Source organism: Pollicipes pollicipes, unplaced genomic scaffold (assembly GCF_011947565.3).
Source record: "Pollicipes pollicipes isolate AB1234 unplaced genomic scaffold, Ppol_2.1 Scaffold_7261;HRSCAF=8764_pilon_pilon_pilon, whole genome shotgun sequence".
NCBI lineage: Eukaryota > Metazoa > Arthropoda > Thecostraca > Pollicipedomorpha > Pollicipedidae > Pollicipes > Pollicipes pollicipes.
The window spans coordinates 39,563,240-39,632,816 of NW_023597054.1; the positions used below are offsets into that span (position 1 = coordinate 39,563,240).

The following is a 69,577-nucleotide window of genomic DNA, read 5'->3' on the forward strand; positions in this document are numbered from 1 at the left end:
TTACTTTTACGTTGAAACCAGAACAGAAACCAGGAGCTACCGTGAACTCAATTCTGTTTGTATTTTGAGGTCAATAAACTGCAGAAACCACGTGTTGAAAAACTGCGTGGTATAAATCATCGGCGCTCTTAATTTACAATGGTTGGTTGAGTCTTTCTAAAACAAAAGAACTTTGTCAGAATTTTTATCTGGGTTCTACAGATATTGAGGACATCGCGAAGTTAGATTGTAGATCGATATGTCCGATCCAAATTTGAAAATGAAAATTTGATTGCAGATCGAGTGGTCAACAAGTGTATAATTAACACGACCAAGCCATGTTTGTCTGAAAAATTTCACCATTTAGTCAGAATCGATTAGTGATACAATTCACGTAACGTGTTTTTTAACATGCGCCCTCGCAAATCTTGGCAACAAAAACCTCGACACCAAGCGTTGCAGTCTCCATAGACAGCTGAGCGTTAGCCAAGTAGCCAACTCTTAGCCGTAGTCCACCGGTGGACGAAAATGATGACGCTTCTGGAATGACAGCCTTTCAACACTTAACTCGATAGGTAATACAAGTTAAGTGGCGTAATTTTGAGCATCCGCACTCAAAAATCTTGGAAACCCAAGCCTCGACTCCAGGGGTCGCAGTCTCCGTAGACCGTGCAGCGTCGGCCCAGCAGCTAACACTAAGTTGTGGCCAACGGGTAGACGAAAATGACGACGGTTCTGAAAAAAGTATCCTTGAATGCTTCACGACAGCAGATCTTACATTTAGAGGGCAGTCTGAGAGCAAATTTCACATGTGCATTTTTTAAACTGATGAATAGAACGGATTGGCCTTAACACGCGCTCGGGTAGGGGTCAAATTGACCCCCGAAGGTTTTTCCGGAACAGTTTCCGAACGGCGCGGCGCAGCCGCGCCACATTTTGTAGAGCTATAGACAATTGAATACCCGGTCGTTTTTTATCAAAAATTTTAATGTACCTTGTAAGGTCGCTGACCTATGGCAAGTCAAGGTCAGGCCATGGTTTCAGCGAAGTCAATTTCTAGGGAATCGTTCAATCTGATGCAACAACGGAGTGTTAGACAAAGCCATACATGTCTGAGATGCTTTCTTAGGCGACACAGCAGTTGAATGGGCAAATTAAATTGACCTAAGGCCAGTCATGAAGGTCAGACCAAGGTCAAAACAAACCTGTTTTATTACACTAGAGCTTGCTGTATGTGGTAGTTTCTGGTGCTCACTTCGAATTTATCGATAGCAGGAACCGCATTATACATCTTCCATGGACTTCGTAGAGGTCAGACTAGGTCATTGACCTAAAATGACTCAGGTCAACCTTTGTTTTTTGGAATATACTGCCTAGCGTAATATTTGTCGCTGATTTAAATGCAAAACTCAGATCAGCTTGTATGATTTTGGCCATCCTGAACACCTTCAAAAGACGACCTTGGACCTTCAAAAGGTCAAACAAGGTCACTGGCTTTAACTGAGGATGCAACCTTATGCTTAGAAACGGTTATCTAGGTTTTGGGGACACTTTGGAGACCAATCTGGAACTTGACCTTGTTTGACCTAATTTGACCAGAAGGTAACCTAGGAACCTAGGAACCTGAAGCTTTGAGATAAGTGAACTCACGTACAGGTCAACACACCATGTAAGTTTGGTGTCTCTAGCTTTCTTAGTTCCCGAGATCTCTGGTGGTCAAATTGACCCTCACCCGAGGAAAGGGTATCCAGCCGGCCACCCGGGCGCGTGTTAAAGCACCGCAAAGTGGGGCTGGAATTGGATTTATCCAGAAGACAGATTAACGCGACGCCCGCCGTCTGGTGGCACTTGCAGTGGCCGAAACTTTTCAGTTTTACGGAAGTTGCAACCCAGACCATCCTTGTTCTTGCTCTCGAGGTTGCGGGCGGGCATGTTCAAACCTTTTGATGTAATTTGTTTCAATAATGCATTCTAAAAGAAATAAACGTTCTCAGGCAAACATGGCATGACCATGCTCGTTTTTTAAGCTCATTTCGACCCAACCTATTCAATAATAATGAGACACCCAATCTACTCAACAATAATGAGACCCCTTATTCCCTTCCGGGCAAGGGCCCTCTTGAGTAGAACACCAGGGGAACACCTTCAGTTCTTGACCGTTTCCGGTCAAGGGCTGAAGGGCCATTCCGTCCCATCGCGAGGTGTCTTCTGGCTATCATTCTGGTGGCACGGGGAGGGATCTCCTGGTCGATCCGGAGGCCATTAGAAGGATATATCATATCACATTGCTCCCATCCCTGATACGGGAGGCCATCGGACCCGCAGCTGGCCCCAGATCAGCACAGGAACCCTCATTAACGTAACAACATCCCTGATCACTGCAGGCAGTCCGATAGTTGTCGCATAGACTCCAGTTCTGTGTTTTTCTGTGTTCTCCAGCCATATTGAGTTCGCCCTGACCGTAGATTGTAAATGAAATCGGGTTCCTTATTTGTATTAACGTGGTTAACCCATGTTCGTCTTAAAATGCTCAAGATCCTGTCAGAATTGATAACTGATAAGAAAACTACGCAATATGGTCTTGAACATGCGCGCTCGGAAGTCATAGCAATAACAGCCTCGACGCCCAGCGTTGCAGTCTCCAGGCCGTGCGGCGTCAGCCTTCCGGCTGTAACACTAAGCGATGGCCAATGAGCAAATGAAAAAGATAACTCATCTTAAGGGAGACGGCTGCTGCACTAGGCAAGTCGGCATGAATCTTAATGTCGTGCAAAAGTAAGCCAAATGCAACCTGAAAAGTGGGGAGCCAATTAACATTGCTGGCCGCCCCACTCTGAAAAGCGTGGGGGGTGGGGTGGGCATGACCCTCTTGCCCCTCCCCCTGTTCCTTACGCCCATGAAGTAGGCAACAGACTTGCTTAAAGTTTTGTGCATGTTGAAGAAGGTTCAGTGACATCCAACTGAGAGCTAGACAAAGGCCCTCGTTTAGACTTGCACGGGTTCATTTGCGTGCCGTGGAAGTCGGGCTCGTTTTATAAAGAGAATGTGCTTCATTATCTCCAAATGTTTCACATTTGAAGATGTTGAAGCAAACATTAGAGAAGATGAATAAGCCCACTTATAAATAACGATATACTTTTAAGTGAAACAGACCGCTCTAGACAACACAGTCTCTCTGGTTAGTGAATATGCCCTCAATATGTCATAGACTGCGTCATCGCACCTTGCACAACATTGGTTGAGAGCCAATTGACGGCCGTTATATCTGGAAATCGTGCTCACAAACGCCAGGTATGAACGACTCGACGACTACATTTTGTCTTGGCCTTGATGGCCTCATGTCGAGTGGAATGCCAGGATTGAAATGACGTTTTTAGGCCGTCAGGAATGCCTGGATGACCTCGAAATAGTCTACCCGAAATGATCTGCACACCTTTGCGGGCGTGTAGCTAAAAAATGAGAGAGTTTGGGATCTTAAGAAGGGCAGGGCTGTGCACCGCACCGAATGATGTTCAAGATGGCCACTTCAGTTAAAACCCCACACAAATATGGAGCACTCTCTTTAACTGTGCACTCTAGTGTTGCCAGTCGGCGCTGCATGGCTAAGTGCTTCAAGTATATTTTGGGGCCATAGAGCAATCGCTTTAGTGATTTTAAACCGCAAAAGGCAAGTAGTGAGAAAACGCGTTTGTTTTTGCCGCTGTGGACTCAGCGGCGTGGGCCCTATTTTGGCCTCATGAACCGCTGTCTTTCAAGTATTTCCACGGCGCATTGTAAGACAACCAAAGGCAGCGAGCACAGGCGGTGGGAGAGGGAGGGGAGGAAGATACATGGAAAGAGACAACTACCATTCCTTGCTAAAGGCATCTCAACCGCCCCGACGTCAGTGCACCCAGGCACTTCGTCGAGTGGATCTCAGAATGTCCTCTTTTTAACTATCTCATGAATCTGCAGGGGCGTTTTCCGCGCGGTGAATATATTTGAAACCGGCTGCAGACCAGGTTTGTGGTATGCTGCATGAGTGGTGGGACATGCTCCGGGGTCTCTTTTGTGTTGTAACAGATCACCATTGTGTAAGTAACAGATCAGGACCATCACACACGCAGAGGCAGTGCCACGGGGGAATGGTTGGTTGCGTGGTTGCGTACCCAATGATAACGCAATGCAACATCATTAGGACTTTGGTGTGGCACGGAAAGCACGCGTCAAAAAAGCCCCTGCCCCGTCCATGAAACATCTCCTGGTGGCGCTGCCCTCAGGTGCGCTGAGCATGAACATGCGAGGCAACATGTTTAAACGAACAAAACGGTGGGAGATGGCTCTGACGCATCACATGTTGGTTAACGGTTAGTGACATATCGGAGGCATCGGACACATCCAACGTAGTTTGTGCCCGCGTTTGAACGCCTCCAGTGGAGAGGATCCGCCGATGGGAGCTGAGCGGCGCGCGGCCGCTGCGTGAACGCCCGGCGCACGTGACCACCCCGTGCTCAGTCCACGCAGGATGGCCCGCTGCGTCGCGTGTCCCCCCGGTGGCGCCGAATCGACAGCAGCCAGCCGAGGTCTGTCCGGCCCGGGTGCCGGCTGCAGACCTCCCCACCCCAGCCCCAGCCGCCTGTGGCGTCCGGCGGTGGCCACCCACCCGAAATTGCCTCACGTCTTACGAAACAGAGCCCCGATGGCAGCGTGCCCGGAAGCGCGACCGCCCACGCCTGCCGAAACAGGACACCGGCTCGGCGCAGCACCGGTGCTCGCCGGGCCATCTCAGTGCAGAGGCGCCGGACTGGGAGCTGCCTGGCCGTGGCCGGGGAGGCCCGCTCTCGCCGGACTCCAGCCCCGGCCCGCCCGCGCCACGGGAGAGCTCCAGGCCTCGCCGCTCCTCTGACCTCGGCCAGCAGTCACCTGACCTGTATTCTGGCATCGCGATAATCGTCAAGGGCAGTTGATGGGACAGCTCACGGCGAAAACAAGTCAGCGGTAACCAGACAACTAAGCCAAGGACAACCGGGCCAATGGCGCCTGAACCAGTACAACTAAGCCAGTGCCAACAGAACCAGCAACAACTGGCCCAGCCTTAACTGAATCAGTGACAACTGGCCCATTGACAACTGCACAAATGATAACCGGAGCAGGACATTTGGCCGAGTGACAACTGAACTAGGACAATTAGCCGAGTGACAACTGAATCAGGACAACTGGCCGAGTGGCGTGTGCATCAGGACAATGGGCCAAGTGGCAAGTGAACCAGATACAATTGACCGAGTGACAACTGAACCAGGGCAACTGGCTGAGTGACAATTGACCCGGAAACAGTTGGATTAGGACTACAGACCCATTGATAGCTGAACAAAGGACAAATGAACCGTAACTCCATAACTCCGGGACAACTTGGCCAATGACGTCTGAACCAGTAAAACTAAACCAGTGGCAACAAAACCAGTAGCAACTGGCCCAGCCTTAATTGAATCAGTGACAACTGTTCCATTGACAACTGCACTAGTGACAACTGAACCAGGACGGTTGGCCGAGTGACAACTGATCCAGAGCCAGCTGCTGCCTGTTGCCGCGTCCGGACCTGGCCAGTTTTCATCACGGGCCCCCACTAGACCATCCAATCTGCAAGCTGTCGAGTCCATGCCTTGGCGCGTCTTGCCGCTGCTTAGCTCGCCATGCTGTGCACGATCTAGTCTTGTCAGCTGCGACTTCACCGCTGCCGCCCTGGAGACATTTGTTAGTTGAGAAGGGCGTGGTCGTCGCTCGGCCGAACACCACGACCTCAATCAAACGGCGCGCTCGCAGTGCGGGGCGACACCCGCACAGGCACTGGCCGACACATCTCAACATCCGTGTCTGGCTGTGTTAGCGCCGTGCAGTGCGGTGCGCACGGACGGCGAAGAAGCTGACCGCAGGGTGTCACTGATCAGGTAGTCACTGGCTCAGCTGTCACTAGTCCAGCCGTCACTGGTTCCGTCACGTAGTCAGTGACGATATGTCACTTTGCAATAACGACCTCAGGTTACGGGATATACCCGAAGGGCAAGTGGCCGCTCTAATCTACAGGGAATCGATGGCGAGGTTACGGTTGTTACGGATTTGCTGTTTAATGGTTCTTGGTGGAAGAGGTGACAGACACACAATACGAGAACTCACTTCAGGTAGGCGAAATTAGTCAGACATAGGGCTACGAGAGTTCTCCCAATTTGGTGGGTGTTTTCGCCCAATTTGGGAGGGGAACGGCTAATAACCGTGCTTTGGTTATTTCATTTCATAAGGCGAGTAACGTCAACACGGATTTTTTAAATGAAATTCGAGGGGATAGTTCCTCAGTTCCAAATTACTGCCACAGCCATCATTCAGTTTGGAAAGCGACACTCCCGCGTTGGCTAATACGTCACTGGCTTTCTTTGCTTTCGATATTGCTACCTTAATGACTTCTGGACTACGCTGTATGTGCCTTATGTAGAGAGTGAGCAGATCACTGCGTCCGTAGTTCGCTTCGAAAGAAAAACATCGAATGGAAAAAGTTGACATGGCTTCAAGTCGACTGGGACAAAAGTCGAACCGAAAAAAGTCGAAAGACAAAAAGTATAAATGATCAAAAGCCGACGGGGATAAGGGTCAAATCGGAAAATATGAAACAAACAAACACACGGGGTTAAATAAAGACCAACAGGGATATAAGTCGAGGCGGGAAAAGTCAAAGGGTAAAAAGTCGACAAAATCAAAGTCATCTAGGAAAAAACGAAATTAAGAAGTCAATGGACTAAAGGTGGACATGGATAACAAACAAGTAGAAAAATCCAAAAGACCAAAATCCAAAGGGGATAAAAGCCGGAAGAACGTTAACAAAGCGCTTCTGAGAGGGTTTGCGCCAAATATTTTGAGTTGGGCGTTTTTTCCAGGAGCCTACTGGACAAAATGGAGCATGCTCACAGGGGCCTTCAGGGCAGCGTTGTTTTCAGGGAGAGGGGCACCGAGAGCATTTGGCCTCTAATTAACTGTCGCATGTATATACCCAACTAAATAAATGTCGACAATTAAAACATGCGGAGTGTGACCTTTTGATTAATCAGCAAAGAGCATCGCCATCGTTAAACGGGGCCACCTGTTCCAGAAAAGAGCCCCCTGATGAATAGAGGAATCCACTAATCCAGAACAGAATGCTTCCGATTCACGAAGTGGGCTTGCAATTCTGGCAAACGGGCCCCGGTATGTCCAAACAGGGCATCCTGATCCGGAACCGAGACCATCTGATGCATGAAAGGGGCCTCCTGATTCGAAAATGTGGCATCCTGAACATATAGGATGCCTTTTAACCCAGAAAAGACTGCCTCCTAGTTCGCAACGGGGTCTCTCGAGTCAGTAAATGGGCCTCGTCAATATAATATTGGGCCTACTTGTCTAGAGCATGGGCTACATTACTCTCAAAGGTGGCCTGATCCAGAAAGTGGGCCTATTGATGAATAAAAGGCTCTTATAAGCCCAGCCTATCTTACTAGCTCAGCTACGCGGCCTACTCACTAGCTCAGCTATGCGGCCTCCTTGACATTAATTCTGATAATCTACGGGTAGGACAAAATGTATTTAATCTAGATGTTGAGGGTTCCCAGCAATTTTGACGGCAAACCATAGGTTTTCCCTCGTCTTTCAAAGACCTGGTCGGGTGTGAGCTGCCGGAAAAAACCATGGCTTCGCTGTGAGGACTTCACGGCTTTCTGAGGGAGGGAGGGAGGGGGGATTTGCGGCCACTGGTGGAGATTGCCCCCCCCCCCCCCCCCCAGGTTGACATGTCAAAATAGGTTGTGTCCTGTCTGATCGCGTACGGTCACGCGCGTTCCTGTCTGGCGGCGTCCGGTTCGGTCCGGTCCCGTCTCATCTGGTTCCATCTGGTCTCATCCAGTTTCATCCGATCCGGTGCCAACTTCGCTCTCACCTGGTCGCTCCGGGCATGGCCTGGCCCCGTACTATTTTTTTCGCCGCTTTCGTCCCATTCAGTTCCATCTATCTCCACGATGACGTTCAGTTTCAAGTCGTTTTGACTACAGGTACTCCTGCATATCGAGTTGGCCTTTACCGCTGTCGATGTTCTGACTTTCTACTTATTCCGTCTGTACTTCCTATCCCCTTTAACTTTATGTCCGTTAACTTTTCTCCCATCTTTTCTTTTATCCTTGTCGACTTTTATCCCTTCGACTACTTCTCCGATCCTTCTTTTATCCTGTCGACTTTTTGTGCTTTGAATTTGTTTCCGGCTCGAGTTTTGGTTCGGTTGACTTTTATCCCCTTGGCTTTTTCATTCGGCATTTTTCCATCTGACTTTTTGCCCGGGAACCGGTTTACCTAGCATGCCGGCTGAGCGCGGTCGGCCTCTGTTCCTGCCGGAAATCCGGCCGCGCTGGGGTGCAGCGCGTGCCACGCCCTCCGCATAGTTGGCTATTCTGTTTTAAGGGCACGTGCGAGATGTTCTACAGCAGCAACATATCGATTGGCTGGTTCTGACGGAGTGTCAAGGACGAGTGCAACAAACTACCATCTGTAATGCATGCCTGCGTTTATTAGGATCTTCTTCATGCCGAAAGACACACACGAAAGACAATTAGAGAACCAGCTCTTCCTTTAAATGCACACATATATGTCATAACAGCACGCTTGATTTGCTGACATGGCACTGTCTTTGCACCGGATTTTTGTAACACAGACGATTGTTAGCACCGACAGATTTCCTCTACAAAAGCGACGGTCTGTGGGCCCACTGACATGCGGTTCCCCCCCCCCCCCCCCCCCCGTTGTTCTTGGGTGTTCATGGCAGCGCGAAGCTAGGATTGGCTTGAAAGTTGGGCAGTTACTCCCGCTCAGCCTGTTCCCAGACCCTTAAACTCCCGCCACCCTTCGTGATCTGTCCACATTAACAGCCAATGAGGAAGAAACGCAACCCACGTCATTTCCGCGCCCAGTGTGCAAAAAAGTATAGCAACCCCTGTTGTTCTGTAATTTTTCCTAAAACAATCTTGATTACTGTTGTTTGGGGCGCCAGCCGCAGTGGCCATTCCGCGCCCACTTTGTCCGAGGCTGTCCATGACTTACGTTGGGGATATCGGGGAAGAGGGTTTGGCGGAGCCAGACATAAACGCAACGGGGAGCGACATTTTGGACAGCGTAACATTGCGCTCCAGTGTGGTTGCGAACGATGCCGAAATGCTACAATGTTTTTATATGGTAACTTGTGGGAGGGGCTCTCGCCCAGTGTAGCCAATGTGTAACCAGGGGGGAGGAGAATAACCACGAATACGCAACGTACTTGAAGATGGCCCTTACGACCATTTCAAGTTACGTCAAATAGGCTGAGCGTTCAGACTTGAGTGTAACGTCGCATGGTCGTACCTCATTCGCCGCTGGGAGCTGCTGGGTCCCTTCCCGAGCCTTCTCAGCCTCCCCTCCCCAGCATCATTTCTAGTCCCGCCGCTCGCCTCCTCCACAAACCGCTGGCTCCAAGCAGTCTGTAGCTCCTCCACTGCCCGCCATATCTGCCCATCTCTGCGGAAACAGGATTCGCAACCTGCTACACAGCAACATCACCCCAGCCACCCACGCGAGCCAACACTAAAAAAACACAACAAAGACACAACCACACGCAAAAAACAGTGACGACTGTCCACATCATAGTCCGTGCGCAGACTGGATCAGCAGGAGGCCTCCATCCCAGGCCTCCAGCACACAGAACAGTGATTCAGCATCGAGCGGCGTCATCAGATAGGTCAGAAGTAAGAAAACCCACACACTGCTGCATCGGAGGGCCCCACGTGGTACGGAGATCTATTGGTGGGTCAGGGGCGTCGGCGAGGGACGTGCAGCGCACGAGCAGCAAGTGACGGAAGAGCCAAAATAGCCCACAGCAGGTCCTGATACACACAATGACTGTCTGGATCAGGGCTGCACTCTGGTCCACGCGGTTGCTCCTACAGCATTCTGGTCCACACCGGTTCGAAAAGCACACGGCCGCACGTTCGACCGGGGGAGGGAGGGGGGGGGGGGGGGTCGGCAGTCAGAGCACCCGACTGCCCGCAGTCAAGCGAATACTACTCGGGGCAAGCGGTCCGGCATGTATGCTAGTCTATGCAGAGGCTCTAAAAAAGTCCGGCATAGAAGGCATGTCCAGGAGACCTCCAGACTAACGTATGGGGGGTCCGAGAGGCCCATATTTGCGCCGGATTCCCGGGAAGCCCTAGTCCGTACGCGGTTCTCTGGTGTTCTGTAGCCGATCACAGGCACCTCGGCGCCTACAGAGTCGCATGTCTTCCAGATGTCCTGAGGACATCTCAGGTCTTTAAATTCCAGAGACGCGATGCGGCTTTCATGCTGCCTGGAGGGTGCCCCATGCTTCACAGTTTACGGGAACGTTCCATGTATTCATGGCGTCAATGGAGAGTTCCATGTCTTCACGATGCTCTCAGCTTCCATGTCTGCAAGATGTCCCGGGAGCGCACCAGGTCCTTATAACTTTTGAATGTCACACCTTCCACGCCTGGACGACATCCCAGACATATCTGCCCTTGCCGGCCCAGGCATCATCGCCATCGAGAGAGCTGCCCAGGTCTTCACAACCTCCGGACGCCGCCGCGTGTTATTGCCAAGTTCCGGGAACGCCCCAGCTCTTAACAAACTCCCGCAGGCGCCTCAAGTTTTCCAAGACGCCAGGCGAGCGCTCCAAGCCCCCATACTACCCAAATAACGCCTCTGGTCTCCACGATGTCGGGAGACCGCCGCGGGTCTGTACGATAACGCCTCTGACCTCCACGATGTCGGGAGACCGCCGTGGGGCCCGGCAACGCCCAGAAGGTGTGGACCCAGATCTTGTAACGTCAAGCGAGCGCCCCAGGTCTCCGCAGTAACCGACGAGCCCCATTGATCTAGGCGGTCGTCCTCATGGCGGCAGCAGCCTACACGGGCGAACCGGACACCGCCAGCAGATGGTCGATGCCCTCGTCGCTGACGCTGCAGGGGATCGGCACGCCGTGGCTGGGCTCGCGCGGCAGCTGCGCACGCAGGTACAGCTCGCGCGACTTCTCCTTCTTCAAGCGCTGCCGGCTGACGCGGTTGATGTGCTTCGGATCGAGGTCCATCAGGCGGCAGAGGCAGAGCCAGCGGTTGCCGGCCAGGTCTGTGACGGCGCGGAAGCCGGTACCGTCCTCGCCGGGCGCCGCGCGTCGCAGCGTGATCATCAGCGACGCGTCGCGCATGGTGGCGCCGATGCTGTAGCGCTGCATGGCCACCACCGGGTCGGTCGATTCCTCGTCCGCCTCGGCCACCACGCGCGTCCAGCGCGGCGACGAGAACGGCGCGGCGAACGCCTCCTGCAGGCGGTCGCAGCCGGCCTCGGTGGCCGTCAGCTGGTCGTGGCGCTGCGCCGTCAGTGTAGGCCCGGACCCGGCCAGCCGCTGGCCGCGCAGCACGCGGCCCAGAAACGACTGCGGCGGCGGGCCCGGCCCGGCCAGGCAGCAGCCGGCCGGCGGAGGCGGCGCGGCGGCGTCCGGTGCGCAGACCGCCTCGCTCGTGCAAAGGACGGTGAACATGAGGTGTGTCCAGATGTCGAGCAGCCGGTCGGGCGCATGGGCCGGCCGGTCGGGAAGCGCCGCCGCCACGGCCGCCAGCAGGTGAGCCCGGTCAGCGCCGGCGCGTGCCCCGTACAGGAAGCGGCCGTTCATGAACACGCGCAGGTTGTTCTGCGGACTGTCGAGAAGAGCACGCAGCGCGCGGTCGACGCGGCCGAACTGGCCAGAGAACAGGTCCAGCGGGCAGTAGCCGCTCACGTGCTGCACCGTGCCGCGCTTCAGCTTCAGGTACTGCTTCATGCAGAAGCTGCACACGCCCAGGTCGTCGTCGGCGGCCAGGAAGCCCTGCTTGGCCTTGATCTCAACGCTGAAGACGTGCGGCGGCGGCGAGGGCAGCGGCGGTGGCGACGGGAACACGGCGCAGTCGTCCATCTTGAGCGCCAGACCGCCGGCGTTGATGGCGTGGTGACGGCGGCGCGGCGGGCGTCGCTCCTCGATGTCGGCAGCCAGCCGGCGCCGCTCGTCGGCCGCCAGCCGCACAACCTGCCACGGCGTGCCGTCCGCCTCGCCTAGCAGCGGCGCGATCACATGGTTGCGGTAGTCGGCGAGGCGACGCAGGCGCGCCACCGGGTCGGCGTGGGCCGTCTTAGGGAAGCGCAGCACGCGGCCCTGGCGCGGCAGGCTGATGACGATGTTGGCGCCGCCCTCGGCCCGGTACTGCCAGTCGGCGCCGGCCGGGTACGGCTCCAGCGGCACGGCATCGGCCGGCGCGGCCGCCGCCTCCGCCAGCTCCGACATCCGCCTGGCGACACGAAGCCGGCGTCACCGATGGCGTCAGGGACAGGCACGGCGCGTGCAGATCGGGCCACCACGCGCCTGTCCGCGGCGGAGCCCCGGGTCGGCTGGACCAGCCCCGACGGCATCAGACCTCGGCCGACTGCTGTCCGCCCGGCGGACGGCAAGCCGCAACAGACCCGCGCCGACACGTCCCACATCAACAGTCAGCGACCAGCACGCCTTCTCCGTACGCCACCTCAACACATCCCCCTCACATCTGGGGACCCCCGCCGGCGGCGGCGGCCGGCCGCGCAGCGCCCCAGGGTCGGTACGGCGCGCCCGGCGCCGCTCACATGCCGTGCCGGGCGGGTGTGCAGCCCCACCGACCGACCGTCATAACGGCACAAACCGGACACGGGCGCGGGCGGGTGCAGGTGTTCACCCACCTGGCTGCGACCTGGCGAGTCGCCGCGATTTGCTGAATGGGCCCCAGAGTTAAACCCGCCGCAGTACTTTACTACCGCTGCAATAGGATCGTGGAATCGGCCTATCTCTCGCCGACATTAATGAGATTTAACCACGCCATGCTCACGGGGCTGCACTCGCTGGTCGAGACAGAGAAGCCCATAGGCACAAACACAGTATATCAGTAAGCACGTCACGGTCCAGGTATCATTCCAACAGATCTTGCGATGGTCCTACTGTCCGCCAGGATGTTGCGGCCAGCCGCGAGGCGCCTTTCCTAAGAGGCTTGAAGAAAAGCTCACCAATCCTTGACGTTTTACACAACAATTATCACCCAAGAGGCGAAAGCTTAGGGGGCGTGACTCAATTGCATTGCGAACCTCACAGCTTTAAGGGAGTGTTCCACATTTACATGGGGTTTTAAACTGACACGGCCATCCTGAAGACCTTCCGGTACCGTCCACAATCCTACCCTTCTTAAGACCTAAGCCCCTCTAGTTTCTGAGCTAAACGCCCGGGAAAATGGGGAAAGATATGTCGGAACGAGTATTGTAAATTCACCATGGCATTCGTGACATCTTTACAGCGTCATTCGAATCCTGCCATTCTATCTGGCATGGGGCGATCAAGGCCAACAAAGATATGACTGGCAAATCATTTATATCTGGCGTTCGTGGGTGCGATTTCCAGATATAACGGCCGTCAACAGGCTTTAAATGAATGCCGTGCAAGGTACGATCACGTAATCAAACCATGACGCAATGAGGAGCATATTTGCTAACCAGAAAATTGTACTGTCTGGAGCAGTCATTTCCACTGTATACCAATAGTTGTAAAAAGTATACCAGTAGTTACAACAAAGTATACCAATAGTTATAAGTGCGATTGTTTCATCATAGCTGATGCTTGCTTCAATATCTTCACATGCGAAACACTCCCTTTAAGTGTGGGCACAGCTGGTGGCTAATGCCGAGCAGAGCTCATGGGTCGGCCGCCCGCTCCTTTCGGCCCGCACCACACCCGATCAGGTGTGGCCGTGGGCGTCGCTGCATCCCCGCAATCGGGCAATGCATACCGCTGACTTTGGACCCGCGGCCGAGCCGGTACAGACCGGCGCGTGATCAAACAACCGCCGATGGGGTGAAACAGCACAGCGGCAGCAAGCGCTCCGCTGGCAATGTCTCGCCCAATGGCACCTCAGCGACGCTCTCATTCAGTTTATGTGTCAATCCCGCGGGCTCAAGGACATGGAGACCGTCTCGCCCGCCGCAAGAGGTCCAAAAAATCTAAAAAAAATGCAAGGCGTTCAAACATTAAGGCCACCCACGTTGCTCTGACAGACAACTGTAGTGTTTCTGCGTTCCGCAGCACATGTCAGGCTGCTCTACTCCGGCTGCGTATGCGTACATTCCCACCACGCCAACTCAGTCAAAAACAGTTTTCAGTTTGCCCCCCAGTTTTCGTACTGCACTTCGTTTGTGTCACGAGTCGCGGGACCATCCGATCGCTGTGGGTGCGGGCGACTGCCTCCCCGCTCGGCCTGCTGCACCAGCAGGTGGCTGGCGCGTGTTATTGCCTGTCAGAGCGGCCTCGATAGTCGGAGCCGGCGCTGCTGACGGCCGGCCTGTTCACTCTCCGACCGGCCCGCCGGACACGGGGTCAGCACGCGCCAGCCAGCCAGACGACAGGGTGGGAGGGGGGGGGGGGGGGGGCGGGCACGGGCCGGCAAACACGGCGGACGGGCCGGGAACGATGCCAGCCGCCCACGCTGGCCGGCCTGGCAGCGTATCGCGGTCTTCCACCGGCGGTTGTTTGATCGCGCGCCGGTCTGTACCGGCTTCGCCGGGTCCAAAGTCAGCTGTATACATTGCCCGATTACGGGGATAGCGCGGCGCCCACGACCACACCTGACCCGATGTGATGCGGGGCGAAAGGAGCAGGCGGCCGACCCCATGACTTCCTCTCGGCCAGCCGTCTCAACACTTCAGCTGAGAAGTTCGTAATGTGTTTTGGTCACGCCCCGAAGCTTTCGCCTCTTGAGCTGATTTGGTGTAGTTGAGTAAGTTTCTAAAAAAAATTCAAATCGCTCAATGGAAGAGACCAAGCTTGTTAACGCTCGCCAGTGTAGATGGCTGTGACGCAAGCCTTGGTCTTTAGGATGGATATTCCGAAGGGCTCACTAGGTCATAACTAACTTCGGGAAAGCTAATTCTGAAAGCATTTTTCAACTTATCTAAACATTCTGACTTGCCACAATCTCCACCTAACGAAAGACAGCCTTGCTCTCGGGAGTTCGCACGTGCAGATGCAAAAACTCGTGGTTCCGCGACGAGTCCTTGACGCTGCATATGCGGCACCGCCCGGCTTAATGAAGCTATGTCTAGCGGACGTTCCTAATACTTGTGACAGGACAGGGTCGCATCAGGAGAAGTCCTGAAGCTTGGGCCGGATCAGCTCACGAGACCGTTAAATCACGAGCCAAAATGACAGTGTGACGTAATTGTCCATGAAGGCCACATTCCATGCAGGCAAAGCCTTGAACCATCCCCAAAAATCTAAAATTATTTCACTGTGAGATGAACGTTTGGTTAGTTGTAAAAGCTGCTACTATTTCTAGACAAAGTGGTTTACTATTAAATGATCTCAGCTGAGCTCAAGTTATTGTCTGAAAGTGCAGGGCGGCATACTGATGCTTGGACACAGAGCCAGCGCTTTGAAGCGGACAAATGGCGCGTAATGTAGAGTGAAAAGCGCGATTTGGCGTTACTGGACTCGGCCTGACGGGCAAAACCGAAGGAATCACCCGAATGCGACAGCTTTAAGTTATAACGGAGACATGAGCAGCCATGGACAGCGCGGGGCAGATATTCGTCGGTGAAATACCCCACACGAATTACAATACTACTCATTCCTCACGATTCTTGCGCAAAATTTGTGCCAAAGTGTACCTCAAAACCAATTTCACACGAAACATACGAAAACGATACGTCGCGTTATCTGACTTTTCCGTTGCATTAGTGGCCTGGCAGACTTGGCTCAATCTGCGACAGCCACTCCCTGGCACTGGCCACCGCCGACACCGCACCACGCGCGGCTGCGCTGCCAGCCCGCCCCCACTCCGGCGTCAGCGGGGGCCGCCTGAGCGCCGCGACGCCGGCTGCCAGCCGTCCGGGGACCCAGTCTGGCTTGCGAGCCGGCGGCACGACCTCCGGGTTTACCTCCGAGGTCGCCGGCGCGTTTGACAGCCGACGCCAGGCGCACCGTCAATCGGCCGCTGGCAACACGGCCGTCACGAGAACGCCGGCCAGACAGCCGATCACAAGGCGGCAATATGGGCCAGAGGCTGGCGCTGTGGCGCGGGCGAGGGGCGGCTCCAGACGGCAGCCGCAGGCGGTCGGCTGTTCAGATGATGTGACGGCACAACTGTCACCACATCACAGTCGTGTGCTGGTAAAACTAGTGCACCACTTCTAGGCGGCGAACTTCCGTGTGTTAAACTCTACGGGCATAACTCAACATATATTGGCAAAACGTCAATCCGGCACTGCTGTTGTGTAACAGCTCCCATGGACAAAGCAATCGCACACCACTTCTACAAAACCGCCAACAAACTTCTACGCGGCTATCATTCTATAAACACGAATCCTACACGACGTCACTGCCGCGGACGAAACGTGAAAGCGAAACTTCTGGAGTTCATATCATGATCAACAGAATGGAAACGTAAAGAAAGATAACCACCTTCAAGCTGAAATTTACAAACTGCTCTTTTACGTAACCATGTTTGGATTGTGTGATTTTCCGATTGCACGCCAGTTTTCTCACGTGATTCTTCAGTAACTCGGTTTTTCCGTTGAAATGGCTATTTTGTAAACTTCTTCCACCGGACTCAATGTTGGTGACTATCATTAACCGCATTTGTATTCAACCGCAGGCGAAGTCGGTGTCCAGTGAACTTGACTGCTAAATTGCTTTTGTCATCATCCGTATGAAAGCCTGCACTCATTTCGGTGCGCCTTTGATATTCCTACAAAGCGAGTGAACGAGAGGAAAGAGCCAAAGAACACAGTTACACAGGAGAAACCAATCTGAGTCCGTCTTGTCTGCCTTCTTGTTGCATAGAATTCGTGAATTTCTCAGAATAACAAAGACGTAATGCATGAAGTAATAGTTCAACAGAATTGCAGGAGGCTGCACATGTTTGATTATAAAGTCACAAAACTGATTCATTTAAGTTGAACAACCTGAGATATGCATGCCAGATCACAGCTGATTCCTAGAATTCTCGGTCATCGTATGGAGGGATAAGCTGCCCCAGCAGTCCGTGATGTATCTCGGAGAGTATGGAGGATATAAGCTACAGGTGAATAGTCAGAGGATTGGAACATTACATATATATATTCATAAGATTAATATGCTTCCACATATAGCATAATGTGAGTCTTTGCACATTCTACGCACACACAATATGACGACGATTATGCTGGGATAATGATCAAACAGCACATATCAAGCCGACAAACAAAAACCAGGAACACTGCATTTGGAACAATGAAATAAATGAACAGAACCACTCACTACGTTTTATTTATGTCATGCATGCTTTTACTACTTCAATACATTCCAAACAAGCTGAGAACTGACGGCTTAGGCTTCAGCGCAAGGTGTCAACTCCACTGGCCATCAGCAACACCAAAGCCACACCCACAAGCATGAGGCAAATCCATTAGGCCATTCACAGGGAGCAGCCAACTGCCATCAGGCAAATGATTGCCATAATACTCAGAGTGAAAGGGCCTGTTAGAGATATGGCCTCCAAACAGCTTTTTAAGTGTATCCTTTAGTGCAAATGAACTGCTTAATGCATAGTTTGCATGACCTAGTTGTGATTTCTAAATCATGTTCAGAGAAAACTTGCTTGGTGCATTGATTAAAGCATGCTTTAGAGATAGCTTTCATAGGTGACACTCACCATTCAAAGCCTTCTGAATTTAGCTTTCCAAAAATGAGTGGAAAACCAACTGAGTGCATCCTTACAAACACAAGGGTGGTATTATAGAACAAGTGGAAAACCAACTGAGTGCATCATCACAAATACAAAGGTGGTAATATACAAACAACCAGAAATTTGCTGATGATGCCATGTAACACCAGTGTTTGCAAGTGCTCTATCACTACTCCATTCCTAGCGAATGGTATGTGCTGCAACCCCCTTCTTAGGTTCTGAGGGGCCTCTTGTTTCTTCTGACCTATGATTAAGGGCCTGCTTTGAGGACATCGAAAGCCAGAAAGACCGTCCGGGGGTCACATTCAGAGACTCCAGCCTCCAGGGCCGGGCACTCCCGTGCCAGCCAGGAGGCCCTGCACATTGATCAGGGGCCTCTTGAGTCAATGGGGGCCTATATGCCAGTCAGATACCACCCATAACACAGTTGGCTCCATGTCAGCGTGGACCTGAGGGCCCATTCCAAAAGCAGGGATAAAGCAGGAGTCAGATATGTACATTGGTTGGGCCAATGTAAATCACTGTCAATGTGCCAGGATGCAGGAGGTACCAGGCAACTGAATGACATGCACAGCCACTTTCAAATGTCAATTATTTGAAGCTGCATCTATCAATTTAGGACAGAGTATTATAATTAACTAAAAATTAGCTTATAATTTTCACCAAATAACATATTCCCAGTAACATCGGATGTGCTATGTGACTGAAGGTGGCACATAGCTATTGGAATATATCATGTGATGTTCATCATAAGTGGTATTTTTAATTTTTTGTGTGGAAAAGTTTTTAAGTCTGCAAGATCTGGAGCTCAAGGCCTTCCCTAGGTTACATCAATTCAGTGATATTCCTTAGATGCATAGTACATGAACAGCCAACAGCCAAACCCATGAATCTGCCTGCCACATCAGGCCACCACAGCCTGTTGTTGACCAGCATCAGTTTTGATCAGTTTTTTGACAACGCATATGTACGCTGGTGCTGGCCAGCGTCATATATTCATAAAATCACACCACAATTGTGTTGTATCAGTACTCTGTTAGCAAGAGTACCTGTGTGGGCGTGTGCAAACCCACGAACAGTATTGTTGACGACCCGACCCAGTTCCCCAGTATATACCACAACTCCGATCGTGCATGCATTTCAAGCACCCAGGCCTATCATTTCTCGTGAGAGAATGGGAGCGAATTCGCACGAATATCTTACCGAAACTTGCGTGCCGCAGGAGCGCACCGGCAGCCCGCGCCACCCACCGCGACGAGCTAAGAGCAATGCGCCATGATCAAGACGAACAGCGTGTTTTTGTTTCAAGTCGCTAGCGACTTTTTCCGACCAAATAACTCAGGATATCTCTGGGAGTTCTAGTTTACTGAAATTCACCAGAAATGCTGCCAAATTACTGCCAATCAATGCTTGATGCTATTAAATGCGAGAGTGTGAAAGTTTACGGGACCAGCCTCAGCCCCCAACCACTCTCACCTACAGTTTCCACCATGCCTGGTAGCGCAGGCAGAGGGGCACAGGGGGCACGTAGCCCGCTTAGGTTCCGAGGGGCCCTCCGGGCCCCTCGGGACCTGCGAAGAAGGGCTCAATTTGAGGGTTCTAAGGGCCCAAAAGGCTAGCCGGATGTCTACCATGGGCACGGCCCACAGTACCGGGCACTCTCATGTCAGTAAGAGTGCCCTGCGCGCTGAGCACGGGCCTCCTGAGCTGATAACGGGCTACATGTCATTCAGGCACTACCAATGACACACAGTCGGCTTCGCGTTGGCACGAGCCTGCGGGCCCATTTCCCAAGCAGGGACAAAGCAGGAGCCAGCGATTTGCAATGGTCGGGGCCCCAGCGTCTGTCAGTAACCCGCATCGCCCAGCAAGGGGCCTTGTATTGGCAAGAGCCTCCGAGTCGGCTAGAGGTAGCATTCAATGAGGCCCGAAGAGGGGCCCGAGCGGCCCGCCGGAACCGATGAACAAAGGCTTGGTTGCAGGGCACGAGGACCCAAAGATCTGGCTGTAGATTACATAAAAAATCGCAGCGTGTAGGGCTGTGGTCTGAAATATCAGTCAGAGGTCCTCTGACACCGTTTGAGGACCCCTTGAGGCAATGCGGCTGTCGCAACCGGCCAGAGGCCACGAACACCGAACAGTTGGCTCTCTGTCAGGATGAAGCCTGGGGACCCATTTCCCAAGCAGGAGCAAGGCCGGGGCGCCACGATTTGCATTGGTCTGAGGTCCCGAAATTATTGGGGTTCCTGTGTCTGTCAGGGGCCCACAGTGTCTAACAGGAGATCATGTGTCGACTGGTGGCTCCGAGTCGGTCGCGGGCTTTGAAGAAGTCCGAAGAAGAGCTGGAGGGCCCCTCGGGACCAAAGACCAAGAGCCCGATTGGAAGGCCCATTGCCTTTTTGATTGATGACCACGGGCCCGAAGGACTAGCCGTAAGCTTCACCAGGAACGCCTTCCTACCCGTAAGGCCGTGACCTCAAACACCGGTCGGAAGGCTTCCTGCATCGATTGGGAGCCTCTGCTCGTGCGGGCCTCTATTTCGGCCAGGGGCCATCTACCAACACTGAGCAGTTGGCTACATGTTGGTCTGAGCCCTGGGGGGGGGGGGGGGGCTATGCCTAAGCAAGGGCAAGGCTAAACACGCGATTTGCATTACTTGGGGTCACTGAAGCCATGATGGTGTCGGTCAGTACCCAACAGGAAGTCCTGCGTCGACAAGTGACCCGAGTCGTCACAAGCCGTGTTTGCGGGGGTCCAAAGGACCCCTCGTTACCAAAGATCATGGGCCGATTAGAATCGGGCCCGGCTCCTCACCTACATTGCTGTGACCTGAAATATGAGTCTAATGACTTTTATAAGGGCCCTCTTATTAGGGCTCGGCCAGGCCGCCTTCTATCTCGACCGGGTCTAAAAAGTCATCACTTTCGCGGCCAGGATCGTCTCGGGTGCGCCAAAATCGTATTGCACCGGTGGCAAGATCCTGGCCTGGGGCAGAATCAGTGACCTTGTTACGCGCCGCGACCACATCGACGTTTTCAAGGTCCTAAATGGCCCCCGTGCCACCTTGGCGATCCAGTCGCTGTTCACCCCTCGGACCGCCATGAGTGAGCGCATCATGAGGTGGGCGGTGGCCGGCGCTTTGGTGGGCGTTTTCTTATGGTGCGGCCTCGTCCTGGCACCACCTGCCACCGGCCGTTATGACCTCCCAGAGCCGTACCGCACCCGTGTCTGATCTTGACCAAAGTTACGTAATTTGTTCAGTGCATTAGCGAGGAACACATTTCACATACCCATATTCATATATTCAAAGGCAAACATACCCGTCTTTTCCAAATCGGTCAAGTTTAGGACAGTAGTTTTATCCGAGGAATGAGGCTTAGACTACTATCTTAAACTTGACCGATTTGGAAAAGACGGGTTTGTTTGACTTTGAAGGCCTTTCTTAAGCTCTTGACGCATTTTCATCATCGCTGCATCTTCCTTTATATCGTGTAACTCGTAATTCATTGACTCGAATCAAACATTAAGCCATACATATAGAAGAACCGTAGAAAACGCATGGCACGAGATGAGAGACGTGGTGTGGTTCTTTCCCCATCATATAGGGCCTCAACACTGCGCCAAATAGTCGACTCCAAGTCCGTCTGAGCCCTGGGACCCCATTCCCAAACGGGAACATGGCCCAGGTCCGCGATAAGCAAGGTTCGAGGTCCTTGACACAATGCGGGGCTCCTGTATCGGTCAGGGTCATAGTGCCTAACAGGGTGTTCTGTGTCAACAAGGGGCCTCGAATCGGTTAGGAGAACATTTGTTCAACAGGGACGCGGACCCCGAATGACAAAGGACCTCTGGCGTTGGTTGGAGCCCTCTGACAATGAAAGGAAACGTGCGAACTTATAATGAGTGTTCATATTACGACAATGGAAGGGTCCTGTACCAGCCAGGGCTCCAAGTACCGAACGGTGGGCCCTCCAACACAATTCCACTAGGGGCCCGTTGAGTCGAACTGAAGTCTATTGTCCAATTATTGGACCATCTGTGGCGATCACGGATGTTGTTGCGTCATTGAGGGTTTTTGTGTCGATCCGGGGTCAACTGCGCGGGTCAAAAGGCCTCTCGTGTCAGGCCGAAAACCAGTGTCATATGATGCATCCCTCTAAAGTCCTCTGGATCGACAAGGAGATTCCACCCCATGTCACCCAAATGACAGTCGGAAGACACACCGCGTTGGAATGGAATGGCCCTTCAGCCCTTGACCGGGAACAATATGTGCTCCCTGGTGTTCTTCTCAAGGGGATCTTGCCCGGAAAGAGATATGGGGTCTCATTAGTGCTGAAAGGGTGGATCGAAATGAGTTTTAAAACAAACAATGCCATCCAAGGTTTGTCTGCGAACGTTGAATCCTTTGCAGAATTAATGAGTGAAAAATTACATAGAAAGGTTTTACCCTGCGCGTTCGAGATATCGGGAGCAAGGACAGGAGTGCTATGGGTTGCAGTTTCCATGAAACCAAAGCGCGTTGTCCACTGCAAGTAACACAAGACGGCGGGCGCCGGAAGCGCAAGAATGACCGTCCTGAAATAATGATCCCCTATCTCTTTCAAACGTAACTCACACCCTTCAAGGATGAGACCGGTGGATCTTTTTCAACTTTGAAGACGTCCTCTGGGCAGTTTAACAGTTACAGCAGCCGCACGAAAAAAAAAAATCCACCTTTACTCTTCCAGTTGCACCACCAGATTCCAGCAGCCCTTCGCGGTGCTGTGAAGACCCGTTCGTTCTTCTCATCAGTCTAAAAATCGCGCCGGTGAAATTTACACCTGGACTTCCTTCTAAACGTAAGATTTGATGTACTCACGCGTCCAAGGGTACTCCTTTCAGATGCCTCATCATTGTACTGTGCGGCCTATTGGGACTAAAACGCTGGCGTTGATATTTTTGGCTGTAAGAACTTGTGAGCGCGCATGTTTAAAACTACGTTGCATAATTTGTACCACTGATCGATTATGGCTGAATGTTGAGCATTTCCCGACAAACATGGCCTGGCCATATCAATACAAATTGCTGACACATTTCGACCTACAGTCTGCATTCGCAGAGTCCCTAATATCTCTATACAACCCACATAAAAATTCTAACAAAGCTTATGAGTCTTTCGGTTCAGAAAGAGTCCACTGAACTATTGGAAAATGGAGAGCGCTAGCGATTTATTTCATGCCGTCGTTTCACGCATGATTTCTTCACTTGATTGGCTATGAGGTTCAGGCAAAATTTATCTGGCGGTCGCCACTGGCTTCTATTACAGCTTGAGGAGAAAAAATGAAAAACAAAAACAAAAAAGTAAAACATACCTTCATTCACCAATGGGTCGTATCCGACAATTTTGTTTAGGGGGTCTTTCACTATCAAGGGGCAGCTTCTCAACTATGATAGTGCCTCTTTGCCAAGGCTCTGGATGCGCGCCTGCTAAGCAGGTACCTTGCCATTTGCTCAGGGGAAACGCATTCCCTCCCATCTCTCCGTCGGCTGCCATGCGGTACAGGGCAGTCACCAAGTTCGCGGCATATCAATATTATTTTCAACGTGGTGCATAGAGATCAGTTTCTAGAGCTGGATTAAGGCAGACGGGGCAGGATACCTGAACAACCCGACAACCGGTCCACTCATCACGATCTTAAAGTTACCACCAAAACCGAGATCAAATACCGAAGCTCGTCCTGTTCGTGGAGGCTCAACAAATTGAGGGAGATTTCTGGAATCCCGAGATGCCACCAAATATCCATAGAATTCTCTAGGAAAAAAGTCTTTGGCTATTTGGAAACAAATATACACCTTTGCCTACTTGACGGCCTCGAAGTGACGCATTCTGACGCGGGCGCTACATTCGCGGCTTAGGTTAAGAGCGGATAGGGATATGAGCTTAGCTCTTGGGATTAGCCAGTTCGAAGCGAAGACGCAGGTATTATGCGATAGAGTGTGAATATTTTTTTTTTACTCTTAAGGTGACAGGTGAAGCCCAACAGCGTGATGTATGTCTGCTAGTCCACATGGCTTTGCAAGGTTGTGTGCAGTACCATGGGGTGTCTGGACCATGAAGGATGGCCGAAGATGAATTTATTTCAACTCTGCCACTGCCAACTGCCAATCATAGTCCAACACCTTATGCCTATGTGCAGCAAATTGCTCAACATATATATTGTGAGCACTGAGTTTGGTGTGCAAACTGGAGCACTGAACTCATTTTGTCACAGCTCATTGCCAGTGCCTGCATAGTGCACACAATATGCCAAGTTAAATGCAAACTTGGTTTTTGCATTCACTTTGATATCTATGGATAAGAAGTGAAGGCTTCACATATTGCAATTCATCCTGATGTAGAACATTCTATTGGAGTCAAATTTATTCTTGGAAGTGCAAACTTCTTTCACAAAAGCCAACCTGATTGCAATTGGATTCATTTATTTGTGAAATGCCCACCACTTCCACAAATCTAAGCAGTTAAAGTAATGCCTGTTATCCACCTATTGAGTATCTTGAGATGTTTGTTACATCTACATAGGATTGGTATTATATGAGCATGTCTTTTGCACTTGTGAAGAGATGAGAATTTGCTTGTTACCTCATGTTTTGGCTGAGCTGTTCAAAACTACTCAATAGAATGCTATATATATATATATATATATATATATATATATATATATATATATATATATATATATATATATATATATATATATAAAACATATCTTTCATGTCCAGAATGTTGATATATATGTCAGGCAACCATCATGATATATTTATAATGGAAATGGTAAGTGGTAGTGGAAATCTTAGGCATGGTGTGAGAAATGTCTGGTTTCCAAGTACTAAACCAAAAGGAATTCTCCATGTTGTGAGCTTTAGCTATAAGCAGGGCCATGGGTACAAAATTACTTGTGGTCAGTGCTCTCAAAGCAATCAATTATCATGAACATGTTGGATAGACTTATATTAAACTCTACATCAATGGATCCTGATAATGACTCACTGCAGGTGTCACATATTTCTCTGACTCCAACTAGCATAGCACAACTTTGATTAAACTTAAGTTTAGGTTCAAGGAGTCATGGCTTGGTGACTATAGAATTGATTCTGGCTGAGTGAACCATGGCTTGGTGACTGTAGAATTGATTCTGGCTAAGTGGGTCATGGCTTGGTGGCTGCAGAATTGATTCTGGCTGAGTGGACCATGGCTCAGTGACTATAGAATTGATTCTGGGTGAGTGGACCATGGCTTGGTGGCTGTAGAATTGATTCTGCTGGAGCGGACCTCAGCATGTGTTCCACCATAGGGATGTCAATATATCCATCTCAACTTCTTTGGACATTGACCTTATACTTGTGGCATTGCATGAAAAGAAGTGCCTAAAAACAGTGATATTCCCTTAATCTCCACCTTCAGACTTTTGGTAGAGCTATTGGATTCTGGTGAAAATGGAGTTTGTATTTTCTATGGGTTTCAAAGAAACCTATGTAGACAGGGCAATGGGCAAAGTTTAGCATTGACCCTATAGATATCAGCTAGGAAGAAACACACCCAAAAATAGTCCACCAGCTCCCCCCCCCCCCCTCATCCTCAGTGTGGGTTTTCCTGCTCTCACTATATTAAGGGCACAAATGGGACAACAAGATGGCTCTATGTGTGACCACTCCATATTAGATGCTCACAACCTGGCATGTACTGTCTGCACCCTGACAACATCTGTAGTCCTGCACAAGTTGGGTTTGCATGGGCTTGATTTGGTTAGGAACTTTATGACATGAATACCAGAATGAATAGGACCATGGGCACATACATGGGCTTTAATAAAATGGGTTTGATGTGCTTCTTTATTGACATTTCTGACAGTTGTTGTTAGAATAAATGCCACTTAGCATCCTCTCAACAGTTTTTGAAAGAATTTTTATTTTACATTAGCCTAAGCTGAAGAGAAATGTAATATACATAGCATGAATGAAAACAAATATAAACCTGTATGTTGTATGATCCCGTGATTCACACATGCTGCTCCATTGCATGCCATGTTCGATTCTTGAACATTGATTTATTTGGGCAGACCAGTTTCAAGTCTCTGTGATTCCCATCAGACACTAGATACTACAATTAGTGCCACTTCCAGTCGAATGAGATGCAGCATAAAGCAGACTGAAGTTGTGTGCACATTGTGCTTTTGCAGCTTTGAGTTGGCTGCCCCAAGAGTAAGACAGGATGTCGTCGACTCCAACGGCGTCCAGCGGGCCCCACCTGCCGCTGCAGAGCCTGCCACAGCAGCAGAGCAGCTGGACGGACGACCTGCCCGTCTGCAACAACTCTGGTACGACCGACCTGCCACTTCCGCCGGTGACATCCTGTTGAGGGCAGCCAAGCCCAGGCCGAGCTGTCGTGTTGAAGTCTGAGGGCTAGCTGTGCTATGTGCATTCTATGGGATGATGGCTGGTGCTGGGTAGCTGTGTGTGGGATCCTGCTTGTCGGATCAGTCATCATGAACCAATTTGTAAGGACCATTGGAAACATAGAAGAACCATGACATTGGTATGGTAATAATGCATGAAACGGCTGACTTTGATCAATCGTTTGTTCATGCACTTCTTGGGATATTTTCACACTTACAAACCTTACATGATCACGCTTTTGGGATAGGGTGTTCATTTGCTGGCCACAAGCAGCTACATTCTACCACACCTAACGACTGTGTTATGTTCCCTGTGCCTGCTGGAGGAGGCAAATAATGTGTGATGCTATGCACTATGCATATGACTTCTTTTTTCGACCAGCTTCAAATATTTGCATTAGTTTAAGTTGAGGGCAAACACAGGGTTGCCAGCAACCTAGGCTTTATAAGTATGTGAGTATAATGTGGTCACTTAGCATCAGCACCCACATCTTCTGTAGCCATGAATGCATCAGTGCTTGCTCTCCAGGCGTTGGTTACGAAACGAACAAGGCGTACCGGCGTGACGGTTACCGGACCCAGGAGCACACACAGGAGGACTACAGCTTCCACTTTGAGCTGGACACCGACCTCTGCCTGTACGGCGTGTTCGACGGCCATGATGGGTCGCGCGCTGCCCACTTCGCCCAGCAGCGAATGCCAGGTGAGGAAGACATCAGCTGACCAGCTCTGCCCTGCTCTGCCCTGCTCTGCCCTGCTCTGCTCTGCTCTGCCCTGCCCTGCCCTGCCCTGCCCTGCCCTGCCTTGCTCCACCCTGCTCTGCTGTGCTCCGCCATGCCCTGCCCTGCCCTGCCCTGCCCTGCCCTGCCCTGCCCTGCACTGCCCTGCCCTGCCCTGCCCTGCCCTGCCCTGCCCTGCCCTGCCCTGCCCTGCCCTGCCCTGCTCTGCCCTGCCTTGCCCTGCTCTGCCCTGCTGTGCCCTGCCCTGTTGTAACCTGGTGTGGCACTTCTAAAAGGGATTGCTAGTTGCAACAATTATTGTAGACTTTTTAGGCCATTCATGCCATGCACGGCCATGGACCTAATGCTCAAACATTAAATTATTTGGGCTGCTCCTCCCCCCCCCCCCAGGCTGCTGCTAGTGCGGTGGTTAACGTGTCTGCGTTAACCACTACGCGTCTGGGAAGCCAGAGGTGCGGGGTTCGATTGCCTGCTGTGCCCGCCTTTCCTGCTAGGGTGAGAAGAGGGGACGCTATACAGCCTCAGCAGCTGATTGCGTCGTAAATCTACGGTGCCCCTCCCCCCCCCCCCCTCTCCCTCTCCGGGTGCATACGTGAATGTCTTGATCATAAATTGGGTGTGGCGTTTGCAATAATCTCCCAAAACCGCAGAATGGAATTCGTTAAGAAAGTATGGCTGGGAAGCTCGTCAAAACTATGGTAACACTAATGCTGCTTAAAATGTGTTCACTTGATCACACACCTCGACACGCTATAATCCTCGACAACTTGCCGGCCTCTGTGCGTCGTGCTTGCGGTGGCGGTGAGTCCGCGGGCAGGCCGGCCGGCGCCCTGACCCGCGCGGCCGGCGCCGGCAGCGGAGCTGAGCTTCGGCCAGCTGACCCGGCGCGGCAGCTCGGACGAGAGCGTGTGCGTGGCGCTGCAGCAGGCGTTCCTGGCCGTCGAGAAGGGCTTCTTCGAGATGATCGACGAGGCGCTGGCCCAGCGCGCCATGCTGCTCTCCGAGATACCGGCGGTCAGTGACGCCGACGCTGGAGCGGTGTCGGAGGGGAGGGGGGCGGGGGCGGCAGCTGGCGCAGCGCCTGCCGGGGTCGGCCTGGCGTTCTGGCCAGGCCGACGCTCCTCGGTCTGTTTGGCTGACCGGTTTCGAACGGACTGGATACGGGCCATATAGCCGATCAAGACGTCTCGTCTCTCACGTCAATGGCGGTCCCGGATGAGAACACGAGCGGACAGATGGCGAGCAGCGAGCTCCGAGTACGCGGCCACTCTGAACCTTTATCCTAGCGCTGGTGAAGGCTGCAGGACACCGGCGTGACATTTACCAGCGACGTGCACCCTGTTGCCGGTGATGCCGATTTGAGCGCAGCCGTCGTCTGGCGACACGCTGCCGATGGGTGCTCTCCTTGCGCCGTGTTAGTGGCTTGTGTGATCGGGCCTTGGTCCCCGCCAAGCCGCCCGTGTCGTGCTTAAGAGGCGGCCGGCGCGCGCAGGGCCTGACCGAGTTCGAGGCGAACCGGGATCATCCGGCGGCGATGCAGAAGCTGACCCAGCTCAACTCTCGGATCAGCGGCGGCACCACGGCCGTCGTGGTGGTGGTCCACCAGAACCGGCTGTACGTGTCCAACGTGGGGGACTCGCGCGCTCTGCTCTGTAAGACGGACGAGAACGGCATTCTGAAGGTGGGCGGCGCGGCTGGCGGATGACCCCGGGCACGGTGCGGTCTCGCCCGAGACGGAGGTATGAAACCACGAGCTTTGTGATTGTGCCATGCTTTCAAGTCATCGGTCCGGAAAAGGTAACGGTTGCGTTGTGTTCCGACTGGTAAGTTCTTCGTAGATCAGAAGTCCCGGTGAGACGCAGCCTTTCGAACACGAGTGTTCGCGCTGCGCGATCCAAAATGGCGTGTGCTCGTAGTTATGTTTCATTGAACTGGATGCAAGCCATGTTCGCTTTGTGAAATTGAACTGCAATCCAATAGGGCCATTGGTGCGGTCATTATGCGGGGTCGTGACCTTACCCGGGCGCGCTAGAAACTGGCCATCCAGTATGATTGGGGTGATCTCCGTCTGGGCGCGAGAGTGGTGAGCCAGCAGTATGCCCTTTTGTGTATATAGGCGTCACGCTCAGTTATTTTCACGTGATTCATCACCTGGTGCATTATGCTGTGCTAGTGGATCTGGTGACTCGGACATGACATAGATGAGGTGAATGACGTCCGCCCGCTCTGTCCCTGGTGCGTCTGACAGGTACTGCAGCTGACCACTGACCATACGCTGACCAACGAGGACGAGCTGTTGCGTCTGCAGCAGCTCGGCATGGACGTGACGCCGCTCAGACAAGGTGCGTCAAGCCTCGCCGGCCCGTACACACGCTGGCCATATAGCGTTCTTGTTAACCATGTCACTCGCCTCTGGAGGCGAAGCCCGCGCATGGCTTTTCGCTGTGCATGGTTTGGGAGAACGAATCCCGTGTGAACAAGCGCAATGCGTGCTTTACGGCGCGCCCAAACTGCGGACGCCAGTTGTAGTGGTGACTTTGTTGCCGGAAGTGTATTACTACCGTCGTTGAAATCCCGCTGGCCCTTGCTGGAGCACCGAGGCTGCACCTCGGCCTACCCAGGTGAGACGGAGGACCTGGTGACGAGCCGCGTGATTCGTCAACCTCGATTGCTGGTTGGCACGCCCCCGGCGCGTGACACGGCCCCTCTGAGCGGCGCGTGACACGGTCCCTCTGAGCGGCTCGTGACACGGTCCCTCTGAGAGGCTCGTTACACGGTTCCTCTGAGCGGCTTGTGATACGGTCCCCCTGAGCGTCTCATGACACAGTCCCTCTGAGCGGCGCATGATAAGGTCCCTCTGAGCGTCTCATGACACGGTCCCTCTGAGGGACTCTTGACACGGTCCCTCTGAGCGGCTCATGACAAGGTCCTTTTGAGCGGCTCGTTACACGGTCCCACTGAGCGGCTCGTGACACGGTCCCTCTGAGCGGCTCGCGACACGGTCCCACTGAGCGGCTCGTGACACGGTCCCACTGAGCGGCGCGTGCCTTGCCCCCAGGCGAGACGCTGGCCGGCCAGGAGGTGACGCGCTGCCTGGGCAACTACCGGGTGAAGGGCGGCTACCGCGAGGACGAGCGCCTGCGCGCCTGCTGCGCCGAGCCGGCGCTGGCCGAGCCCGACTTCGTCAGCGTGCAGCTGGACGAGTCGTGCCGCTTCCTGCTGCTGCTCTCGCGCGGCCTCTACCGCGCCCTGGAGGAGGTGCGCGACGAGCCGCAGGTCAACAAGGAGGTGGCCCAGCTGGTAGTGGAGGAGGTTAGTCGCCGGGGTGACGCTACAGCGCTGTCGGGTACTGGCACGCGGCCACGGCCGTCAGATTAGTACCCCGCTGTTATCTGCAGTGAGATAAGGGAAATGGTGAGTCGTGCTCACAGGATGTGTGTAGTTGCCTACGTTGGTAATGAGCAGATCTTCGTTTGCTATGAACACGCCAAGTTCGCGCAGGACGTCTAGAGCTGATCTCCCTATTGCCAGAAGCGAATCCCGACTGACGTGTCCTACCGGGCCCTACAGAGCAGACACCGGGGCAGAAGTGCAGTTTCATTTCAGTTGGGGAGGGGGCTTCAGCCCACCCGACCTTAGCTCAAATTCCTCAAATTTGCTTAAAACGGGACGATGCCAGGGAAAAACAGATTGTCCGCGTATTTTTGGGATAAGTTTCATTTTTCCCGGTTCAGCCGCCCACTGTCCCGTGTAACTCATTTTGGGAAACTACGCTCCTGCACGGTGACTCATGCTTAAGGTAGGAGACCTGATTCAGTTTGGGAGGGGTCAGCTGATGCCATTTTTGAAAATCTAATCCAGTCCTTTAAAATTTTTGGATGTCTGCGATCAGAGTTCAGGCTAAGCAGTGTTTGATGTACAAGCCCTGTCCCGTGCTATCCGATCGTTTAACTGCAGGCCAACGGCAGAATTGGGCGGCGAAACTTTAACATACTGCCACGCTTAGCACGGTCCGCCCTGCTCTCTGACGTCACCTGACCTTTAGCGTGGCCGCTGCCACGGGCCGCTGGCCACGTCTGTCAGGGGGAGGTGCGGGGGTAAATAGCGGGTGCCTAAACCGACTCGAACCCACCCCGCCAAGGCTAGGTAGATCCAAAGGCGGGCGTGCTAACCAACTGAGCGATCAGGATTGACGTGGTGGTGGGTGCTGACGATGGTCTTCTCACCTTGACGTCAGTTTATTGTAGTGTAACTGTGAATGTGGCCCAAGTACGAGGTGCGTCCTGTGCAAAATCCCACTACTGTTGGGGCTGTACTACGAATCAAACCCAAAGGACAACATTGCATTCGTAAATCCAAACGTGTGTCGCGATTAATTCATTGCTTTTAGGGACCTTAGAATAAGGCTTCCTTGCGTGCTACAACGGAAAACCTGTGCCGTGTGGGTTGCGGGCGGTTGTGGACTGAGTGCGGCCCGTTGCCATCTGTGGGCCTCATCGGGCATTGACGGCGAGCGTGACGGCACGCACGCCGCTGCGAGGCTCGTACCGGTCCGCCACCGAGAGCCGGCCTGCGCTGTTGCAGTTCGCCAAGTCGACCACGCTGGCGGGCGTGGCGCAGACGGTCGTGAACCGCGTGGCGCGCGACCACCAGGACTGCTTCATCAACTCCGGCAACAAGCGGTGCCAGCGCTGCGAGGACATGACGCTGCTGGTGCGCAACTTCAGCTACCCGCTGCGGTCGTCCGGCGGCGCCAGCACCGTCACCTCTAACACGTTCGTCACCACGGGCCACCCCAGCACCACCAGCAGCAGCACCAACTCGTCCGAACAGAACACCAACCCCTACTCTCTGTCCCTGGACGCCGACCAGCGCATCAAGCCCTACATCTCGTTCGACGGGTACCGCGAGAACCTGCAGAAGGCGAAGGAGCGTGGCGAGTTCACCGACGAAACGTGGTGGAAGCGCCTGCTGAACATGTAGCGCGCGCTCCCGCGTCCGTCGGCGCTGCCCGCGAAGCTGTTGCTGAACGCTGGTGCGTCGGCCTCCTCCGGTGCTGCGCGGTGGTGTCTGAGAGACTGGCTCTGATCGCTCCGGTGGCCATTGGACCGTTTGTGGCAGCGAGTTACTGCTGGGTCATTGCTGGGTCATCGCACGCGCCTCCTCTGTGATAGCGGTAAGCTGTTTCTAATGTCGTCGGTCGCCCGCTGATGCCGCGCGAAGGCCGCCGTCGTGTTTCCCCCGGCTGTAGCCCCGCCCTCCGAGTCACATGGCGGCCCTGTGGCCGGGGGCGACGCTCCGAGCGGCTGGCCTTTATCCAGCCAGCGGTGAGGTGCAGCGCTGGAGTTGCTGCACCGCGGGACTGTAGGCTTTGGCCGCTGGGAATGTGTTTGTCTTTGGGCGCCATGAGGGGTGGGCAGGGGAAGACGGAGCAGCGCAGACACTGGCCTGCCAGCAGCCGCAGGACGGATGGAGCGGAACGCGTCGGCTGCTGTCTATTCTGAGACAGGACTTTAAAGCCGTGTTAGGCTTTTCAGTTCAGTAAAGCTTTCCTAATGGTGATTTACGTGTTTTGTGTGCTTAATGACGAGGCTATGAAATGAAAGGTAGTCTGCGTAGAGGCACAGCTGGTATGCTCGAATTTGACTTTGTACGTTATGGGTATGTTCGTTTTTGACTCTGGACATTTTTGGACTGTCTGCTGCTCCGCACGTACGTCCATGACCAGCTCTAATTGGAGGAAGCAGATGTCTGATACATTTTAATAGGTCATTTTGCTCTGATTACAATGTTCTATGGCATTTCGTTTATTATCGTGGTTGCATGCACTGGCCTTCGAATTGTCAACTTCTGTTCTGATCGAAATTTTAAGTTTTCATCTGATTCTTTGAATCCATGCATCCAAGCCAAACTTTTATCATTGCTATGCACGTATCTCGTGAAATGTAGTTCAGTCTTGATATTTAAAATCATTTTCATTGAAAACATTTTGTTTCGTGCTCAGCTTATTCGCACGTTTTGTCTTCATTGGTATGTTGGTCTGCTTCGCCCAGTTTATCCTAATTTGTGACGTTTTTGCGATTTCCATGTGATCCTTTTACTACCCCGGGCTACGCTCTGTGTTAAAATTATGTGACCCGTGTATGGCAGGCTAATGTGTACCACTGTTGTCTTGGTCGTGTTCACTCTGTGTGTTTCATTGTTGCTTATGGTTCCTCATAATGGCGATGAGATGGTCTCGGTAGGCGCTTTTGGTAGCCGCTTTTACAAGCCGGATCGCACAGATGGCGCTGTATTTTCGTCGCGTGAACAGGAGTGCCGCTACACTGTAATACATGGTTCGCACGACACTTGTTGGTAAGCTCGGCCGCTGGCCTCTCCTGCTCCTGGCCGCGACTTGCACTATGCAATATCCTGACGATAGACAGCGGACGGGGTGACACCGGGAGCTGCGTCCTCCGCGTCCGTCTGCGCCAGCTCCGCCTCCGCCTGCTCGACCGCCGTCTCCGGCTGCTCGGCCTCTGTCTCCGGCTCGTATGCTGCAATCTCCGTCTGCTCGGCCGCCGTCTCTGGTTCATATGCTGCCGTCTCCGCCTGCTCGGCCGCCGTCTCCGGCTCGTACGCCACCGTCTCCGTCTGCTCGGCTGCCGTCTCTGGTTCATATGCTGCCGTCTCCTCCTGCTCGGCCGCCGTCTCCGGCTCGTATGCTGCAATCTCCGTCTGCTCGACCACCGTCTCCGCCTGCTCGGGCGCCGTCTCCGGTTCATGTGAAGCCGTCTCCGTCTGCTCGGCAGCCGTCTCCGCCTCATATGAAGCCGTCTCCGTCTGCTCGGCAGTCTCCTCCGCCTGAGGCTCCACGCTGTCCTGCACAGTCTCGATGGCCGGAGTTTCGGGGGTGGCCGGCAGGGGCGCCTCGGTCGTGGCGCCCAGGGTGTAGGTGCGCGCCCGGTACCGGGGTGGGTACCGCGGCACCGGCTGGTACGGCCGAGCCTCGCCCTCGTAGCTCACCTCGACCGCGTACCCCTGGTCGCCGTCCACGATGTACTGCACGTGCTGCACACGGCCGTCGGGCAGCAGCACGCGGTACGAGCCTGTGGTCTGGTCACCGTCCCGGCTCTCTGCGCGGCTGTGCTCAAGACCGGCGTACTCGTCCGAGACGACGTACTGGAACTGGTACCGGGCCAGCGCCGGTGCCGCGGTGGACGGGTACCGGCCGGGTGGGGCGGCCAGAACGCCGACGGCGCAGAGCGCCACGAACGCGACAGCTGCCTGCAGACCGAGGCGACAGCGTCAGACGCAAAACGGAATAACAGATCCGCACTAGCTTGGTTTCTCGCATTCTGGTTACGGCGTGCTTCTCGAGATGCGTACATGAATTATGGTCTATGGCTGGCTCGTCTTGCCGTTTCCTTTGATAACAATTGGCGGTGCGCCCAGCCGACACCCTAATGCTCAAACGAAACACGTGCCGCTGCCCATGGCGGTGGTAGCCAGACAGGAATGGCGCACACCAATGAAACCGAAGGATAATGCAAAATAATTTCACAGTTGGAAGTTCCCAACTGAACCCTTTTGACAAGTCTACTGTACGATTTCGAAGCAAGTAACCACTCCAGAGGGAAGTCTAAAGGTGAGGCGAGATGCAAGCGAACGCGAACGTCCCCGCTGACACGGTGCCACAGTGCCGAGCGTCTCACCTGGGTGTACATCGTTGGTCACTGAGAAGCTGCGGGTGCACTGATATCGATGCCTTCAACGCCTTGGTTTATATGGGCCGCCCGGAGGCGACCTGCCAGCGCTGATGTCAAGAGCAAGCCGCTGGACGGCTGGGTCGGACGCCGCCCGGCGCCACTATTTGCTCTGATTTGGGGTGATTATCTCGTCTTCTGCTGCGCTTCTGATCCCAGTGAGATGCAATATTCAGACAATGCTGCAGCCTGCGAGGCCGCATTGCGATCAATGTGCCGCGGAGGCTGATGAATCGTGCTGATGTGACGTAACGGCGGCCTGCGAGACCGCTAATTGCCGAGCTGGATTCGTGCTACCGCTATTTAGCAGCGCAGCATCCGACAGCTGTTGGCAGCGACCCAGATGACGCCGCGGCGAGATGCGGCGAGGACATGGGGTGCACCCTGACACTTGAGTTTCGAGACGGCCTTGCCGCCAGCGGTTATCGATGTCTCCACCTCGCTGCTGACACCAGTGACAGTGTGACGATCCAGTCAGGCGCGTAAGCTCGTGAGGATACATAAGGTCATTACCGCTGATCAACCGGTGAAAGTGGTACCATGCTTGCGCGTGGCGTCCTTTGACCCCGTGGTGATCCTGCCGATGCTCCGTTTAGCCGGTAATGACTTCTGAACACATCACATGGGACTCGTCGCTTGTGAATGTGATATGGGATATCTCTGATTTGACTGGTACCTGTCGGTAGTTGAAACGTAGCTGGGGGGGGGGGGGGGGGGGCATGCGCCCCCTCCTACTCAGAGCCGTCAGGAACGGTGTGCTATATGGTCCCCAATCCCAATGAACCTTACCACGACGCGTACTCTCGTGGCGCAAAAACATAAGGAAAAGGGTGTGTGATGTATGGTGGCCCCCTGTAATTCTCTCATGTGGAGACAGTTGAGAGTACACCCCGTCCCCCGCGCCACGGGGCGTGTCTTCTCCCCCCCCCCCCCCCCAACTCATCTCTTTCGGCGGCAAGAGAACCGTCGACGCCCTTTCTCCCGTGTGCGCCTTGGTGATGAGTGGCGGTTTGGGGACGCTTTAGTTTCACGGGACATTTGATGCCCGGCTTAAAGCAACATTTTTATGCATGTGAATACCGCGCTGCAAGAACTTAGAGAGGAAGAACGTAATCACGTTACAGATCAACCACAATCATCAAACGTTACCGAGCGAAATCAAGTTCCGTGATCCTGCCAGTAGCGCAGGCAGAGGAGGGGGGGGGGGGGGGGCACAGGATGTACGGACCCCTCCCCTTAAGTTTTGAGGGACCCTTCGGATCCCTCGAAACCTATGATTAAGGGTCCGATTTGAGAGCCCGAAAGGCCGGCAGGAGGTCGTACTCATGGCCCCCCGCACGCAGGGCCGGGCGCTCCAATGACAGGTAGAGAGCCCTACGCGCCAATCTGGGGCCCCCTGGGTCGAATGTCAAGAAAGACCTATATGTCAGACGAACACCACCAGTAACGTACAGTCGGCTCCCTGGTGGCATGGGCCTGATGGCCATTTCCCAAACTAGGCAAAGCTGGAGTTAGCGATTTACATTGGTCGGGGCCCCGGCGTCTGTCAGGCCCCCACAGTGCCTAACGGGAGCCCTGTGCTTGCAAGGGGCCCCGAGTTGGCCAGATGCATTGTTCGAAAAGATCCGAAGAGCCTGGAGAACCCACCGGTTCAGAAAATCAAGGACCCGATTGGAGGGTCTAAGGGCGGAGAGGGCTGGTCAGAGGCTTATTCAGGGGACCCGACCTACGGGGACGGACCCCCAAATGACAGTTAAAGGACCCCTTGCGCCGATCGGGGACCCCTGAATCTATATGGGCCTCTGTGTTGGTCAGGGACCACCAGTACCGCGCAGCCGGCTCCTTGTCGGTATGGGCCGGGGGGCCCACTTCCCAATCAGCCACAAAGCCGGGCCAGTGAGTTACACTGGTCGGGGCCTTGTATCTGCATCTATCAGGGGCCCATAGTGCTTAGCGTAGGGTCCTGTGCTCGCATTGGGCCCCGAGGCGACCAAGGGTAGCATTCGATGAGGCCCGAAGAGTGGTCTGGGTGGCCCAACAGAGTCGACTGTCAAAAGTCTAGTTGGAGGACGCAAGGGCCGAAAGGACCGGCTGCAGGTCACATCCAGAATCGCAGTTCTTTGGGTCATACCCTGAAATATCAATCAGAGATCCTCTTGAACAGTATGAGGACCCCTGAGACAATACGGGCGTCCTAGTTGACCATAGATCACCTACACCGAAGTCGCCTCCGTGTCGGTCTGAGCTCGGGCCCACTACCCAAGAAGGGGCACGGCCGGGCCCGCGATTTGCATTGGTCGGGCCTCTGCAACAATGTGGGCTCCTGTATCGCTCAGGGACTCATAGTGTCTAACAGGGCCTCTGGGCCATCTGCGTCGACGGATAATTATCTGTGTCAACAGATGGCCTCGAGTCGGTCAGGAGAAGATTTGCTCAACAGGGACGGGGATGAGACCCCGAATGACAGAGGGCCTCTTGCGCTGGCCGAGGCCCTCTGACAACGAAAGCCAACGTGATAACTTATAACGATTGTTCACGTTTAAGCAGTGGAAGGGTTCTGTGCCCGTCATGGCCCCCAGCACCAAACGGTGGGCTTTCCAACCCAATTCCAACACGGGCCCGTTAAGCCGAACTGGAATATATGTGCCAATTATTGGACCATCTACGGCGATCAGGGATGTTGTTACGTCAATGAGGGTGCCTGCGTCGAATCGGGGTCAATTATGCGGGTCAGGAGGTCTCCCCGTCAAGGTGAGGACCAATGTGATGTGTATCCCTCTAAGGGCCTCCGGATCGACCAGGGGATCCCGCCCCGTGTCACCAGAATGGCAGCCGGAACACAGCCCGCGGTGGGACAGAATGGTCCTTGACGGGGAACGATAATGTACCCCCTAGGGTTCTGCTCAGGGGGCCCCATTTCCGAAAGCAAATGCGGGGTATCATTGGTGTCAGATAGAATGGGTAAAATGAGTTTAAAAAAACAAACAAGGCCAATCCAGGTTTGTCTGAGACCGTTTACTCTTTTGCAGAATCGACTAATAAAAAAAATTACATCAAAATATTTGAGCCTACGCACCCGCAATCTCGAGAACAGGGATAGCGATGATCTGGGTTGCAGTTTCAATAAAACCGAACGGAGTTGGCCACTGCGAGTAAAGCCAGGCGGCGACCACCGTGCGCGCGAGAACGACCATCGTAAAATAGGGGTTCCAAAAATCTTGCAAAATTAATTCGTACCGTTCAAAGATGAGACTGGGCGTATCTTTTTACAACTGTGAGGCCGTCCTCGGAACAAATCAACAGTTACAGCAACACGAAAAATAGTGATCCTACTTTTACTCTTCCCGTTCCACCACCAGAATCTAGCACTACTTCCAGTTCCACCACCAGAGTCTAGTGCTACTTCCAGTTCCACCACCAGAATCTAGCGCTACTTCCGGTTCCACCGCCATAATCTAGCGCTACTTCCAGTTCCGCCACCAAAATCTATCGCTATTTCCAGTTCCACCACCAGAATCTAGCACTACTTCCAGTTCCACCACCAGAATCTAGCGCTACTTCCAGTTCCACGACCAGAATCTAGCGCTACTCCCAGTTCCACGACCAGAATCTAGCACTACTTCCAGGTTCACCATCAGAATCTAGTGCTACTTCCAGTTCCACGACCAGAACCTAGCACTACTTCCAGTTCCACCACCAGAATCCAGCACTACTTCCGGCTTCACCATCAGAATCTAGCACTGCGCCGCAGTGTTGTAAAGCTGAGCGCAGCTGAGTGAGTCTTCGGCTCGTGGTTTAGCGGGCCAGTGTACGGTCAGTGTGACGCTGTCGTTTTTTGAAACGCTGTCTGCGGTTGAAATATCTGCCTGGCCGCGCAGCGTCGCGCGGGTGAAGGCAGGGAACGCCAGGCGGCAGGTGTCCTGCACGGCGGCGTGTGTGTCTGCAGTCTCCAGGCGAGGGGCCCTGGTTGTGCTGGTCTGCATGATGGTTCCGCTAGGAGAGGCCCTTTTCAGCTGAGAAGAGATCCCTAATCTGCAGGTGTCCACGCGTTCAACGCGCGCGGGTTGTGTGCTTGGTGAATGATACGATGCATGTTTATGTGTATATGCATACACATCATGGAACATCAAGGATGACGTGTTCTCGAACGCGCTTGCCTGGAACAATTCTTGCAGCAAGATTGATGACTCTATCGATGAGCCTTTGCAGAAGGTTCCTCTCTTTCTGTGTCACCCGATCCTTATCTGTCTGCGCTACCGAACTAATAACTATTTTGCTGCAAGCAGATATATCAAACCCATCGAAACACAACAGGTTATTCAATCGACCCTCGCCGCATTTGATCAGTGCCTAAATCACAAACATCGTCGAATCGACACCTCAAACATGATATAATTGCATCCATAGAACACCTTCTCTGATCTTGCACGAGATTTCCACGTGCAAAGCACACGTCTCTGGCATGACGATCGATATCAGTGAGAAGAGGGCCGCACTCACGGGGTGCAGTTCCTATTCGGGTTAGGGGAGCTTCAGTCTCAGCTTTGGGATGACAAACTAAACCCAGGGAGAAACCCATCTATTTGGTGCCCTTTGTGAACAGGTTAAGCCATTTTCTCTCCTCCCCCAAACTTATTATGTTAAGTTGCACCCCCGCGCTCACACGCCTGCGCTAAGTTCAAGCCTTCGCTCAACAGGTCCGCGCCATTTGACGCTCGTCTGAAGGAAACAGCACTAGCGCGCGTTCACGTCGGATGCACGTGACTCCTGCCACTTGATCATCGAACGATCACCGCCCACACTGGGTACCCGCTCCGTCGTGCGTCACACTAAATCATGTTTTCTTCTGTTCCGCCCAGCTAATCGCCAACTCCTCGCCCATCTTCACATGCACCGACGGTGTGGGGGAAGGTATCCGTTCCGTGACATTTGTTCGAATGACTCCAGGAGCCGCCTCGCGCTGTCCTCATACTCATTTCAGCACCATACCTCACATCGAGGCCCAAGGTCCTGTGCAATTTTGGGTTGCAGGTCTTGCCAAATCAGTGTCTTAGATAGGTATTCATTTGGCTATGCGACTGATTATGACATCCGCTAGCACGGTGCTATATTGTTGTTGCGCTTTTGTCTGGTTAACTTTTCCGCATGACGCCGTCACTACCTAATCCTCAATTCACAGTGTGTCATCATAGGCCCCCCACCTAAGGTTAAATTTGCTTCCAATTTCAAGTGGCACGCTTTCTAGCTGAGTATTGTGCTCATTTTAGTTATTTTGGACTTGACCGCGCCGCTCGTGTGCGTGTGTGACAAATACCCGGAAGCTTGCCATGGGTCACTGACCCAGCTGACCCTTGCCTTGGATTTGTTACAACGTACGCCTCACTGGCGCAATTTGTGTTGTTATCGGTCTTTAGAATTGATAGCGTCGTTCCCTCACCTGCACGTGACTTTTGTCACGGAAGGTCCCTGTAGCCCACATATTTACGTTAACATTGAAACGCAACCGTTTTGACAATTGGCCGTTTAGTTACTGACAATGTTGGAACCCCCCCCCCCCCGCGATACGCACCTATTTCTTTCTCTCGTTTTTCACAACTCTCAACTTCACGCTCTGCGTGCCTTACTTACATAATCTTACAGATCGTGAGAACACTCCATCACTATTCGGAAAATTTACCGGAGATCTCCAGCTGACAGTCTAGGCGGAAGGCAGCAGTGTGAAACAACCTTCAATGCCACCTAAGCCATAGACGGACGTGAAGAAACCTGTCAGGCCTTCATTCCGGCATTCAAGGAGAGATCGGGTTCATCACATTTCTTTTCACGCACTATCATGTACCTAATTTTACAGATCTGCAAACGCTTAAATAACCCGGCCGCCAAGGCAAGAAGCGTGTGAAGGGGATGCAACTATTTGTGTGAGTGTAGCTTTAACCTTAAGACGATAAATGTGAAGAATTCACGCATATATCTTGTAACATTCTTGAGGCCTGCCAAGGCCCCCTGCTTCCCGCACCCATGGCTACGGAGCGCCGACAATGGACTGAAGCTCAACTTATCGTCCCCGCGTCGAACACCAAGTTCAGCAACTAGAATACTTAACCGTCGTCATGTGGATGACTTACAGTACACAGTACGCGGGTTTCAATTGGCCCAATGCCCGTGGTAACTCTGTCTGATAGAGCAAAGCATAATGTTGCCTTGCCCAAAGCAGAGCCTCCTGTTCCAGAGATGGGACATCCTGAATAAAGATGGTTCCTCCTAACCTAGAACACAGCGTCATAGCTCGGCGGCTTCCTTTACATAACATTTGGCCCCCTGATCTAAAGCATTTACTATCTTATTCATACGGGTGACCTCATGATCCAGAAAACGAGTCTCTTAAGGTACAAAACAAAAGTGGGGCAAAGGGTCCGTTTCGTTACTCTCCAGCTCATTTATGATGGTCTCCACGACCTGCACTTTTGTACTCAACCAGTAGCTGCATTGTCTTTACTTTGAGAAAAAGAGCCTCCCGTTTTTGGGCTGGAGTACAAACATATTGTTGTCCCCCCCCCCCCCTCCCCTGCCTGTCAGCAGTGGAGATTATCACCTCTACCGCATCGCCCTGAAGCCAGAACATATAGCAACTTGATAACTCAACTTCTGCTTCGGATAGTCCTCTGTTCGCGACATCAGTTTTAAATCGTGTTAAGTACCACGTGTGCTTCAACCAAGGTTGCCACAGTCCACCACGAGGTGGTCAAGAGTCAATGAACTGCTGCAGAGACCACAAACACTGCTGCCTCGGCCTAGCTCGTTGGACAGAATTCCCGAATAGCATAAGTTGGATCGAACTCCCGTATAACATACGTAGGCTCCGTGCGGGGGCGAGTGAGGAATACCTCGTTTCGTACCTTGTAAAACGGGGAATCCCGCAACCCGGACTTGCGCTTTGTCTTAAAGTTGTTAACAGATATGGCGACGCCATGTTATTTATTGTTGGAACGATTTAAAAGAGTGCATAACGATTCCAGCACCCGCGAAATCCAGCGCAGTGTTTTCTACCCCACTCACTTGCAAGAGAAAACCGAAGCGTGACTTCGAAATGAATGATTTTGGGGTAGGATCAGTTAGCAAGAAACTTGCCCGTCCGTTTAGATTTGCCAGAATATTGCTGAATGCGACTGCAAGTGCCGAAGTTGAAGCCTATGCATCGTTACGCCCAACACGAGGCATAGCAGAACTCGTTAACTACAGTCGATTGTTAGCATTCAGGTAACATATCCTTTTGTTAGAAGAAGGGACGTATTGACAGGGAAATAACCAGAATAGTCCTAGAATCTGAAAATGGCCGTTCACATGTTACGGCGGGTAGGTAACAACGGTCGGTGAGTCGTATGACATCGCATGTGCTTTTACGGTGTGTTGAGTTTGTATAGCGTGTGTCAACCCTTAATGGTGTTCTTTTTTTGTCTAGCGATGTAGCGATGTCGGCTGCGAAACGCGTCGCAAATCATTATAAGAAGTATGAGTCAACATGTTGATCTGATGTGGTGGACCGTGTGCCAGTTTGCCGCAGCAGTCGTTCACTGGCATTCAATGGCAATTTCGCATCCGCGATGCTGCCTGAACAGCTCCATCCACCATTTCTTTGCTGGTGATTTCAACGTGCATTGCGGACCGCACGCGCGCTCCCGTTGGCAGGGCCCCCGGTTTGTCCGGGTTGAGCGAACTGTCTCTGGGACGTGCCGGTGACGCGAGTGTGCTGGGTTCTGCCGGCCGGTGAGCACAGCGAAGGATCGCGAGCCAAGCTCGTGCACGCGCCTTTCCCGTACGTCAGGTTGGCAGCGCCGGACGGGCCCCTGGCGCGTGTCCCGGTGGTCGGTGGCCGTGTCGTTCACGGGCGGGCTGGCGGCCGGCGGCCCATTACCCGCCGTGATCGGCGGGAACGGCGCCGGGCGGACCGATCGGGCCCATCAGCCCGTGATGACCGGCCGCCACTTTGCACGGGGCACGGGAACGGCTCAAGGCCGGCCCCGGTCGCCCAGCTCGCCCGGAATTCGGCACAGTGCCGCCGGCGCGAGCGCCAGGCGTGGGGCGGCAGATTGCGCAACGCCCCATGACGCTGACGTCTCAATGAAACACGCTATTACAAGACGCTGACTGGGGCGTGGATATCTGGGCTGTCGTAGAGAAGAAACCCACCCACGAGATCGGGCCTGATGTCGGCACGCCGGTGCGGTTGCTAGAATGGCAACAGGCAAACAGGCGAGACACGCGCGCACCCTGCCGAGTCAGCGCGTTGAGAGCGTAACGGAGCAAGCCAGGTGGTGCCGCCGACGGCATGTCCACAACTGCCGCACTGGCCGGGAACACACGGGGCTGGGGTTTGCCGTTTATTTGCGTCGGGCTTGGTTTCCATTTGTGTGTCTCCGTCGGCGGTGCGCCGCCGCGGCGACTCCGACTTTGGTGAAGGAAACTAGAACACTGACACAACGTGTTTGGTAAGACGAAGAACAGGAACAAAACAATACGTGAGGCTGACAAAAGATGCTGCTACTCTAATATCGTTCATTTGTCCTACGCGGCGTGACTGACTGTCTCTCCCTCTCTCTCAGCGTCCCACATGGAGTCCGGCGGTCTGCCACTCACAGCTGGCGTCCTTTGGTCTGCCCGGGCCTGACCGTCAAAATCGTCTACTCTAACATCTGCTGATTTTTTTTAGGGGGACTACACTAAGTTTCAGAAGGTACTGCGGGTAAAGATTCGTTTACTTGCTGGCCGCTTCGAGACGGGACGGCCACTGGTTAAGCTCTTTTAGAGACGGACTTGCCGCGCCGACGTGAGCAGGCAGTCTGGATTAAAACACTCCGCGCTCTGAACAAGGCTGGGGCGACACCATTCCAAACGCACGGCCACTACGAAACAGTGAGTTAATAGTTTTGTCAGCGAAGCGCTTGCACATGCTATTACATGGGAGCGGGCCGGGCGCCGCGTAGGGGGCGGGGGCGGGGCCAGGTGCGGCGGTCGGTCGGACGGGCGGCTCGCTCGCCGGCCGGGCCACAGACAGGGACGGCCGGGGACCGGGCCGCCGCCGACCGGCCCGGGCGCGCGGCCTCTCACCGCCCCACCAGCTCCCCTCGCCGGCCCACGCGTCTCTCACCCGCCCTCCCACACCTCGCTCCGCGTCTCTCGCGCTCGCCGTTCCACACCTCGCTCCCTCCCCTCCCGCACCTCGCTCCTTTCCCTTCCGCACCTTGTTTCACGTATCTCTCCCCTCCCACAGCTCGCTCCGCGTCTAACTCCCTTCCCACCTCACTCGCTTCCCTTCCCTCGGCGTATTCACGCTAGTCGAGTCGGCCGCCAGCTGCGCCGCGTCGCCGGGCTGAGCCGGCCGGCGGGCGCTGCCGGCGGCGGCTCCTGGCGCACCGGTCCCGGTCAGGGCCGGCGCGCGCCCGCGTCCGCCGGTCGCACGCCCTCGCTCTTGGAGTGGTGGCGGCGACGCTTGCCGCGGCCGCCGAGCGCGGCCCGGTGCAGCTCCTGGTCGCCGCCGCCGACGCTCAGCGTGGCGTCCGAGAACGACTTGTGTCGTCGGCAGCCGCGCCGGCCCGGCCTTCGGCTGTCCTCCTGGGGCGCGGACGCAGCCGTCACAGATAGCCCGCTGGCCTCCTGCTACGTACTCAATCGCAGTCGGTACACGACCGAGTGCGACGGCAAATCTGTCTGGCGACAGTAACAGTCTTACGTGCATTGCTCGCATTCTGCTGCAAGCGACAATCACGATCGCTGGGCAACACCGCGCGAAGAGGCTACCGGGGCTGAAGCCGTTAACACGGCAGCGAACTCCAGACTGGCGGGTACGTGGCCGAGGTCTACGACGTGCGAAGCCTTAGCGGTCGTCTGACACACAGTTTGACAATTTTAAAATAAGACTTAGCAGCGTATTTCATCGCATTTAGATTACGTTTGACGGGACACATGAATCATTTCTGGGATGAAAATAAGACGCCGACAGCACAAATGGCTGAGCTCACTGATTTACGAACGCCAGTTGCTATGACCCATCAGAACTTGACTTATCCGTTACCAATTGTTCTTATGTGTCACATGAAATCCCAGGACGATGATGATGACAAACAATTACGAATTGTTAATAACGTTTCAGGTAATTCTACATTAACTGTTCAGCGCAGCTGCGAAGAACATTAGGAACATTATACACACAAAAGGGCAGCATAAATGGCCTTATTCCGTCTCCATATCAACCAGGAATATAGCTGATTTGTTGCACACCATGCACTTATACTCAAGTCATTTTGCTTTACACAATCAACTACGATGTAAATGGTTTCCTTACGTAAGCTGACATAAATGTGTCCATGTCATGCAATGGAACCACGCTCAGCCCATTCCAGTTTGACGCAAAAGACAGCAGCCAGAGAAGTCAACGAATCATACCTCGTCATTCCTGTGCCATTTTTTCATGTTGTGCAGAGAGGGAAAGTCTTCCTTTTCCAGTTTAAATGACTTTTTGGGGACTGCTCTTCTGGCCGAGTCACTCGAGTCTTCATCATCTTCATCGTCCCTGTCAATCAGTATACGACGGTCACCACCACCTGCCCACGGTAATCACACCGGCTACCACCTAGTCACGCATGACATGATCCCCGGCTCCAAACACGACGTGAACTAGCCCCAAGCGAACTGGTCACCGCAATGTGCAGTCTTAAGGAGAGCAGTAGTGCAGCCAAAACAGCCGAGGAAACCAACAGGGCGCAACGGCAGCGGCATTAAGTCATACACCAGGAAAGCAGTTCCGTCCACGGAGCACCACTCCAAACACCGGTATCTGGCCCAGCACCAACCCACGCAGAACACCCCGTTCGCCGACACACGGCTGGTGGGGAACGGGTTATCTTTTTCAGCAACACTTTATGACTGATTGTATTACTCATGCAACACTGATGCAGATGGTTATGCATTCGTCGATGCACCTGATTCCTAACTTACTCAAGCACCCACTCACTCACTCACTCACTCACTCACTCACTCACTCACTCACTCACTCACTCACACTCACTCACTCACTCACCGAATCACCCACTCACTCACTCACCCGCTCGCTCGCCCACCCACTCAATCGTTCGTTCACACATTCATCTACTCATCCAGTCATCTACTCAACGCTCACATTCTAGCGGTGAATGAGTGGGTTGAGTAGAGCCGGGCTGGTATTTCATACTCATTGACACTGAACTTGAAATATTCAAGCATCTTTATTTTAAAAATAGCATTCATGCATGCACACACCTAGGCGCAGCCCCTTCACCGCATTTCGCCAGCGGACAGGTCAGTTAGAGGGGACGAGTGGGTGGAGGAGACCGTTAACGGTACTCACGCCGGATATCCGTGAAGGAAGGGACAGGTGACGCCCTTGAAGCAGCCGCTCTCCTCCCAAAACACGCACGTGATTGCGGACAGGTCGTGCGAGAATTTACAATCGTTCCGCTTGCAGTTGCCTTCCATAAAATAGCTACAGGGGCGTTTGCGATCAGACCTCCTGTAAACCATAAAGCCCGGATTCAGCAAGAGCACCGCCCCTGCCCGCGTGTCGTCTTGTGCTCAGTCCAGGTGACACTGGCCGTCGAATGCACCAGACGGAAACGGCTGCACGCACGTGCAGCTGGTGTGGATACTCCAGTTTGAATGGAGATGCGGAAGCTTAACATGCTGAATGGGTAATGCCGTGTTAGATACGCTTCCGTGCACGTTAGTGCACCAAGCAATAGAATAGGCCACAGCTCGAAGGAGTCAGCGCAACAGGGCAGCGCTTTTGCGTGTGCGTGTGTGCGTGTGGCCTGCATATTTGAAGGGCGAACGCCGTCTATACGTGCGCTTGTGATGACTGACATGACACATACATGTGTTCCCGTCCATTGGCCAACCCTGAAAAGGTGTCAGTTGCCAACATTGTCCCTTTGATGTTTTGGGCACATCCCATGACATGATCTGTACCCAAAAAGAACACGTTGCAGCTAACTCAATGGCATTCATGCACATTGATTGAAGATTAAGATAAAGTAAGAGCAATATGAGCAAAATACTGGGAGAGCATGCACGCATGTCGTTTCGCCAGAGGCTATTGCCGCTGGAGAAACACCAGCGGTACGGGTGTTACGAGCCCGACTCCGGCACGCTACAGCAGCAGGGAAACTGGGAGATGAGCAGGGCGTTAGGCAACACGAGAATGTCAGCACACCGGGAAGCCGCGCCGCTCCTCACTAGGCCGCCATCACCACGGACGGCTCGCCTCTGACGCCGCGCCGCTCCTGAGCGTGGGTAACCGAATTGTCCGATGCCGGCGGCCACCTGACCCGGCCGCCGCCCGGCCGGGCGCCGGCAGCTGGCGGTTGACTGACCTGGGCCGCCGGTCGCGTGCCGACCGCTGCACGCCGTCGTCGCGCCGCCACTGCTCCTCCAGCGCCCAGGCCTTGAGCGCCACGCCGTCGGGCAGCGGGCGTCCCTCGGTCAGGCCCAGACACTCGGAGAGCTGACGCAGCGCCGGCAGCGCGCGCCAGCCGAGCGCGCCGTCCACCAGCTCGGAGGCCAGCGGGCCAGAGTCGTCCGCACCCTGGCCGGCGGGACGGGCCGCGTCAGCACGCGCACACACAAATACACACACATGAGCGCGCGCGCGACGAGGGGGGGGGGGGACACGCGTAGACCAGCTCACCAGAGCAGTACACCGAAAGCCACCGGTCAATCGAGGTTCTGGAGCCGGCTGGTATGTTTAAGAACGTTGGTCCTCGAGTTGTCCCTAAGAGCTTATCCGCCAAGCGTGTTTTCAACTATATCGCAGCGATCTGATGGAACACACACCACGAGCCAGAGGCATCTGTCGGCTGCTGCTGCGTTGCCTCGCAATGCATCGATGAGCGCTCACGTTTTTATCTATCTTGTTTTTAACGTTGTTCTCATCGATGAACTCCCAGTTGAGGCCGCGGTCGGCCAGCTCGTCGGCCGGGTACAGGCCGGTCTGGGCGAGCACGTCATCGCCGCCGAGCCGCCGCAGCAGACGGCGCACCTGCTCGCGCGGCTGGTCCGGCTCGGCCGGCTCGGCGCGCCGCCAGATCTGCTCGGGCGGCCGGATCAGGCCGCCGTCCCAGCGCGGCGCGTCGGCCGGCCAGGCCGCCTGCTCGGGCGGCGCCGGCTCTCCGCACGCCTCCCACAGCGTGGCGGCCACCGAGCGGCCGCGCCGCAGCTCGCCGTCCAGCTGCCACAGCGCGTCCAGCGACGGCTCGCGCTCCACCAGGTCCGTTGGCGACTCCCAGAGCGGCGCGTCCACCGACATCTTCAGCTGCGACTCCCAGACGCTCCTGTCGGCCGAGTTGCGCGCCGAGTGATCACCGCGCGGTTCCCAGGGACCCTTGTCGACGGGCTTCTCGAGGCTGCAGTCGTCGCCGCGCGGCTCCCAGGGGTCCTTGCCGACGGGCTTCTCCAGGCTGTGAACGCCGCCGCGCGACTCCCAGCGCGCCTCGCCGGCCGACGTCTTGCGGCGCGCGCGCTCGTCGCAGCACTCCCAGCGGGTCTCGTCGATGGCCATCTCGCGCTCGGTGAGATCGTGAGACTCCCAGAGAGCGTCGCTGATCAGCTGTGAACGCGGCGTCGGCGAGCCGGGCGGCTCCCAGGCAGCCGTCTCCACCGAGCCGCCGCGGCCCGGCGCCTCCTCCCGGCCCGCCGCCGGCGGCTCCCAGATGGCGCTGTCGACGGAGCGCTGAAGCGGCGGCGCGTCGGCGCGCGCTTCCCACAGGGCGCGGTCGGCGGACGGGTCGCGGCGGTGGCGCTCGCCGCACGCCTGCCACAGGGTGGCGTCGTCGGCCCGCTCGCCGCCCCCCGGCCAGCCGGACGCCTCGCTGGTGACGCTCGACTCGCGCGAGGCGCGCACGTCGTCCGAGCTGCACTCCCAGATGGCCGCGTCACCCGTCAATGCCGGCTCCTCCTGCCAGGAGGCAGCGCTGCCGAAATGGAAAGACCAATCAGCGGCTGTTTGCGGGGCACAACGGGTAGCGCAGCTATCAAGAATGACAAGAAGCTGTAATACAACACGGCACAAGTAACAGTAACCCACGTACGACGTCCTTTCCCCCGATCACGGAGGCCACTGCATAACCGATTTTTCCTCTCCTCCTGGCGAGCGCCACGACAGCGGGCGGGGGGAGTGGCCTGGGTGTGCGGCGTACCTGTGCGTGTCACTGCTCAGCCGGCAGAAGGTGACCTCGGGCAGGTCGCGGCCGGCCAGCTGGTAGCGCAGCGGCGGGTACTCGGTCGGGCCCTGACGGTACACGGTCCCACTGATGCGGCCCGAGCTCAGCTGGCGATGCTCGGCGTAGCCGGCGGCGGCTGCGGCGGCGGCGGCCGAGGAGGCGGTGGCCGGTTGGCGCGCGTACAGGGGCCGGTGGTCGGGCTCGGCCGGCGCGCCGACCGGCGACCACGCGCCGCCCGTGTAGACGGCGGCCAGCAGCGAGTCGGCTCCGCCGCCGCGCAGGTACAGCGGCCGATGGCCGACCAGCGGGCGGCTGACGCGCGCGAATGCCGACGTCCGGCGCGCCGGCCGCGCCGGCTCGGGCTGCTCGCCGGCGGCCGGCGGCTCCAGCTCACTGTCGTCGGCCGCTGCGTCGCTGCCGTCCTCGTAGATGCTGTGCAGCACGTGTTGCAGGCTCGACAGCACCTCGTGGCTCGAGTCGTCGTCGTCGTCCGCCTCGACGTCCGGCACCGCGCCCGACTGCTCTCCGGAAACCAATATTTGGAGCAGGTCGCGGCCGGCGCCGTCGGCCGGCACCGCCTCGTCCGTCTGACAGTACTTCTCGTTGCAGCTGAGCTTAAACTTGGGCACGAGGCCGCGGCCCGGCGCCGGCTCGTGGTACACCATGTACTTCTGCGGCCGGTCGGCGGCCGGGCGCGGCTCGTCCTCCAGGTAAAGGCCGCCGCTGTCCGAGCGCGTGTAAAGGCGGGCGTCGTAGGTGGCCGGCGACGCCCAGCCGGCCGGCTCGTCGTCTCCGTCGCTGGCGCGCCGGATCGGCTGGAAGTGCGTGTCGGCCGACGGCTGGATGGCGCGCGCCGCGTCGGCCGGCCGCTCGGGCGGCTTGGGCGGCGGCGGCGGGGGCTCGGGCAGGCCGGCGGCCAGCTCCAGTGGTGCTGTGCTCAGGCTGGTGTAGCCGGTCAGCGGCTCCGCGGCGAGCCGGCCCGGCCAGCCGGCCACGGCGTCCGGCAGGCCGGCCAGCCCGGCCGGGTGCAGCAGCAGGCTCAGGCGGAGTGCTGTAGGCCAGACAGCTGTTGTGGGGTGGTCGTCGGTGGAGTGCCAGCGGTCGGCCGGCGCCGCGTCCGCGCACCACGCCGACAGCGAGACGGGCCGCTGGGTGGGGGCGCGGCCCATCTTGCTGAAGTAGGTCAGCGGCACGACGCTCGGCGAGCCGCGGCTCAGAGCCGGGAACGCCGCCTCGTACCTGCCGACGTACCCACGCACACAGTCAGCCGCTGACACTCGTTGGCAGAGGCGACGCCAGTCTACTGAAAGACGATCCACATCGATATTAAGGAAGAGGATCTCGAAAAAGACATCGACAAAAGGGCAACAGTCTACGCTTACAGCTGCGTACAGTCTGAGTTTATAGCCCCTGGCACCCGTGTACGAGAAGGCAAAAGAAAGCCGACTACAAGGTCTATCGCAAATAATGTGCCCAAGGTGCTATCACAGCTCAGTCCCGATAGGTTACAGTGACGCAGCACCAAACAGCACGCCACCGGTGGGCCGCTGACCTGAGCACGGGGTCGTCGGTGGGCGCGTCCACGGTGTCCGGTCGGCGGCGGATGTCGGCCGAGCTGGTCGCCTCCGAGGCCGGCAGCTGCTTCAGCATGCTGATCAGCTGGTCGACCAGCAGCTGGATGCCGCAGTGGTCCTCGGAGGCCGACCTCAGGCACTCGATCACCTCAGCTCTCTTCAGCTCCTCCTCCCTGGTCCTTGGCGGGTGGGGGCCGCCTGGGCCCCCGGCGCCGCGGCCGCACTGCCCGACACGCCACGGTTAGCTCGGCCCGTCTCGCACCACTGACGGCACCCGGAACCACAGCCACAAACCAACAGGCACAGACACACACCGGACGACCGCGCCCAGTGAGTACAAGGTGCTCCAGTGGCCGCGCTCAGAGCTGAAAGGTGCTCCAGTGGCCGCGCTCAGAGAGCCACAACGTGCTTCCGTGACCGCGCTCAGGAAGCCGGAAGATGCTCCAGTGGCCGCGTTCAGGGAGCCACAAGGTGCTCCAGTGGCCGCGCTCAGGGAGTCACAAGGTACTCCAAATGCCGCGCTCAGGGAGCCGCAAGGCGCTCCAGTGGCCTGGTCGGCCAGACCATCCGCCGGTGTCAGGCGGTGGGTCTTGTGCCGCGCCTCTCCGGGACTCATCAACGGGGCAGGTATGACGGCAGGAGAGCCCAACAAGCAATCGGTAAGAACAAAGTCCATACGAAGTATGCCCGTCGCAACCAGGTGACCGGTGGAGGCGACATTTTCCATCCTGATTTGAGCCAGCATCCGACACCTAACGACCTCCCGCGACAGGCACCGGCGTGCCATGCCCCCCGAGGCGGTGTCCCACCTTGTTGGCGACCAGGACATAGCCGGACTGGATGACCTCGGCCGGGTCGATGGTGTCACGGGCCAGCAGGGAGAGCACGGTTCGGGCGTACGCGGCCGAGTCGATGCCGAGGCACTCCAACTCGGTCTCGAGCCATTCCTGCCGGCCGGTCGGCGCGCCCGTCAGTTGGAGAGAACGTCGACAGGGGAGGAAGGCTTCAGGCTCCCGTATCGCGCTCTCGTGTTCCCCCACGGGTGGGAGGGCTTACAATCGATTACACGTGGTGTAGGGTACTGCTGTCGCCTCGGTCAGCCGTGACCGTGTGGAAGTCGTCAGACACCAATGCCAATACGCCGGGTCATTTTCCAGCGCGCTTCAGCCTCATTATACTACGACGGAAAATCTGGGAAATCATGTTATCTGCTGCCATGAGATAATATTTGTGTGTAACCCAAACATGAATATGTTGATGTGCACCATACCAATCACTCCGAACAGGAAATGGGCCGGCACATGCCATAGAACTGCTGAGTATAACAGACCAAAAAAGGACGACTTGAATAACACCACAAACTGCACCCCCCAAGCAGACCCAGGCACCACGTGCTCACCTTGACCACAGCTGGAGTGGAGACAAGCTGGGGATACTTCATCACAGTTATCTATCTGGAGGCAAAAGCAAGAATGCGGTCAGTTCCGAATGGTACTCAAAACCCGGTTGCAGGCTGCTGAGTGCTCCCTCAGACCACAGTCCAAGCATTCATCACCTTCGAGATATATTTGACGGCCGAGACGACTTGGCGTGAAGCACTTAAACTGCTGCTATCTTAAATTACATCATCCCATCTGCAATCACCAAATAGTCGTCTGTGATAACTCTGCGATAATCTTGCGCACGTAGGCACATTATGCCATGCATGCCATATACGACGCTACGCGGGCATGCCAAGTGGTGGCATTTAGCCTCGTACCACAGGCGTGGTGCTCAGCCACACAGCCGTAGCATGTGCGGGTCTGGAGTCTGGCACCTCACCTGGCCTACAAAGTTTAGAGACTACACAGCATCACTGGAGCGTCGTCGGCTTCGCCTTCCTCCCCAGGCTTGGTTGGCCAGCCGAGGCAGGCATGCTGCCTACGTAAGGCGCCAGCCATTCTACTCGGCCATTGGGGGTGGCGGGAGGGTCATTCAGCTGTTTATGTCACGAGGATGCGCACGCCGCCACTCATGGGAGCTGACCTGCAATAGACGGAGCGGAACAGCGCATGTCAGGCACAGTGGCCGAAAACCCGGCCACTCGGTTGACACTGTCCGGCACCAAACGTCGCAGTTCGGCAAATTTAACGACAACCATTTTCAATGAGTAATGAGCCAGCACGTTCCAACGCGAGAACGCACCAACGATTAATTTCCTTGTCCCCGACAGAAGCATGCAAATCAAACCAGCTAGGAAAACATCTTGTTTAGCTTTTTGGGAACGAGCCGAATAGTACCAGATAAGACTTATGACGCCCTCTTTTCTGGGGGGGGGGGGGGGGGGCTTGTGATAATGGCTTCTTATCCTACGCAGCGTGAGCGGTCAATACCGCTCGTTACAGATAATGACCATCGGGAGGACGAGCGCAGCCTTTCCATTCATAAATGGCCTTTCTTCTAAAAGCATAATTGGTCGCAGGCACCTGCAGAGCTCATTTCGGTTGTTTCCTCTTTAGTTTTTACTTTTCCTTTCTTTTTACCTTACGCGGTAGTGATATTTTTCCCCTGTAGTAGAGCTATGCCCCCCCCATTCGATCTGACGTCAGCGCGGTTGACGGCTGGAATGCGTGACGGCATGCGTGCTGACGGAGCGTTCGATGTGTGGGCTGACGGGAAAGTTTTCAATTTTGCCTTCCTTGTTTCCTTTACCTTTTAACTACTTCCGACCAAACACTAACTGTGGCTTACCGCCGACGTGGACGCATCACCTATAAGGTGATGTGTGGAAGTGTGGCTCTTGTTCCGGTGTTACCACCATCTTTCTCATAGGTAGGTTGCTCACTTTTCCCATTCCCACCAAAATGAATTTTTTTTCCTCATTTCAATTTTGGAGATTCCTCATTTTTGCGCAAAAATTCAATCGATCCTTCATTGCTACTTGTGCTGGCATGAATTCCACCCTTTCATTGGACCCACACTTGTACTGAAAAGGCTCATGTTCGAGACAAGACGCGTTTCGTTCCTGTTCTCCATCTTTTACGATTATTCTAACCTAATTTATTGAGGAACGCAACTGTACACCACACTAGTCAATGTCACTCGCCTTTTCATGGCTACTGTGGGCTATGGCTACTTCCCTTCTCATCTATCCTTCACGTCGCATTCCTTCAAAATTAGAGACAAGTGTCTCTACCCCACCTAAAGTACTCGCCAACGCAAAAGCTATCAAATCAGACTCCCGCTTCTTTGCCAGAATGATTTTCTAATCCGGCAGCACCTTCCCTCCATACTGACGGGCTGATCAAAATCCCGGCATCATCGTCAGCCAGCGCGTGACGTCACAGAACACGTGACTTTGTGGTCACGTGGCGTGACGTGACGTAGGGAAAATACCAGGCCGTGATTGGCGCTGACAAATGTGCTGACGAAAGATCGAACGCGGCCTATGACAGAGCAGTCTGTGGCCGATAAAACCTCTCGTGGGTCAGCTACGCAACAGCCGGCAAGTCATGAGGCCGTCAGAAGCTCTCGCTTCAGAAGCTCCATTCCGATACCCGGCACTCAATTGCTTTGAAAGACACCCCATCATGGTGTGTCCCCCTTCCCCTCCCCACCCCACCCCATCATGGTGTGCATGGCCCTCGGTGATGTCATGGGTGTAAAAATAGGTGAGTGGTCAGCGGAAAAGGATCAGCATGCAGCTAACACATGGAGCTTCCCAGCCATTTCATGCGTTCATAAACGCGCCATTGCTATAAGAACTTGTGGGTTTAGCGACGCACTCCCAGCCATCCAGCATGGCAATATCTAACGCCGGCCGTTGTGGAGAACGGCGGAACTCTTGGCCCATTGCCAAATTGGACACCCACGACTTCCCGCGCGAGGTCACGGGCAAATGCTCTACCAAGCGTGCCAGCCTTCTCCTGTCACCCGTGGCAACTGCATATCTCAAGTTGCCGGTGTCGCGGCGGCCGCACCAGCTTTCACTGAAATGGACATACTTTCGCCATTTTCACGCTGAAACATGTCCATTCTGGCCGGTTCCGCACAGCAATTTTACTCAGCCTTCTCCACTCGCGCAACTGCATGTATGTCAGAAGCAAGTCTTGCTCTTCTGTTGTTCATGTCCTCTTCACACTGCAGTGCGCGTGAGCGCAGACTACTGGACGAACATGGCCCGTGGAGGAACCGCACGGATCTATTGGAGAACCGCATGGATCGAGTTTTGTATCCAGGACATTCTGCTGCTGCTACAGGATTGAGTTGGGCACTTGGACTGGGTCCGCTACCTGGATTGTGTCCGTCTGTAGCATCCTGGGACTGAATCCACGTCAGGAATCAAAAACAGGATGGCAGATTACATGAGATCCTGCCTCAATACTGCCGTATATCCTCAGTTTTGCATTTGTGTATGTAGTGGGCTAATGTTGTATGTCATATTCAGCTATGCTATATGACCCCATCTGACTCTCCCCCTCCCCCTCCCCCCCCCCCCCCCCCCCCCCCGACAAGAAATGCGAGCCACCCGGGGAATCGAGCCCCGTGCCTCTGGTCACCCAGACGCGCGGGTTTACAAGTGCACCACCACAAACATTTCAGTCCTAGTCGCCCTGGTGCTTCGTGCGTCCCCTCCTGGCCTGCCTGACATACCGCACCACATCCAGCTGTCAGTGGACTGAATGTTAAGCATTATCGATCTGCTGGAAGTCCCATTCAAACACCACACTGCAAAAACTGAAGGTTACGCCGATCATGCCCCGCGCAGCAGCGACATCCCGGCAGCAATTTCAGCACACGTACGGCGGAAACCCGAGGGTCCGCATTCGGCCCGCGCGTCGCCGCCAATTGTAGCGCATATAGATACAATTCTTCAAGGAGTCATGATGTTGCTAGGGAAATTTCTACTGGGGGTCCGCCTCCAAAGTTTTTCAAGGCAGAATAACTTGAAAATTGCAGCGCAACTTAGCCTGACCTGAGTTCGGCGCACGCGCGCTCCGAGCTTGGCACACCACCGTCACGCAATCGTCCGATACAATGGACTGATTTTAAGCAGACTGAGACACAAATACCTGTCATGATTCCTTGCAAGCCTAACACACTCGTCCCAAAGCAGACAGCTCTCTCGCATGGATTGCCAACACAAGACGCTGAGCCTCAGACGGCCGACTCACCGGCGCGCCGACACCAAGTGGGAAAGCATATGCAACAGATGGATGGCTGATTCAAAGGCACACCTGCACCAAAGGGCGGGGGGAAGCATGGGTAACAGCCATCAGTCAAATGGGACCTGGCGCAGAATGTCAACATCCAGTTAAAATGCCACAAATGGGTAGCAGCAGCCTTTGGCTAGTCCTTCCAGCAAATTCAAACAGCTTAGTCTATCAGTTTGCTACCCTGGTCCAACCCACCTTCCTGGACTGGGGTACAGTTATTTGAGGTAAATTTAGCTGTGAGGACCAGAAGCTACCACAAAGTGGATACAAAGATTAGTCACAAAATGTTAAGAAGTGTTAACGTGCGAGTTCGCGTCTGTCAACCAGCCCCTCGGCAAGACATTCCAGATGTCTGGGCAGAAGAGCTGTGATGCTACACTTGGACAGGTCTGTGGAAAAGGGCTGCCGCAGCATAGCAAAAGGACTTTATGTAAGATCATACAAATTCCTTTTATCCAAAAGAATCCATGACACAAAGGCACCTGCCATCTCCACCAATCAGCCCTGCTCCACCCATACTCCAATTGGCATCCCCTTTTATCTCCAGCTGGCATTGGACCACATTAAATATGTTGTGATTAAGAAAAATAAAAGGCAGGTGCACTAGTGTAAGCCACTTATGTGAGTGTGGCAGGAGGTCCGTAACATGAACTGCAGGTACATACTGGCACATGTCAAAGGACACAATTGATTTTTCACACACTCACAGCTATGTGAAAGTGTTCCCAATAATCTTTTGGCATCTTCTCAGCTGGTGTACATATGGTCCATAAACATGCAACCAACATATCAGCAGCCTAAGGTCAGTAGTCACCTCCTGCTGCTGTTGGAAGAAACCACACCTGATGGAAGTTTCCGGTGGCAAGAGTTGCATTCTGTACCAAACAATTCAACAAACACCCCAAACTTCTCTGACAGTCACATAATCTACAAGGCATTGCAAAACAAAAATACATTGACCTAAGAGAATGGATGGTTTTGTGTCCACATGTCAGATAACAAATACTCAATTGCTGGAAAATGTAAAGGTTTCCTTCTCTACATCTTGTCCACATTATATGGATTGTAAATATGACCCAGGGTTGGGAAAAATTAGATTTGATTACATTAATGGGAAAAGAGCGAAACACCAGAGTAAGTTCTTTTTGGAACACAATAGCTAAGGAGATGATCTCTATGTTATGCACCCATCATCCTGCAATGCAGATTGTTGCCAAAATGTTCCAGAACTATTAAAACTAAGTGTTACTTGCATTATCGGCTGGACACTGAATACACACTTTCCCTGTTGACTGTGACGTCTAGTCACACTTCCACTGTGACTAGATGCACAATAAATGTAATTTTTACAATAGATAAATCTGATTTGACAAAATGAAATCACGTTTCTGCCTACTTAAAAATGGTATGACCTTCTGCTAATGTTCTTCATTCTTTTATTATGCTCACTAAACCTCTACATCCCCACCTATCCAAACCAAAACCCTCTGGGGCACAGCAGGTACCATAAGTTTATTCAGTGATGACACATATCAAACTAGGCTATAATAAACAAACATAACCTGGCAATGCCTTGGAAATTTCACCAATTGAGCACCTAGGGTTTTAAATGTCACCCCTCCTATTGCACAACCATGTCATTGGATATAAAAACTATACATGAACATATAGGGATGCAAATGATATTTTGTGCTAGCAAATTTATTTTGAATGGCTTGCTTGAGTAGCTTTGGGTACAGAATACCTGGTAAGCATAGCTTGTTGGTTGTCTGTACCCTGAGACCACCACCCTAAGTTGTGCCATCCAGTTCAACTAATAATTTTGCCACTGCCCTTTCATCAGACAAGAATGTGGAGGGTTTAACATGTAGCACAATGCTGCTGCATGGCAGCCCTGGGCCTGTGTTAATCCTTGTTGGCCAGTTGCCAGCTAACCATTTCATTTGTCTGGCCAAACAATGTGCCAGCTCTGGGACACTGTGCCCAGTGCCCCTGGATCATGAGGCCCAGCATCCCTCACACAGACCACATAGTTGACCAAAAATAAAAAATAACACAGAAATGTTAAAAAACTATAATTTTTTTTATAACTTATACTGCAACAAGCATAAAATGCCTTAAAATTACCATAAACAATTGAATGATTTAGCACTCTCAAGCAGCCACAAACATGGCCATGCTCCTCTGCAACTAACACCAAGCAACACAACATATCATACATATATGTGCCAGAATCATACCATTAAGTTTAAAAGAGGCAGTGGTTAATCAAGGGAAAGTACATTCAAGGCAGCTAAAAAAGTCTGGTCGAGTCCAGATTACGTAAACTCAGTGGGTCTCAATCTGCCTGCACTGTTAGCTCGCATTAACCTTGCTAGAGCACACATCAGTTGGAAAACTGATCATTACATTATCTTTATCTCAAACGAAGGGCATACATGAAATAAATCTGTTTATAACAAATATTAAATATAATGGTTGATTCCCCACAGTGAAGGTGCAATAAAGCAAACCAAATTCAAACTTATTCTGGATGAAACAGTTCTTGCCATCCTATTTTGACCAGCTACACATGGCTAGTACAACTATTGTTGGCAAAACTGGCAAAAAATGACAGGTTTAAATGCTGTGTTGATCAAAACTGGATGATAAATATTTGGTACACTGATAAGATAAATGAGAAGTAAAACTTGTGAAAAAGACATAAACAAATCATTCTAGCACACAACAACACTGAAGGAAATATAACTGTAGCATGAGTTATGAACTGAGAGCTGGGCAGCAATTCAACATGCTGTTTGGATGTATGGTGAAGATGAAACCAGAGACTGCATCCTCATGACAGGCAATTCAAAAGGGGGATACAAACATCTATCAGCATCAAAATAATTTCTATTCATTTCATGAACCATGAAACAGTGAGTACAAAAGGCTGACCTTTGTGTGTAAGCATTATTCCATCAGCACCAGCAGTGCAAAAAGCCTACACTACTGATGTGATATGTGGTATTGCAAGGGATAGTGATAGGTGGAATGTCCGTTTTCAGATTACTGAAGTTGCTGTGTCAAAATAAAGTCATGTTACAAAGACAGCATTTTGCAGAGGTGAAGTTCATCACTAAAATATGTCATTCAAGGTCATAGGAGGCAAGAGAATCCCATCAAGCTCAAATTCTGTAAGCAGCCATGCTTATTTGCTTTACAAAGGCTGCATTGGGGATCTTAACCTTGAATTGAACCTAAGGTTTCACACCACCCTTCAATGAGTCTAGCGTATCTGATTTAGAATTAAATGAAGCATAACAATAAGTTAAATCAACCAAATTTATAGCATATCCGACAAAAACCTGAAATTGGGTTAATTTGACAAGGATCCCAAAATGGCGCACAAGGTCACCACCATCCGACAAGGTAAATGCTTCTACGGCGCGCACTCAACGTAAATATTGACAAGTGCAATAAATTCCACTTACTTTGAGGAATGTCCTCTATTCACGAGATCCCATGCTAGACGAAACGTCTATCTGTCCCACACCTTCTCCTCTCCCCGCGAGAGAACGCAACCCCTCTTGTGATGTATAGTGATGGGCAAGGGATGGCAAGATTGCAACTTGTAGGGATTGAAATGATTTAACGTACCTATATGCGGAACGTTAAAAATCCAGCAAGCAAATTGTGGAAATTTCTGACGTTTGACAGCGACGCATATAGACTGGTAGCAAAAAGTATACGGCGTAGGTATGCCGACTTTTATTGACCAGCACGAGCAATCAGTAATAATATTAAATATAGTGTAGGTAGAGTGGTTGTACGCATTTCCCACAGATGCTGGCCATTGGACAGCCAAGAGGTCTCATGGCAGGGGTGCAGCTTCCCGCTCAGATTAGGGTGACCGCACCCGCCCCCCCCCCCCCCCAACCACCCCCATCCAAAATTGTGAGGCAAGTAGGCCAAATCAGGCGAAAAGAAACGTTTGCTGGGTATTCTGTGGCAAAGGTGGAAGCAACGGCGAGGAACGTGTCAGCAAGTGGGGGTGCAAAAACTAATTTTGGGGTCGATTCTTTCCATGCGTCACCATATAACGAATGCTCAGCATTTCATTAAGTTCAGGGCCTACCTTAAAGGATCACAAAATCTCTATTTTCAGAAAAGTCATTGCGTTATAAGTGTCGTGCTGTGCGTGATATCCTGTTCCGAGACCAGTATGAAAATCGTACGGTTGAAATCTACAACCCGGATACATCACGCATACCAATGCATTCCAAAAAAACATTTGAGCGTACCATTTTCGATATGTGGTCTTTATCACCCGTCCGCTAGCCCCACCAAGTGTTAACTGCTAAACTGACGCTGCGAGGCCCTTGGAGACTGCAACGCCGAGCCTTTGTCTGCTTTCTGCTGGGCATGCTGAATGCGCACATGCTTAAAACTATTTTCTGTAACTTTTCAGTTATGGATTCTAAAGAAATTGTGTTTTTCTCCATGCTTACAAGGCTTGGACATGTAAATAGCAATTTTGGACCCCGTTTCGATCTACACTGGCGTTCACTCTAAAGGCCGTAAATATTTTTGTAAAACCACGGGAAATTTCGGCAACGCCCCTGACCGCTACCGTAGTTAACTAGATGCAGGTTGCAGACATTTTATTTCTGGAGGACTTCATTGCAGTTGCTTCTAGATACACGAGACATTGCACCTTCTGGTAGCATTTGAATCACCTTCCAGACAAAAAAAAAATCAAGAGAACAGAAGAAAATTGATCTGGAAAAATTGCCAAATTTGATGGCTTATTCTGGGGGTGATTTTTGGTGATTGGATTACCTGCTGTCCTTCCACCAGCGAAACCTCTTGCTAACGGCGATGCCCCTCTCTTACTGTGACCGATTGCGTCCCTGGCCACAGTCCAGGCCAGCGAAGCCAATGGCGAGGGTTTCTTTATCCATACGATCCACGTATATTTAAGCTCTTGAAAAATTTAAAAGCGAATAGATACCTTTCGTCGAACGTTATCTGTTGTGAAATCTATAACCAATGAAAAACAGCTATGTAAGGACAAAAAGTACGCCAGCAAAGCGAGACAATGGTTAAGAACGTGAGTGTATATACTTAGTAGCCCTCTCTGAGCAAAGGAAAATTACCGAAGAAAAATATACTGAATTACTGTTCATGGGCGATCAAGAGTGCCCAGGCAGATTAACAGGAAGAGGCAGGTAGGAGTAAAGGGTCCTCCGCAAATGAGATCAAAGAGAATGAACGCTAGTTGAAAGTAGAGCGCCCCTGAGCATCGCGTGGCCCGATGCCTTCACTTCTTTGAGTCCCAGCAGCAGCACAAGGCCCTCCGAGCAAGTGGAAAGAACCCAACACAAATGTGAAAGGCCCCTGAACAGCTGAATGCACCCTGGCATATGGGGCCCTGGAAAATGCATATAAAGCCTTTCGAGCGAGTGGAGAGAATTCGCGGAGCGTCGCTGATCGACCAAGAGTGTCCAAGCATGTTAGCAGACAGTCCCCCAACAGCAGCGTAGGGCACTACGAGAAAATGAAAATAGATCAAGGACAACGTGGAAGGGTCCTTGGCTATGGGATTGATCCAGCAGATGGAGATTAGGGCCCCGCCAGCGGCGTAACGTAGCTGGACAACATCATGAGCTGCTAAAATGTCCCCAACCGCCACCCTCTCAATCAGCGAAAAACTAACTTTGTCTGCTCAAGGGCACTTCACTTTCGCTTGTGACTATCCTTGTCGTCTAGAGGACCAAAGATCTTTGCGCAGAAACTGCGCTCGTTCTGACAGTCATGGCCCCTTGAGAGCCTATGGGTCCCCCTTGGGGCACAAGGAGCATGGTTCCGTGTCCCCTTGCCCTTCTGGGCACGCCAATGGTCCGAGCAGTTTAATGGATGGGGCCCTGACAAGACCATAGGTTCATCCATTCAAATAAGACGCATCCAGGGCACAATATGGAAAACCCAGAAATGATCGAATGTGCCCGATCAAGTGGAGCACCCACAGCGCATAGGGCCCTCTAGTTAGGTCATAAACACCCACGGCACAATGTGAAGGGCCTCAAGCGATCCAGTTTACCCGAGAAAGTTAACAGATCGGACCTCCACAAAAGCGTGGGGCCCTTCATTTAAGTAGGAAGCCTGTAATCCGTGAAGTCCGTAAAGACGTAATGCAGATGGTCCCCGAACGGTCGGATGTGCCTGAGCGGGCTATCAGAAAGGGCCAAACAAAAGTGTATGGCCCTCCATTTCAAACAAGAATTACCCACGACTCAGTGTGGAGGACACCCGAAAAATCTAGCATACCCTAGGAGGTTAACATAAAGGACTCCGAAGAGAGCATAGGGTCCTCCATTCAAAGAAGAAATACGACACAACGCGGAGGGCCCCCGAAGCAATCAAGTGGGCCGCAATAGGTTAACAGGTAGGGCCCCCGACAAGAGTGCGTGCCATTGGGGCTTTACGAAGCACTCAGCTGCTGAGGCTTTATGTCATCGCCTGTCTCTCACCTTGGCGGGAAGGGCGAGCCAAGAGCGTAGGCCCTCCATTCAAACGAGATGTGCTAAAAAAACACACACACACACAGTGTGGATAGCCCCACTAAGATCGAGTGGACTCAAGGAGGTTATCAGATGGCCCCCGACAGGAGCGTAAGGTCCTGCATTTTAATACCAAAACCCAATTTGCAGGGCCCGCGAACAATCCCGTGTGTCGGAAAAGGTTATTTTGGAGGCACCCGAAAGATCGAGCGAGCCCAAGCAGGCTAACACATGGGCCTCCGACAAGAGCGAAGTGCCCGAAGAAAGCGACAGAGAATTGGGAGCACCCTTTACCAATCCAGAGAGCCCATGGGCATATCGTTGGTGTGCCGGTAGGTTAGCCGAGACTAACGTGAAAGGTCCCTGAACAACCGAGAATACCCCAGCATGTCAACACGTGGGATCCCCTGGCTCTAGCGTTTAGGGCTTTTCGGGCGAATGGAAAGAATTCGTAGAAGGTCCCCGATTGACAAAGAGTGCCCCGACACGCTAGCAGGAAGGGCTCCAGCAACAATGCAGGGCTCTCCGAGCAATCGCAAAGAAATCAGCGGCAACGTAGAAAGCTCCTTAACGATCGGATTGACTATGGAAGTGGACACACAGAACCCCCGCAAACAGCGCAGGGTCTCTGGACAGTGTGATGAGCCTTAAAGCATCCCATGCAGCACCCTTGTCAGTCAGCGAAAAATCATCTTTGTCTATTCGTGGCCCTTTACTTTCGCTTGCGACTGTTACTGGTCGCCTGGAAGCCCTGCACGTCCAATATTGTTCCGTTCTGTGTGAAAGCTGCATCTGTTCGGCCGGCTATTGGCCCCTTCGGAGCCTGTGGGCCCCTTCGGGGCCCAAGAGCGGCCATGGCCCCGGGGACCATGCCCCCCCGCCTCTGCATTTGCCCCTGGCTGCCAATTGTGGGCCCCAGGAAGGTCCCGGCTTTGGAAACAGGACCTAAGCCGCCACGGGGCAGACGGTTCGAAATTCGTAGTCGCGGACCGACTGGCAGGACCTCACAGCCCCCCCCCCTCCCCCCATGAACCCCCAACCGGCGCCAGAGGCCCTCTGGTGGACGTTTGCGGTCCGGGACCCCTTGAAACAGCCTCTAGCCAACTTTTCGGGCCCCCTGGTCGTACCCTTAGCCGTCAGTTCCGAGGAGCCCCAAGGGCCCGTCTGGACAAAACAGGAGATGTGTGTGCGCCCGGTGTCTCCCCCCCCCCCCTCCCTTCCCCGACTTGTCTCCCCCCGCTTTTAACTTATGATGGACCTTTCTCAGGTCTGAAAGTAGTTCACCTCCAAATAAGAAACGCCCAAGTAAGTTTAGGCCTAGAAATGACCCATCTCCGATCAGGAAAGGCCCATAGTAAACCCGAGAAGTTTTCTTCCAGGCCCTTTCAGGTCTGGAAACGGTAATTACAGACTCAAAAAGGTCCTTAACAATCAGGGGACCATCCATTCTAGGCTGAGAAAGTAAGCATTTCATGTGCCTGATAGGTACCTCTTATCAGGCTGGTGAAAACGTGCCTCCGTGCGACGATACATCGGAAGCGGCTGTCGCACCTGGCGATGCTCCGTGACCATCGGGCACGCACCTTTACGCTTAAGTCTGATCAGATTTTGAGTGAACTCGTCCTCAGGCACCGCGGCAAGCGAATATCAGTGTTCTGGCGGCAGTTGTGTGGCAATGTCACCGACGTCAAAGCGTAGCGCGGTCTCTTCGGGGCTCGCCATGTCCGACTGGGAGCAAAACTGTCGTGGCTGTTGCTTAGCATTTACAGGTGTGCAGGCTCGGAAGTTCAGTTTTTTATTTTAGTTCTCCTGATCAGGTCCGTGAAATGTTTTCAAACGTGCATTGTAAACGCCAGATAGCGATGACGTTAGCTGATATGGCCATATCGCCATTTGACAACAGGTAAGAGTCGACAGACGTTTTCGACCTAAGCGAACAGGTTTTAATCGTACCTTGTAAACTCTGAAGTTTGGTAAGCGCTAGCGGGCTATCATATGGTGTGTTTTGTTTTCTGTTCTATTCTCGACCAATATGAAAAGTTTGTAGAGGATAGCGCCGTTTATGCAGCGGTGGGATGCTTGATCTGAACGCATCCAAGGTCCGCGATAATTAGCTCGAAGAACATCGGCAAATGTTTCACCTACATACAGCAATGGCCGATGCCGCGCCCCAGGGGAAAGTTGGCTCATTTGGATCCCGTGGTGCCGGCTAAGAGTCCCGGAAAAAAATGAATAGTTTTCCTAGCGGTCTTCTGGCTGGTGATCGGGGAGCCAACCTGGCACGGGGCAGCTGTCCCGTCGCCTCGCACAGCATGAAGAAGGTCCCTCCGATTGGTCTCGTGTGGAGAAATGACCGCAGGCAAAATCATCCGTTTCACTGGAACTATACTCTTAAGTTGCCGGTTCAGGGTGGAAGGAGCAAGCTGTGGCTCACATATAGGTAGTGAGGTCAAAGCCACCGGTGCACACCATTCGGGCAACTTTTTATAGATAAATAGAACATGCAAAATGTGACTGAACTGGACGGATTCCTGAAGTACGAGCCTACGCTAAGCAGTGCCTGGCTGTGTGAACCCTGGCCGCCCGACCATCCGATCGAAAAGCTTCAGCTAAACAGCCGAACTTCATCGCAGAAGTTTGACGCGTCGTAATGTTCGGCTCAGTCCACCCAGCTGATCTTGGGCGACCAGACTGACCCCGACCACAGGCCTTCCCAGTCAGGGGGAAATAGTGAGCACTGAAGCAACTCGAATGTTTTATCTGACCACCCTGGCGCCGGTGAGTTGAGACAGGCACTGTAACTCATTGAGATGCAATGGCGGTCAGGTGCTTTACGACCGAATACATAGCCCGACTGAAATATATGGCTGAGCGGTTTGGGAGCCCTTCATAAAGTCTTTGCCCCCATCCCCAATTCGGATGCGCCGCCCCTGTTGCCAGGCAGACTCTCTAGGCGTGAACAGGAACTACAGCATGATTTTAAAATGGAATTTAATCGTGCTCTGTGAGTGAACCAGTGCGCGTTTGAAAACAACGTACATGTGAATGAAGAAAGTGGAATTGAGTCTTAGGAAATGTGGTATTAATATCAATTTTTGAGCCGATTCTTTCCATGCGTCGCTATAGTGTTAATGCCCTGGATGATTAGGAAGTGGAGGGGGGGGGGGGGGGGCAGGCACCCACCCATCAGCCGTTCCTGCGCCTGTGCTAAACCATAATTTGCAATTATACCGGAGCAAAACGTCATGCTGCCAAATCCCTCTTCCACTAGCTACGCCTCGGCAATGCTCCATGGAAACCCCTCTCCGTTCATACACGTTACATGCGTCGCGCACGTTGCGGATGGTCATCTATATAACGCTACGGCCGCGGGGGCGATCAAGGGGCGCACTTGCTTTAGAGCCAGGATTTTTGTTTTTTCATCATGAATGGATTCCGGCAGAATGTCAAAAGCGGCGCAATGTGATTTTTCCCACTGAGCTCTCCTTAAAGAAAATCCTGGCTGCGCCCCTAGCCACGATAATGTACGAAGGACCCAAGAAGTGGCCAGACCGGCCCCCTATCGGTTGAATTCAGCTGGACTGATTGTCACGGTTCCCATTGGTTGGTGTGCATTGCGCTTCAACACTTTTAACCAATCAGCCCACTTAGCTCGGTGATTGGTTACAACGCTGGAGATGATAGTGATGGATCACAAAACTAGTGGCTGTTACTTGGTCTTGTCGCACACGGACAAAAAAGCTGTCGTACGGAATGATGAAGAAAACAAAACGTTCAACAACCCTTGGACTGATTATCCTTCTGTAAAAATATGTTTTTTTGCAGTCAAAAGTAACAGGTTGAGGAACTAACTCCGCTGAAGTGTTAAAAACGCTGCGTTAGTACAACGCAATGACGCCATTTTAAAACGTTGGTCGACAAATGCGACGCCGGTGTTCTTGGTCCAAGCGGAAGCACACGCGACGCTATTGGAACTCGGTCCTTCGTGCTCGGTCGATTTGCTTGGTGGTTGTGGCTCGCGCAATTTCGGTTTTTAGAGACGAATTCAGTGGCACCAAAGCAGCTGAAGCGCATCCCACGTGAAAAATATAGCCACTACACTTCGAAAGATTCACTCTACGGGTACCGGACACTTGTTTCGTCTTATCTGCATGTCACTGACATCGGGACGCTGATTACCCGCATTTTTGGAATCGTGTCACAACCGGCGTTTTTGAGGCAGCAATGATATCATACAACCATCTCAACATGAATGGTCGAAGAGACAGGTGAGAGAGCTGCTACATAGTGAACAATTGTGAAGTGTAGTGACCCTGACCTGTTTTGTTACCAATGTAGGGAACGGTCCCATTTACAAAATTGTTTAATAGTTAGCGATATTTCAATCAAAGGTGTAGCTGCATACTTAACCGGTCTAGAGCGAATAAAATGTGGATACTGTCTGCATTTTTACTGGCTTCAGATGCATTAGGCTGGTCTGTTAAATTTGATGGATGACAGGTGCTTTGGCATTTTTGTTCAGGTCCTAAATGGAACAAACAGGTTCACTTTGGAGTGTCCAATCTGATGACTGGGTGAGGGGAGTGTTGGCTTCCATGGGTTTGATGGGGAACCAGATCCATCCAAATAACATTTTGTTATGCAGTGGTATTGTGTTCTGAGCATAGGCATCACATTTTGAAGACGTATAACTGAATCCAGTTTGCAAACCATCCAATTTCAGTATCATTGCAATTGCCAGACATTTAATGATGCACATAGCTTATTTTTCATCACACCAAGTCATATGATAATGATGTATGATGTTTTCTGTTACCTTTATACCCAGCCAGGTTGCTCAAGTGATACACAAAGTTATAGATCAGATTCCAACTGATGCACAATGCTTGTAAAGGTGCAAACATGTTGATGCAGGTCGTAATAAATCATAATCATTCTTTAATCATTTTCTTTTCAAATTTGACAAATTCACTTTAATATCAGCTCATTGATTTGATTCCATATTCCATGCAACTTTTGATATGCTTGGTGTTGTAAGTTTTTGAGTGAAAATATTGCACAGAAATTGGTCATAGTTTAGAATTGATAGCAGTTTCATACATGGGTTGGTTTGGGTTTTGCACTCAAGTTTTCAAGATGGTATCAAGCTTTCCACATCCTCCACATGCATAGTGCTGACCGCATATATACAGCATAATACCTACACAACAGTGATATTGCATGATGACATGCTATTAGAGGAAAAGAAAACTCTGCTGACTGGCTATTGGGGTGAATCTGGCATGTGAATAAATGCACTTGCAGATATGTGCACAGTTAACCACCACAGACCTGGGAAACCAGAGGTCTCCCTTCCTGCCAGGGTGAGAGGCAGGCAATGTCATAAAGCCATAGCTGCAGAGTGCATTTTGAAGTCCCAGTGATGACAAGACTTGTGCACAGCCTGTAGATGCACCTATCTCAGCACTTCTGCAACATTTCTTCCATGGTCTCCTAGGTTGCCTTAGAACCAGGGCTTTCTTAATGTCTCAAGTCTAAGCAAAACAGACAGGTGTCCACTTTATTATAGGTTCTATCCTCACTACCCAAAGTAAAGAGAATGCAGTGGCCTGGCTCCTGGTCTGCTTCTGTAACATTGGTGACTCCAGCTGGGGAGACACCAGTGCTTCTAGTGGCATCTTATTTGCTGTCTTGAGTCTGTGTGCACAGACTAGCGATGGGCTTTTTGCTATATACTTTGGAAACATTTTACATGAAATGTTTGGTGGTGATTGCTTTGGGTATGGCTGATTGTCTTTGCAAAGACCATAGCCTGGCTATTCAGGTGAATTTGGCATGCAAATGCTTGCTGTCCTTAGTGAACTGTGAATTTGGCATAACTTGCTACTCCAGCAAGTGTACCAGCTGGCAGAAAATCTTTTTGTCATGCCCATTGTCCAGGTGGAATTAAGGATTTTGTTGTGCAACACAAAACTTTTACACATGCTCCTGCCAGCCTGCCCAGCTGCAAGTTGACTATCTGTAGTGATGCATACACCAAATATGGTTTTGGGGACCAGGGCCCACAAGATGTGACAGTTTTGGAACTAGATGTCCAGCACTGTACCTAATGAACATTAAGATGGCAAGATAATATCTGTCTGGTCCCAAGCTCAGGTCCAAATGAATTAATCATTTTCATTGGCAGGATGGCAGAGTGACATCTGTCTAGTTCTAAGCTGATATGTCCAGCTAGATTAATCACTTATGTTATTGTTGAAGAGAAGGTGATTGCATTCATTTATCATATCATCTGTGATGTGATGGTGTGTGCCATCGCTCGCGACTCTCACACCCGGTGTCGTCTGACGCGCCGCATGGCAGTGTGTGCCATCGCTCGCGACTCTCACACCCGGTGTCGTCTGACACGCTGCATGGCGGTGTGTGCCATCGCCCGCGACTCTCACATCCGGTGTCGTCTGACACGCCGCATGGCGGCGTGTGCCATCGCTCGCGACTCTCACACCCAGCGTCGTCTGACGCGCCGCATCGCGCAGTGGTGTCCAACACACTCGCCTTGTAGCTGGCTGGTGGCTGACCACGTGCGCTGCCGCCAGGTCACCGATGCGCGGTGACCGCAGCATGGACCCGAGCCGGATGCGCGGTGACCGGGAGCGGCCGCCGCGGCGCTTCCCGGACGAGCGGGACCGGGACCGGCCCGGGCCGCCCCGCGACCGGCCCGCCGCTGGCTCCGCCAGGTACGCGCCGCGGCCCACATGTCACCGGGCGGACGCGGCACCGGCCGGCCTGGAGAGAACTGGGGGTTAATGGTTGTGTATTTGTGGTGGCTGATGCTTAACTTGGAAGATGTGTCCAGCGTTTGGTGGATGTAGCACAATGAAGTCATTGTTTTGTTTGTTTTTGTTTCTGCTTCGGCGAAAACAGGAATGATGTGTGAATGACAGATTTGTCCATTGTAGCATGCTGTAGATTGATGTGTATGTTGCCTTGTTAGTTGGCTTTACATAATACCTCTACTACAGGCGTGGCCGACCTGAGCGTCGCGTCTATGTCTCCAACATTCCATTTGACTACAAATGGCAGGAACTCAAAGACCTTTTCCGTCACGAGGGTAAGATTTATTGATACTGCTTGGTTGTGTGGTCTCCCATTGTGAGCTGGTGCTGCCTGTGCTTTATCATTTATGATACTTGGCCAAGTGCTGATATCGTTTTGCAATCCATCTATATGCATTATCTCTTCCAGAAAAGCTTGTCCATCATCTGTCCGACTTGCAACCTTTGTTTGGGGTTTGCACAGGTGGTGCTCCAGTTAGGACAAGTTAA

At 53.2% G+C, this 69,577-nt stretch overlaps 6 protein-coding genes across 6 annotated transcripts in view; 2 read left to right on the top strand and 4 right to left on the bottom strand.

Moving 5' to 3' along the window:
* Positions 1-10,916: 10,916 nt before the first annotated feature.
* Positions 10,917-12,257, bottom strand: Ipk1 (Inositol phosphate kinase 1; the record flags this gene model as incomplete). The annotated part of the gene is made up of 2 exons (XM_037235223.1): positions 10,917-11,276; positions 11,514-12,257. Coding segments are annotated over 2 exons (1,104 nt in total), but the record flags the coding sequence as incomplete, so codon positions are not given.
* Positions 12,258-23,648: 11,391 nt separating this feature from the next.
* LOC119113110 (TGF-beta-activated kinase 1 and MAP3K7-binding protein 1) lies at positions 23,649-33,287 on the top strand. The gene is made up of 8 exons (XM_037237444.1): positions 23,649-23,734; positions 25,992-26,129; positions 26,737-26,910; positions 27,804-27,961; positions 28,440-28,628; positions 29,196-29,289; positions 30,006-30,259; positions 31,532-33,287. Exons 2-8 carry the CDS (start codon positions 26,024-26,026, stop codon positions 31,928-31,930), a joined length of 1,374 nt encoding a protein of 457 aa, XP_037093339.1. The 5' UTR covers positions 23,649-23,734; positions 25,992-26,023; the 3' UTR covers positions 31,931-33,287.
* Positions 33,288-33,349: 62 nt separating this feature from the next.
* Positions 33,350-34,656, bottom strand: LOC119111412 (cuticle protein-like). The gene is made up of 2 exons (XM_037235224.1): positions 34,645-34,656; positions 33,350-34,216 (listed from the first exon to the last, which is right to left on the bottom strand). The coding sequence occupies exons 1-2, from the start codon at positions 34,654-34,656 to the stop codon at positions 33,350-33,352; spliced, it is 879 nt and encodes a 292-aa protein (XP_037091119.1).
* An 8,404-nt stretch (positions 34,657-43,060) lies between these two features.
* On the bottom strand, positions 43,061-47,119 carry LOC119112124 (uncharacterized). Its single transcript, XM_037236155.1, has 4 exons — positions 47,097-47,119; positions 46,076-46,237; positions 45,136-45,262; positions 43,061-44,304 (listed from the first exon to the last, which is right to left on the bottom strand). The coding sequence occupies exons 2-4, from the start codon at positions 46,201-46,203 to the stop codon at positions 44,116-44,118; spliced, it is 444 nt and encodes a 147-aa protein (XP_037092050.1). The 5' UTR covers positions 46,204-46,237; positions 47,097-47,119; the 3' UTR covers positions 43,061-44,115.
* Positions 47,120-47,205: 86 nt separating this feature from the next.
* LOC119111414 (uncharacterized) lies at positions 47,206-59,291 on the bottom strand. Its single transcript, XM_037235225.1, has 11 exons — positions 59,184-59,291; positions 52,337-52,540; positions 51,915-51,969; positions 51,325-51,462; positions 50,494-50,738; positions 49,284-50,180; positions 48,918-49,028; positions 48,533-48,692; positions 48,225-48,328; positions 47,934-48,179; positions 47,206-47,227 (listed from the first exon to the last, which is right to left on the bottom strand). The coding sequence occupies exons 3-11, from the start codon at positions 51,954-51,956 to the stop codon at positions 47,206-47,208; spliced, it is 1,965 nt and encodes a 654-aa protein (XP_037091120.1). The 5' UTR covers positions 51,957-51,969; positions 52,337-52,540; positions 59,184-59,291.
* A 6,946-nt stretch (positions 59,292-66,237) lies between these two features.
* LOC119111415 (myelin expression factor 2) overlaps positions 66,238-69,577 on the top strand; it is a 12,715-nt gene continuing 9,375 nt past the window's right edge. The window contains exons 1-3 of the mRNA XM_037235226.1: positions 66,238-66,520; positions 68,849-68,989; positions 69,275-69,363. Of these exons, the coding sequence (XP_037091121.1) occupies positions 66,477-66,520; positions 68,849-68,989; positions 69,275-69,363 (274 nt within the window). The 5' untranslated portion in view covers positions 66,238-66,476. The remainder of the gene's footprint in view (positions 66,521-68,848; positions 68,990-69,274; positions 69,364-69,577) is intronic.

What these genes read in the sequence shown, in the direction of transcription:
- LOC119113110 (XM_037237444.1), top strand. Translation starts at nt 26,024, where the DNA reads ATGTCGTCGACTCCAACGGCGTCCAGCGGGCCCCACCTGCCGCTGCAG. An exon ending in CGCCCAGCAGCGAATGCCAG is followed by an intron (nt 26,911 to 27,803) that starts GTGAGGAAGACA and finishes CGGCGCCGGCAG; the next exon opens with CGGAGCTGAGCTTCGGCCAG. An exon ending in TGCTCTCCGAGATACCGGCG is followed by an intron (nt 27,962 to 28,439) that starts GTCAGTGACGCC and finishes CGGCGCGCGCAG; the next exon opens with GGCCTGACCGAGTTCGAGGC.
- LOC119111414 (XM_037235225.1), bottom strand. Translation starts at nt 51,956, where the DNA reads ATGAAGTATCCCCAGCTTGTCTCCACTCCAGCTGTGGTCAAG. An exon ending in ATGTCCTGGTCGCCAACAAG is followed by an intron (nt 50,739 to 51,324) that starts GTGGGACACCGC and finishes CGTGTCGGGCAG; the next exon opens with TGCGGCCGCGGCGCCGGGGG. An exon ending in CCCGAGCCGGCGCGGCCGGC is followed by an intron (nt 49,029 to 49,283) that starts GCGCCGGACGTC and finishes GGGCCGCATCAG; the next exon opens with TGGGACCGTGTACCGTCAGG.
- LOC119112124 (XM_037236155.1), bottom strand. Translation starts at nt 46,203, where the DNA reads ATGGAAGGCAACTGCAAGCGGAACGATTGTAAATTCTCGCACGACCTG. An exon ending in TTCCTTCACGGATATCCGGC is followed by an intron (nt 45,263 to 46,075) that starts GTGAGTACCGTT and finishes ACTGATTGACAG; the next exon opens with GGACGATGAAGATGATGAAG. An exon ending in AATGGCACAGGAATGACGAG is followed by an intron (nt 44,305 to 45,135) that starts GTATGATTCGTT and finishes TCCGCGCCCCAG; the next exon opens with GAGGACAGCCGAAGGCCGGG.